General features: G+C 38.7%; 1 protein-coding gene across 1 annotated transcript; it reads right to left on the bottom strand.

Annotated features, from left to right (window-relative positions):
- Positions 1-2,644: 2,644 nt before the first annotated feature.
- Positions 2,645-40,295, bottom strand: LRFN2 (leucine rich repeat and fibronectin type III domain containing 2). The gene is made up of 2 exons (XM_054398643.1): positions 38,923-40,295; positions 2,645-3,563 (listed from the first exon to the last, which is right to left on the bottom strand). Exons 1-2 carry the CDS (start codon positions 40,293-40,295, stop codon positions 2,645-2,647), a joined length of 2,292 nt encoding a protein of 763 aa, XP_054254618.1.
- Between the last annotated feature and the right edge of the window lie 31,794 nt (positions 40,296-72,089).

The raw sequence follows: 72,089 nt of genomic DNA on the forward strand, positions 1-72,089 counted from the left end.
TAGGCTTACTTCCTCTAGTCTTGTATGAGAAAGTTAAAGAGGTGTTTTCATTTTTAAAAAAGAAAATAGTATAGGATATTACTTTTGAGAATTCATGGCTGCATATGCTACTAATATTTGTGATGAATTCAATGGTTAAATTAAAAATAATTCTTGTGTCATGTTCAAAACGAAGCAACAATACAATAAAAAAGTCCAACCTCACTACAGTGTAACAAGAAAAAAGAACATAGCTATACGAATATCTTTAAGAGTCTTAAGTACAACATCAGACTAGATGATCTTTGGAGGTCCCTTCTGGCCCAGACCATTCTATGATTCTATAAATGCCGATGTCACTTATGGTTAATATAAAGGTGCCATCTGGACATTGGATGATGAGGATTCTGGCACTAAAGGCAGTCTTGGAAAGCATGAAATACTAGAGACTTTGAAAGATGTTGCAAACCAAGTTTGCATATATATATAACCTAGAAAGTCAGGTCCTAAGCCAAAAAAGGTTTCCTCTTATTTCTGTAGATTTTGGATTATGGTTCAAAATACATTAGTGATGTAGACCATATAAATGCAGCCACAGAAAAAAAGGTAAAATGCCATTTCACAAGACCTTTTCTCAAGCATTTCTGAAGCATTCCACAAAGTTATGTGTTTCTTGATTACTACTTTATAGCTAAAACTCTGAAGTCAAAGATAGTTTAAGGCAGAGAGAAAACAAACATCTGAACTTCCAAGATAATTTAAAAAATAATTACTGCTCCTTACTTAGGTTATAAAGCATACCACAGAACAGCAAATAAATGAAAAACAGGTACTTTTCTTTTCCCCAATAATGTTTTTTACTGTACATTTTGTAGAAAAAAAAAAAAAAAGAAGAAGAAAAGAAAGGAAAAAATGTTCTCATTACAGGGATGTAATTTTCTAAAACTCCAAGTAGGAAACATAACAAACACAAGATCAAGTACACAGTCATGTCACAATAAATCTCTGCATCTTTTAAAAAAGTATACATATAGGTTTTTTTTCATGTGTTAATTTATCTGTTTCTTGCACCTTTTTTTCCATGTCTTTTACAAAATCATAGTAACAGTGTGCAATCTCAGAACAATTCTCAGCAGCTGATTGTTGGGAGCCAACAAATAAATAAACAAATGAAATTACATTTGCAGTAGTCTCCAGGATGCTGGAAATCAGAGTGAAGTTGTTAAGGGCAATGAAGTCAGACGGGTGGGTCATGTGCATTTCCACAATCATGACAATGTTCCCCCAAAACTAATTTGAGAACAGTTTACAAGCCCTGAAATGCTCCTGTCCCAGTGAGCGAGTACTTTAGTGAGTCTGTGACAGGGAGTAAGTCTGAGACAGGGAGTAAGACTACACTGAGGGACTAGAGACAGACTGTCTGCAATGCAGGGAACATATGGGAGAACCCTTGCTCTGAAACATCCAAATTTAGCTGGGCTTCTGTGGCTAATCAGGAACACATTTGATGCCCTGAAATACACAAAAACTCACATTTGCTACTGAGCCAGGAAAGCCACATCATGGTGATTGTACAAAGAACTTTTGTCACAATAGGGTGAAAGTCTGTTTTCTTTGTCAATTAAATGGAGTGACAGTGTGAACTTTGCCAGAAGCCATTGGTATTCATAATGTGGAGAGTTCACAGAAGCTACTTTCACTTTCTTTATCCTTTAATAGGAAATATTGATTAATGTTTTCCCATCTTTGATAGCAGCACCCCCACATATGTCAATAGCTGCTGCAATCTTCCTTAAGCATTGACAAGCAGAGACTATGAAGAAGATGGAAGAAAGAGCATATTTTGTTTTGTTTTTTAATTTATTAGCTCTTAGATTTAATTCTTCCTAGGACATAAAGGGCTGGTATTGGAGGTGGGTTATATAGTACATCAGAAATTTGACCTTTGCACATATTCTCCTTTTCATCTAGGGTATTTTGTGAGATTGAAAAAAAAAAGAAGCATGGAAACGTACTTTCTGCTGTGGGGAAAAAAACAATTCAAAGGCAGTAACAAGGCAAAACAGAACAGAAATCATTAAAACCCAACCAAAACCCTACTCAGTGACAAATATTGTTTTCCCAGATGTCACAGTTAACACCATGAGATTACACTGAACAACTTGCTCTGATCTCTCCCTATGGATGTCCTGCCTGCACTTTTGAGAAAATCACTTGCAGTGACATATATTCTAGCACCAGTCTTACATCCACAGAAGTGTATTTCTGTGGTAAGAGGTGCCCTTTAATAAAAAAAAACAAACCCTGTAAAATTAAATTTGTGCTGTTAAACCTCTTTTCATCCTCACTGTTCAATCTTGTGTGATGGTTCTTCAAGAGTCTGAGTAACTTTTGGAAAGCGCTGGGAAACACAGCTGGCAAATTCCTTGAAACACTCCTCAGACATGGTTTAATTGGGGTCAGACAAGTATGGTGTCATATGTGCCTATTCATATTTCATCACCTTCTTTTCCTTTTAGTATCCCTGTCAATTATTTGTTTGCTTATTTTTGTGGCCAGTAAAACTGAAAATATTTCCTCTCCTGTCTTTCCAAACACATGGCCCTGTAGCAAACCATGCTTTATAACACATGAGGGGAAATGAGGAGTGGGGAGACACTGGTATTTACACTGTGCTTTCCATTACCCACTCTGAGCTCCCAAAAGTCCCTTTCGCCCCTGTTAGGTCATTGTCATCATACTGCAAAAGCATGCCATTCACTGAGAGGCTCCTCTTTGTCCAAATGTTTGTAATCTTTTTTGGGTAAGTGCAACACTGAGATGTGGCGAAGTCTCCCATGTCAAAAGAATGGCTACGTTTAGTTTTGCCCTCCAGAGGCAATGTGAGGAGACTGCGAAATTTGGACTCCGCCTGGCCCAGCAGTGGCTCTTTGTCCGAGTGTCGGGCCACCGTGGAAGTTCTGGAGTCTGTCATCTCCTCCTTTTTCTGACATTTCAGTTCCAGAGAGGCAAAAGCTCCCATTAGCCTGTCAATATTGTGTTTTGACCTGGAAGGAGGCCTCCACTTACTGGACAATGTGCCCTGTTCACTTTGGAGGCTGTAGCCATCACAGTCATGGCTGTTTGCAGAGCTGGAGGAAGAGGAGATGCTGCTCCGTGCTGACTGACAGTTAAATTCCATAAGTTCATTTCTCACCACCACTTTGGGATTGATCTGGGGCAAGACTCCATTCTGAACTGGTTGTGCTCCATTTGTCTGTGAGTAGACGTTGCTGACATTAGACATCTTCCCCTGGGAATTGTTGCAGACTTTATATCGAACCATGAGTATTACAATGAATACCAACAGTGTTGCCACAATGATGCCTCCAATGATCAGAATCATGGTCCCACCCAGGAACTGACTGTGCATCGACTGGCACTGAGGGTAGTCTTCTTTGGTGAAGAACTGGGCACATCCCACGATATTGGTGGCAGTAAGGGTCGTAGCCGTGTCATCCCACATTGCCAGGACACAAAGGTCATAGCCCGTTCCAGAAACAAGATTGTTTACAACAAAGGCTTTGTTTGTAGCTGGAATCATCCTTGGGGGAAAAAAAAAAAAAAAAAAAAGAAAAACAAAGAAAAGAGAGAGAGAAAAGGATTGGTTACATTTCACACTACAGGAGTAGAGGGCAAAACAGCTATGAGAACCATGTGGTATTTACCATTTTGGGTACTGGTAAAGAGAAGTCAGATCCATAAAATTCAAACAAGCATTCAACCTTCCTAGTTTCTGTAGATCTAACATACAGTAATACAAAAGTCTGAGGGCCATCTCTCAAATGTGCAATGAAGGGAATAAGAAAAAGCAGACCAAATTAATATGGCTATTTTTCTCCTCACCTGCATTTGTTATAATCTTAAATATATTCAAACTTCAACAACTAATTCTGAATAAAAATATGTAACTATGAAAACCAGATCTTTCTGAGCATGCAGATACCCGTTGTACTTGCTGTGTCTGAAGTTGGCAGTTGTCACACTGCTTCATTGGAGTCTGAACATTACTGCCTAATATCAGCAGGTTGCTTACCTTGTGAAGAAAAGAAGCTACATTTAATTTTCTTATTCCTTGAAAATGGAAAGAAGGCAATGAATTCTCTCCCTTTCCTTACACTCCCACCAATTTTCTCCATCCTCCTACCCACCATAGTGGAAAATATCTCTTGGAAATGCAGCCAGAAATCTCTCCCTGCAACCACCTCTGTGTGAATGAAAAAGAAATCCTGGCAGTGGTAGTATCGGCTGTGGAAGTTTGAGAAGTAAGAAGATGAAAGCATGGAAAGAAGAAAGTTTCTTTAAAGTTAAAAATTCAACTCAAATAGAAATCCATTTTAAAAAACAAAATATCTAGGCCCAAGCTGTGATCCAAGTTTGGTCATTTATGGATAATATTCTTCGCTGCCAGAAAACTTAAGCAGTCATTTGAACTCATGCAGTGTTAGAGCATTACTATCATTCAAAGACAGCAGATGGGAATGAACATGGTCTACCCCCACTTCAAACTGGTGAAAATTGTAGCACATTAATGGAATATAATGGAGAATCCCATATTCAGTGCCTTGTGGGTAGGCAAGAATAAAACCAAAGAGATACCCATGCATGTTTCTCTATTTATACATAACAAGATTGAGTGAGGGAAAAAAAAAAAGCTGAAAACAAAACCCAGCCAATTCTGGGTTTTCTGGATTCTGATCTCCAGATCTTTAGCACCAGAAAGAAGGGAGTCCTGCAGCCACTTACACCACGCAGCAAACTTGTGTCACTATAACCAGGACAGTGAGGCCTGGGTAGAGCAAAAAGGCATATTCCTTATGGGAATGCCAGGCTTTCTTAGCCTGAAATCATAATCACTGCTAGCATAAATCGCAGCTCTTGCAGAGGCCCTTCTGTGCAATGGGAGGGCACAGGCCTGCACAGACAAGCAACAATGTCAAGGCAAAGCAAAGATGAGCTAATGATCATCTTTGCACTTATGCATTCACACCACTTACACAACCCTTCAGTATGGCCACAGGCAAGGTTGTGGCTCCTTTTTAAAAAGTAAATGAGCACACAAAAATGCTCTGTAAGGAAAAAAAAAAATAACAGTGAGAGACATTTGCAATATAAGCATCACCTGGCAGGTTTAGTCAATGTCATATCTGAGATTCTTGGAACATTTGTTATACTAATGGAGATGTTCTGCACAGGCATAGATGAGCTATTCAGAATGATCCAAGAATTCATAAGGGATCCCTTGCATAGAACTCCAGATACAGTTGCTAAAATGGTCTCTAATAGTTCAAATGATTGGCCTCAAGTTATTTCTCATTGCTCTCCTCTCCCTGTAGTTCTGAGAACAACACATCACTGGCCACAGCAGTTGAAGCAATACCTGCATTCTATTGAATTTCATATCTGCACACCACGGATGATATGTGGAATTACAGAATACTATTGATTTTCAAACATATGATCTTCAAACTCTTTTAACAGTTTCACCAATTGCTTCTTATCACCTTCTGTATCACCTAGTCCTATACTCTACTTTCCACCATCACTCTCAGCCATGTGCTTAAAAAATTCTGCAACTCACATCATGCAGAAACTATTTCACTATGAAACCTCATTACAAACAAGTAGAACTGTTAGCAGAAGGAATTGTCAACCCTACAAACTGGGTCTTGGACTTGGATCATAACTCTAGAAAAACAGATCTATAGCACCATCTGCTAGAACGGTTCCTCTTGCTTTGCACAGATGAAATATAGAGAGACCTCTATATTCTCTCCAAGTGAAAAGCAAACAACTGGCTTTACATAGTATATATCTTTGAGACATATCTGATGCGTACAGTCTTTCAGCCTAACACACTATGCCAAGAGTGAACACTGATAACTTAAATAATTTACAACTTGTTTTCTTCAAATATGATTACACAGAAGCTTCTAAGGAAATGCAACAGCCTGGAATATTTCGAGTACTGGCAGGGAATGATAGTGCCACAAAAAGTAAAGCAAATCCACTTTAAAATGTACAGCAGTGAGGCTAAACTAGTGCTAAAGCTTGGCCAGGTTTACTGCATTGAAACTTGCCATAAAATTTCATCCTAGCCTTTAAGAGAAATTGAATAATTTCTAAATTCAATCTGTCCTGGAAGCTACAATTGTGATATTGTTGAGACTAATAATAGCTTTATAAAAGATCATGGTTGCAATCCCAGTTATGGAAAAAACAATCAAGTCTCAATATACATCTAAAATGAAGAATTTTGGATTTTTTTTAAATAAATTTCAAGAGTTCTTGTATAATATTTAATTTAATGTTATTATTAAAGAGCAGCTGAGCATAAGATTAAGCACCAAGTTCAAGGGTACTAGCAGTTAAGTAATTAATCTCAGACTCAGTTTCCTAGCTTGCAGGGAAGATGGTCTTGTTCTCAAATTCTTCCTGTCACAGAAAAAGAATTGAGAACTAAATTTGATACTATCTTTTCTTTAGGGAAAACTTGAGTAACAGTTGACTAACTGCAAGAGGATACCAACTAGCAAAACAATTGTTTTATTTTGAACTAGTGATAGGTTATGCTATGTTTTAATGTATACAGTTTAAGTACCTCAGGAACAGTGAGGACTAGGAAAGCAAACAAATAATCACATACGTTAACCTTATAATTATGAATATGATTCTAGCTGAAACAACAAGAAATTTGAAAATCTCACAGAAATGTCATTGTTCAGACACATAGGACACAGTAATTTCTGTCTTTCCCCTCTGGTTTATTTTCCTTAGGGTAGGAGAAGCAGGGAAATCTACTCCACATTGGTGCCAGGATTTTGTTACCTGATTCTTAAACTAGTTTCTGAATCCTATCTGAAGGTCAAAATATCCTAAGGAAAACTATTCATGCAAGAACATGATTCTGATCTCTCCAAAAATGTTGTCTCTAAGGAATTAAATGAGCATAGGGTTCTTACAACTGACCTTCTTAATTTGCAAAACAAGCCTCTTGTCTCACCCTTTGGCGCAATACTATGACATAGTGGAGAAGACGGACGGCCAGGATTGGGGCATGGCATAAGCATCTGAAATAGACACTCCTATGAGAATTTCTGTGTGATGAAGATCCATAAGGTTAAAATGAAAGTTTGCAGGGCTTTTGCAAACAATGCAAAGCACCGTGCTTTGTTTGCACTGGTGGACCCCTCCAGCCCACTCATGCTCTCCTGGAATGAAGCTGTGCCCAGGCAAATCCCTCCTGCCCCACCATGACATCCCCAGGCTCAGGCAGAGCTGGGGCTGCTGGGTATGTTTCCCTCCCTTCATGTACGGGTTTTGAACACCATGGTGGGGTGGGGGACTCAGAGACACCCCTCCAGCTGGCAGAAGGTGCTGATGCTCAGTGAGTGCAGCTCCCTTACAGCTCTTTTGCCACCACCTTCTGCACCCCTCTCCCTTCCTCCATCTCCCTCTTCATTCCTCCTCTCTCTCTTCTGTCTGATTTAAGGATTACACAGTTCGGTGGGGTTTGGAGGGGACCTCTGGAGATCATCAAGTCCACCCCCCTGCTAAAGCAGGGGCACCCACAACAGCTTGCCCAGGATCACAATGTAAAGGTGAGTTTGGAATCTCTCTAGAGAAGGAGACTCCACAATTTCTCTGGACAGCCTACTCCAGGGCTCCAACACCCTCATAGCAAAGAATCTTTTCCTTCTGTTCAGATGGAACTTCCTGGGTTCCAGTTTGTGCCCATTGTCATTTGTCCTGAAACTGGGCACCACTGACAAGAATCTGGCCCCATCCTCTTGACAACTGCTCTTTGGCTCTTCCTGAGCATTGGTCAGATCTCTTTTCAGGCTGCTCTTCTCCCAGGTAAACAGACTCAGAAAAGGAGATAAACGATATCCTACAGACAGCCCTGTTCCTTGCTACCCACCATCCCAATCACTTGAAGTCCTCCATGCCTTTGTGCAATGCCTCCTGGTTTTTGTGAAGTGTGCCTTGCTCTGGGTGAATTTGCTTTGTCAGGGGTTTGGACTGGATGATCTCCAGGGGTCCCTTCCAATCCCTGTTATCCTGTGATCCTGTGAAGTGTGCCCTGCTCCAAAGTAGGGAAAGCCTTTCTAGGGTGAAGGGAGGTGCCACTGTCACATCAGATGACATCTGTCAGCAGGATCATAGAGTGGGTGGTGGGTGGGGACCTTTAAAGGTCCTCTAGTCCAAGACCCCTGCAGTCATCAGGAACATATGCAACTAGTGCAAGTTGCTCACAGCTGCAAACATGACCTGGAATGGTTCCAGGGATGGAAAAGGCATTTCTAATCAGGCATCGAAACAGGCTTTCCAGAGAGGTGGTGGAGTCAGCATCTCTGGAGGTGTCCAAGAAACATGTGGATGTGGAACTTTGGGACATGGGTCAATGGCCATGGTCATGATCTTAGAGGTCCTTTCCAAACAAAACAATGCTATGATTCTATGATTCTACGAATAGATTACCTTCAATTCATGGAGATTTACATCTTGTTTTGTGAAAGTACCAAAAGGAGATCAAGAATCTTTTTTTTTTTCCCCAAAAAGGAGGGATTGTGCTAATACCCTTCTTTGAAGTCAACCTTATTTCCTATCATCACCACTAAAAAGTCCTTGCTATGTCCTTGTAAACACAATATAAAGAAAGCAAGCAGTTTTGTAATTGCTCACTTCAGTGTGTGGTGATATTAAGAAAATTAGAAAATTAATTGCTTAGAAATGCAGGAGAAAAAGGTTTGCTGCAGACCTCACTCTTAATCCCAGATGCAGGGAATGAACTGTGCTGAGAATTTAGGAGACCTGAGTTTTATTCTCCAGTTTATCAGTTACGTTGGTATCAGGCTCTGCTTTATCAGCAGCTCTCAGTTCTTGAGAAATCATTTTGCTGTACTGTAAGATTTCTCGTTTATAAAACAGGGATAATGCCAGCAATCTCTTTTCAAAACAGGACTGTAGTGTATGGAAGGAAATTAGTAGATATTATGATTACATTGCAATATATAAATGGGTTCTTTTCTTTGTAGCACTGGGGATTATCAGAAGTGAACTGCTGGTTAATACTGTGGCTATGCAAAACTGACAAATTAGAGAAAAGACAGATTAGGCTAATCGCCTAGACAATTCTGTTCCTTTTCTCCATAGCAAAAAGTGTATGATACCATCTAGTTTTAGCCTGAAACTGTTTTAATCAGAACTTGTCAGGGAGCTGTCAAGACAATTCATTTGGGAAGGTACTTGTGACTCCCAAGACTCAGTTGACCTGCTGGACTGCACTGGTTTTCTCATGGTTCTTTTTTGTACCATCCAGGGATATATACTATCTATTCTGCAATATGATTTCTTCTTTTGAAGTGAATGCTAGGAGTTTAAAATGGAATGTCATGGTTATTTATTAAATGCTTGTATCTGAGGAAAACAGTCCTAATTGCTTGGGTGTGAATTTTCTGTGCATAAAATATTCAATCCAAAGTCTTCCTATAAGATTCTATGTCTACATATTGTACCTCGAGGCTGGTAAATTCTCTTTTCTTCCTTAGTGACTTCAAAAAACTGTATATCAAAAACAGCCCTTGGAATATGAACTACTGAAGCATGCTGGAAAAAGCATTCAAGGAACTGTACTGAGCATTGGTACTATAGATGATGCACTTCTGGGGCATCAGAATGTTCACCAGCACAGCTACAGCCTATGAAACAACACCTGAACAGTAGGGCTAAACACTGGCACCGTGCACTATAGTTTGTAACAAAGAGGGGAAATGGGATGTCAGAGTGAAATAATGTTTTGTAAAATTGTATTCCAGTTATTTAGTACACTAGCTTTCCTCTATAGTAATGCCTTAATGTGAAACTATTGATTTCACAGTGCATTCCTGTTCCTAATCTTCCCCTCACACAAAGCTGAATTCACATAACTGCAAAATACTATCCTGACTGGTCTCAGAACTAGAAATCAAACCATTAAAGGTAAACATTGGAATCTGAAAAATGTTCATTGTTCATTGAAAATATCAAGACAAAAATGTTAATTTATTTTACTAATTCCCTATTTTAAAAATCTTTGATTTTTTCCTTTGTTGCAGTTTCACAGTAAGCTCTGAAAAAAAATATTATTCCAGCTAATATTCCTTTAAAACATTATAGAAGGATCTGATAGGGTCCTACTTTTCAGGTGAAGAGTCCACCTTCAGTCACAGTGGGATTAAAATAGGATGGCAAATAAAGAGGAGAGGTTAAGTATCAGTGGTAATAGACTGGAAAAAGACTGGCTAAAGAGCGTGTAAAAAGAGTGGGCAGCCAGAGGACTGGAATTCATTTGCTGAAGAAGGGTCATATAAAGTATCTCTTAAAGCCTGGTGGATGTAGCTCAATTGCACACAGATCTTCCCTCCTACCAAACAGAGGTATCAATGAAGTTTCATTGAGGAAAGGTAAGGGGAAAAAAAAGGAAAAGAAGGCTGAAGTGAGCGAGAGTGCAAGATAAGGAGTATTGGTGGCTCTGGCAGTGAGATAGCAGCAGAAAGAAAAACAGGTTCAAAGTAGCAATATACAGGGCACTATCAGGCATGTGGCTACTATCAAAATGATGGAAAAAGACACTGAATGGGGACCAAGGCTGCAAAACCATCTCAGTATATGTCTGAGTACAGCCAAGCATAGGTGAAGATCTTTCAGCAAAAACAAAACCATTAGAAAGGTAGTAAAGTATATTAAGGCAGTGGAAAGAGTTCAGACGATAAGCAGATAGTAAGAAGGATGAAGAAAAGGGAAAGAAATTATCAGAAGGCGGCTAGAAGGATGTAAATGTAAATGAAAGTGTCACGTATTGCTGGGGAGAAAGAGCAACTAACTGACAAATTTGAACTGCACACTTGGCATTCATCTCTGCTGCCAACTTGTGTAATTTCCTTGAAAGTTTTGTGGTATATACTGGTATCGGTTTTGTTGTGGTTTTATCCTGGAAAGCCACAGTTTCTGGAGTAAAGGAATAAAGGAATCTAGAGTGTTATTAAAAATTAAGTAAGCTAATGACTGAGATTAATTTCTGACTCTTAAAATTTCAGAAAAAAATCACTTTAATATATTTCTTCAGATCATCATGGAGCTTCAAGGATCAAAATCCCAAATACAAAGTACCAAGTATATTGTTGTGTGAGATCTCACAGACTTTTGGCACCTAATTCAAGATTTTTTAATCTAAGAATCTGAGAAATACAGAGATTCACTGTGACCCACATGTCAGTGGCAGATGTATTTCTGGTCTCCTGGGAAAAAAAAAATTAGAAATAGAATGCATTTCCTCTTTCAGTCATGTCAACATAAGCAAATGTCAGATAGTACCAGGAGGTAGCCAAACTTGTTCAGTAAACATGAACTCAATCCAGCATGAATAATTTCCTGCATTTTTAATTTTATTAGTTTTGAATGTTTTTATGGCATACAATCATAATTTTGCCTTTAGATGGAACATTTATTATTAAACACAAATCCTTTCCTGCTTTTCTGAATCTTGTCTCCTCATCACTCATGCATCCAGCTGCTCTTCAGAGAATATGCCTTGTCAAATGAAACACATACTATGTATAATTTCATTATTATTTCCTAATTTGCTTATGTTGTTTTCTGTTCATTTGGAAAACTGGGTTTGGGGAGTGGGAAAGAGAGGACAAAGCCAAGGCAATTGATATGTCTGTCATAAGTTGATGAGCCAGGGAGATATTGATAATGAATAAATCCCCTCTTCTAAAGGGGAAAGGGAACAACAACAACAACAAAATAAACAAACCAAAAAAAGAACCAACAAAGAAAAACAAACAACCCACAACAAAACCCACAAACTAAAACAAAAAAATAACAAACAAATAAAAACCTCCAAACATTAAACTACTAGCTCAGAGAATATAAATTTATGATGATATCTGATAGACTGCTGAACATTGTCCCCTGAGTCCACACTGAAGTCATTCAGCACAGGAGAGAATAAATTGTAGCCTTCTAGGGGACATTAATGCGCGTAGCAGAAAGGGCAGCCATAGTACAATGTGTTCTGCTCTCCTCTTAGTCACCATTTCTCTAAGAGGAAACACTACTTTCTCTATCATTCCCAACCAGATTATTGTAAACAACAGGGAGCCATGGGCAGGCAGTTGATGAGGAACTTCTGGATGAATGAAGACCACCAGAACCATCTCATAATACCCTGAATCAGTGAAGGTGTTCAGTTCTACTGTACAGGCATGAGCTACTGCAGTGGGACAATCTAACTTTGGTTAATGTTGGTATGACAACACAAAATTAGACTTTTAAGCTTCCTGTTCTATGCTATCATTTCTTTCATGTGGACATGAAGCAGTAAGCATTTAGTGCCATGGTAGTTGAATCACATCTATAAAGGGAATGCAGAAATACCCTAGGAACATTTGGCAGCACAAAAGATAAATCTAGTCACACCCAAGCTATTCAGTTACACACAGAGTACCTTTCACCTCATTATATCTGAGCCATTAAGTCCTTCAGAAAAAAAACCAGGAAATATCCTCACACTAATTCAGATCCAACTAAACCATATTCAAGCTCATTAGCAGAGCCATTGAAAGCCCACATAGCCACACTAATAAATTCACTCTGTATCATGTTAATATAGAGTTAGAAAGCCATCATAATTCACAGCAACGTTTCAAAAAGACAGACAGTAAATATGAAATTAAAACAACAATATCTAGAGTCAGTTATTTGTCTGATAGTTGTAACAACATGTTCCAACTATCCTATTGTTAAAGATAGGAAGAGATGAAAGTTATTCATGAAATGTTTTCAAGTCATCAAGAAGTGTGGGACATGGGATACTCTTTTCCCAGGATTTTATACAAAAAATGACCTGTACATTTGGCTAAATTGACACTCCTATTCTCTGACTCAAGCAATTTTGTACTCTTTTATTCAGCTAGACAGTTACAGAAGTAAAGGTCATCTTACCATACCAACAGAGGTTCCCAGAAAAGAAACGACATTAGAAGTTATGATCACATTTAGGAGCTCAGTGGAAATTTGTTTGCAAAAGGGATTCTGCTATTTTCCTGGCAAAACACAGCTGTGAGATTCATCTGTATACTGTCCTTTCTTGAGAATTACAAGTGGGGCTTTCTACTTATTTTGAGGCTGTAAAATCTGTGCAAATTATAATGATAGGATCAAAGAGAGCTGACTGAGATCCTATAGAGGTAAGCAGCTGCCCATCCTCTTTTTCTGTAAGAGCTTATGTGAGCTGAAGTGAAGAGGATCTTCATCGACTCACTTCCAATTTCATTTACTGCTTTTGGCACAGAACACTTATGCTAGGTTGCAACTTATAAGTTTGACAGAAACTCTGTGTCTTACCACGCAAGCTAATTTTATCTCTGGAAAGTTGTGCTGGAATGACAAAGGCTCCAGGCACTGCTTAAAGTTGTGTTCGCCCGTATTTTGTAATTGACTGGTCAAACCAAACTCCAGCATGCTGTTTCAGGCTCTTCTGTGACAAAATCTTTGTGCACTGGTGAAAGAAATGTGGTGCCAGCTAAGAATTGACAGTACCATTCTGTCAGAGATAACAGGACCAGGCTATCACAGAAAACAGCCAGTTGGAAAAGACCTCAAAGATAATCCAGTCCAATGCTCTACCCAGCACTGAAGAGTCAACACTAAACCATATCCCTAAGCACCAGGTCCACACGCTGCTTAGAATCATAGAATCACCTGGGTTGGAAGGGACCTCTAAAGGTCCAACATCATTGCAGTCAGCAGGAACATCCTCAACTAGATCAGGGCTCCCAGAACCTTGTCCAGGCTTATCTTGAATATCTGCAAGGAAGGGGCCTCAACCACCTCTCTGGGCAACCTGTTTCTGCATCCAGCCACCCTCATTGTAGAGAACTTGTTCCCGACATCCAATCTAAATCCACTCTTCTCTAATTTCAAACCACTGCCCCTCGTCCTATCACTGCAGGTCTTCATAAATGGTTCCTCTCCAGTCTTCTTCCAGGCCCTCTTCAGGTACTGAAATAAAAGCATCTACTGTGTTTGTCACCCTTTGCATCTGTAAATGCTACCTTCTGATCAGCAAAACTGCTGACAGTCAGTTGTTTTGAGAAGTTCATGAATAGGGACAAGCTTTCTTTAACTAGTTATTTATTTGGTATTGGAAAAAGGTTTAGAAATATGGTAAAAAAATGATAAAAACCTATCCAATTGAAGACTTCTTCATACTGTACAGTAGATGTCAGTTATGTTTAGAATAATGTTTCCATTCCAGTTTTCATACCAAAGCTATATTATAGCAAACATAAGTGTTACTTTTATGAATTCTGCAAATCTGCTTCACTTCAGTCTGTACTTTTAAAAACACCTTCAGGGACAGTGACTCTACCACTGCCCTGGGCAGATCATTCCAATGTTTGATAACCCTCTCTGTGAAGAAATGTTTCCTAATATCCAACCTGAACCTCCCGTGGTGCAGTTTGACATCGTTTCCTCTAGTCCCGTCACTTGACACTGGGGAGAAGAAGGTGGCCCTCTACTCACTCTAACCTCCCTTCAGGTAGTTGTAGAGAGCAATGAGGTCTCCCCTCAGCCTCCTCTTCTCCAGACTGAACATGCCAAGGTCCTTCAGACGCTCCTGGTGTCTGAAGACACCATGTGCTCTAGGCTCTTCACAAACTTCATTGCCTTTCTCTGAACACATTCCAGCACCTCAATGCTCTTCTTGCAGTGAGGGGCCCAGAACTGAACACAGTACTCGGGGTGCAGCTTCACCAGAGTTGAGTACAGGGGGATGATCACTGACCTTTGCCTTCTGTCCACTATATTTCTAATACAAGCCAGGATGCCATTGACTTTCTTGGCCACCTGGGCACACTGCTGACTTACATTTAGTCACCTATCAAACAATACTCCCAGGTCCCTCTCCGAGTGGTAGCTTTCCAACCACACATTAGCAAGTCTGCATCTTACCATGGGGTTGTAGTGACCCAGGCAGAGGACCTGGCACTTGGCCTTCTTGAAATTCGTACTATTAGCCTTTGCCTATCAGTCTAAACTGTCCAGATCCCATTGTAAGGCTTCCCTACCCTCTAGCAGATAAAGACAACCTTCCAGCTTGGTGTCATCTGCAAAATTGCTGAGTGTGCACTTCATCCCCTCATTCAGATCGTTGATAAAGATATTAAAGAGGACAGGCCTCAGTACTGAACCCTGGGCAACACCACCAGTGACTGGGTGTCAGCTAGATTTAATTCCATTCACCACCAATCTTTGGGCCCTGCAATCCATCCAGTTTTTAAATCCAATGCAGAGTTCACCTATCGAAGCCTTTTGCCATGAGTTTCTGAAGGAGAATGCAGTGGGAAACAGTGTCAAAGGCTTTACTAAAGTCCAGGTAGAAAATGTTGATGACACTTCGCTCATCCATTATGCAGGCCACCTTATTCTAACTCTTCCAAGCAGAAGAAAGAGTCTCTGTGCTGAAATATCACTCTGTATAAGAAAGTGTTTCAATATCAAAGACAGAATTTGTTTAAAAATTTAATCACATATATGTAAGTGTTCCCCCACCTCAGTGGTTGAACATGTTGTAGATAGCCTCAAGAGACTGGGAAGGGTTATTTATCAGACTCTTGAGCACCTCTCTCATCATGAAACTGAAAAAAATGAGTTTTATTTTCATTAGAAATGAAGGAAGAACTGAACTTGCCAGTTCTCAAAAAATGATTTAACAAAATATCACTTCACTAAAGATACAGCCAGAGTAAACTTATATTTCTGAAAGAAACAGAAAAAGGTGATTATTTGGAGAGATTTTTACCTTCAAAGCCAGGCTGAAAAACAAGCAGGAAAACTGTAAGTCTGAGGTCCCAAACTTCTAGCCTTTTACCAAACACTGGAAATATCTTGTATTTTCTAAAACAGATACAGTACAATTATTTACTTCCATTAAGCTTTTAGTTTACAGGTTAGAAGAGGGTAAAAAAAAAATTTCCAGCAAAAATCTCTGAGAAATGTACACAGCAATGCACAGGATAAAGAGAAACAGGGTGATTCAGCATGACTTTTGCAATGGCATTGGGAGAAAAAATGTTTCCACTGCAGAATGAGGGTACAAAATTACTAATAGTCAAAACCATTGTCTCTTAGACAAAAAAAAAAAACAAACAGACACAACAGACTAGATATGTAATAAAGGTATTTCCTAAAGTTGAGGTTTGATACTTCACTATTTTCTGAGTATTGCATATAAAGCAAAGGAAAAGAAAGGCTAGAAGGACTAGATAGGCTAGAAAGACAGGGAAATCTTGAATTTTGTAATACTCTACAAAGGTCCAGACGTATTTACATATTTTAGTGATACCAAAATTAGATAAAAGTATTTCTCAGCAACCAGAGACATGCTGCTACTTTCAAAGCTGATTCTGGACCAAAATCATGATGTGTGACAAGTGACAAATTTGTTACTAAAAGGGAAGGTAAAATCCATCCATTAAGAAAACAAGTTTTAATTTATAATGACACCTGGAGGAAGAAAAGAATTCAGTGACAGATTTAAATAATAGCATGATATTGTCACCTAGAACTATGTTTCCTTGATGAAGGATCTTAAGGGAAGTGCCATGGATTTCTAGTATACAGAGTATATGAAAATGTAGCCTACTAGTTCCTTACATGTTACAAATGAGATGCAGAAAACTGAAGAAGGCAGACATGAGTCATCAGATAGGCTAATGTCATGACCAAAAAAAGTTTGAAAGTAAGCAGTTTGGAATTCCAAGCTGTGCATTCCAATACTGAATCCATTGCAAAGAGCAAAGCATGAGCAGCGTTGGCTGGATTCTCTTCTTGCAGGTTCTAGCCATACACTTTGTAATTATGTATGTGGCCCTCCTAATGTTGCTTTTGGCTCACAGAAAGTACACCGTAGGTTTGCAAGTTACCCAGAAAGGAAATAAATCCTACTTTTAAGAAAGGTTACCTGTTAAATGAGTTGATTACTGTAAGAGTGCTCAATTTGGTGTCTACTTTTTATTCAACTATCATAAGTAAGTAGGACAAAAGTATTTAAAAAATTTACCCTGAGAGCTAATAACAGGGAGCATGGAATAAAGTGAAAATCAAATACACAATGATATTGAGCCCATAGTTTTTTCCTGCTTGAATAATACAGATTTTTTTGTCATATCATATAAGGGAAATCATTGCAAGATGAGAAATAGTAAGAACTTACCAAATCATAGAATCATAGAATTATCCAAGTTGGAAAAGATCCCTGGGATCACCAAATCATTAATCATTGTTCCTACTCTGCAAAGTTCACCCCTAAAGCATATCCCCAAGCACCACATCTAAACAAACAGAGATGGTGGCCCAATCACCTCCATGGGCAGACTATTCCAATGTCTGTCTACTCTTTCTGTGGAAACATTTTTCCTAATGTCTAGTCTAAACCTAACCTGTTGCAGTTTGAGGTCATTCCCTCTTGTTCTGTCACTAATTACCTATGAGAAGAGATCAGCACCAACCTCTCTAGAATGTCCTTTCAAGTAGTTGTAGAGAGAGATGAAGTCTCCCTTTAGCCTCTTCTTCTTCAAAGTAAACAGCCCCAGATCTTTCAGTAGTTCTTCATAAGATTTATTCTTCTGGCCCTTCACCAGCATCATTGCCCTTCTCTGCACTTGCTCCAGCACAAATGTTCATTGATATTTAGCAGCAAAAAGGAGGAGGTGAACATTGATCCATAATGTCAAGCAGCATCAAAATTGTGTTTTGACCCCTCAAAGATGATTAAGAAGTATAAAGCCAGACTCTATCCCTCCTAGAAATGACAGTAAAAAAGTACTCTACAGAAAGTAATTGCATAGAAATGTAAGTTCCCAGATGACCTGTGTTACATTCTATGGTCCTGCTCTGGCAGGGGGCTTGGACTCGATAATCTTCAGAGGTCCCTTCCAACCCCTAACATCCTGTAATCCTGTGAACACAGCACTGCAGTCTACAATACAGCAGTTCTGTGACTCTGTTTTCACATATATATATTTATCAATAATGGTATTCAATTCAGTATTTCTAATAGCCAGTGTAGTCCTTCAGAGGAGATTTAAACATGGCCCTCCTTAACCACAAATATGGACTGGGAGAGTTCTTTACATCTACAATCAAGAAAGAATAAAATTTGTTGCCATCAGTAAAGCATTTTTCCTTCTTTTCTCAATAAATCATATCAGAAGTACTGAAGTGTATGAGTGTATGAGTGAAGGCTAAAGTAGACAAGAATATTACTTTCTTATGAAGTCCTGTAAAGCTGACCTCTACCCTCTACTAGCAGAAATACTGACACTAGGTACTCACTGCAGTGGCCTGGGTTGGTAGGAGTCCTAAACTTGCCTCTGTACCACTTGATACACAGTTGCTGGGCTCTGAGTTCCCTTCTCTCAGTATCAATTGAGACCCTTTCTAGGAAAGAGGCAAGATGAGAATGATCTAATAAGAGTTGTCTTTTTCCTTATAGCCTGCTTGGAAGATGACTTTGTTTCTACAGTCTCTGGACACATGGCCCTGGTTTCCTCCTTATGCCTTTCCCAGCAGATCATAAAGATAAAAAAAAAATCCTGAGTCCAAGCATCTCAAGGTCTTTTTATTCACTTTAAGATTTAAGATTGCTTTCAGCAGAGATATCAAGGAAGCAGTCCTTTCTTTGTTGTATGCACACTGTCTTTGCAGGTTTGTATTTGTACTATATACCCCCACGTTCAGTGTGGACACCTGGCTTGGGAAATACTTGCCTTACTGGTGCCCCAAATGATTATTTGGTGATTTAAAAGTACTGCATGCATGGACAAAGTGGAGATAGTTGTGACACTGGAGAAAAATTTCTGAGCTGCTGCCTTTTACATAACTTGGATACATTACTACCTAATGTACCTTATAAGCAGATTTAAATTAACTCATCTCAGCCAACAGAAACTACAGACAGAGCAAAATGATTCCTCACAGTTCATGTGTTTGTCTCTTCCACATTAACCTAACTATAAACCACAAGTCCAAGATGAATCTGGTCCTAAATTCATGTGGCTATGCTCCTAATGAAGGTATGACTGACTCACAGCGATTAAACTTCAATGAAATATTGAAGAATGCTTAATTGATTTTAACACCTCAGTAATAGAAAAGAATTTATTCTGTCATGACTAAACTTCTTATCTATGTTTCAAAAAATTAGTTGTTTCTTAATGCCTGTGCTGGTAACTTTTTGCAGTGCAATAGAAAAGGAGAATAGATAGAAATGTTTTTGTTAGAACCAGTGCAATTTCTCACTCCACAGTTTAGATATATGGTGGCCTGCCACAGGTGTCATCTAGGAGTTTTTTTCTCATGTGTGCTTTGGGTTTGTCTGCAGATACTGGCCCCGTTATTCTCTGAAGTCACAGAAATATGCACTCCATAGGCATATTTCTGAATCCACAGCTATGTGGATTTTTTGTTCTTTTTTTTTCTTTTTTTACCTTGCTGTGGAATGAATCACTGCACCCGCCCTGCAGCACGAAGACAAATGTGATTACTGCTTCTTAACATATGGTACAGCCAAAAAAAGAGTTATCTTGTAGGAGTGTATCTGTATGGATCACTTATCACAGAGTCCCCAACAGAAGAGTTAGGAGATAGCATAGCTTTTTCTTTCTCAATCTGCTCACATCCCGAATTTTTCTGTCTACTGCTTTCCAGCAAGTTCATGATTCCTCAAGAGAGGAAACCCACTCCCATTACAACTGGCCTTTAACATATTGCTCAGCAAACTTGTATTTGCTTTACTGCCAGGGACTAATTGTATAAGATGCAAAAGTAAAAGGCAAAGTTATCATCCTTTCTATATTCATCATTTCTGTTTGACATTATGTCACAACTTTTGTCTCTGAAGAGAGCAACCTGTAATCACATAAAAAGACAGAATATCAAGTTTACAGATTTCTATGTTTCTCTCAAAGAGAAGATGTTATCCTAACATTTTATTCCAAGGCAATCTTTTCAGACAAGTTTTTCTCCCTCAAGAACTTACAAACATCTTCAGAGAAAGACCCATGTGCTGAAAACAAATGGGCATTATTTCACAATATCCACTTTGAGGACTTCAGTATGCTTTAACAATTTACCTGAAGTATCTCATTAGAATAGATTATATTGGAAACTCTTTATAAAAAAACTTAAGAGACAGCTACCCTGAGTTGAAGGAACACCTGACTATTCTTGGCTCTAAGACAATCCTATGCAGGTGGAATTTGCTCCTCTGATGTTTCCGTGCCTTGGTTAAAATAGACTTAAGTCTTGGTAGAGCAATGGCTTCTGTGATTGCCCACACTAAAGGTTACTAAGGAACGACAAAAGCAGACCCAGCTAGGATACCTGACTGAAACACAAAGCCCTTTTTTAAGCAAAAGTTGAAAGTTTGCTTATGGCATGTGTCAGAATTGCACATTTCAAGGATGGGAGGAAGAAAATTTTACCATTGGTGCAGGATAAAGGGAAACTGGAGGTAGATGGGGCAGTATAATATGATACAGTAAACATGGAGCTAATCAGCTGGTTCCATCCTGTTTTAAATCAGAGTGGTCTAACTGGGATGAGCATAGAGGGCCTTTTGGTACTGGGATTTGTTCACCCAGCCACAAGCACGCTGTGCCTTAACATTTCATTCAGTGAGTATTAGCAGAAGTGTTTTCAGGCTGTTCTTATGCTCACTAAACTTGGCCAAACCTGCACCACTGTAGTAAATCTGTGATTATTTCTTATGAGTAAACTTATATTGCAACATCTCAGCTGCAGCTCTGCCAGCATTGCAGTACTTGAGGCCTTGACACAGGTCTATCAATAACACCAGCAAAAGCAGCAGAGGAAGACATTGATAAATGAGTCTGGTGACCACTAATCATCCCAGAAAACAAGAGACCCCAAAAGACCAAGAAAAGAACTAGATCAAAGCTAGACAAAAAAGATAACAGCACAGGCTGGAAGGCAGGCTGGAAGGCAGGCTGAAAGGCAGAGAGATGAGTTTTCAGTGTTCCAAATATCCTTGGACACAACTGTTCCAAGGGACTGGCCAGCAAAGAGCATCTCTACAGTCAAGCAAGACGTAAGTATACATTTTCATATATTTCCTTCTCAGTTTCAGCCAAGTGCAAAGTATTATAACACCTCTTCTCAGTTTACTCACAAGTACAAGTATCTCTTGCTGAGATAAATTCCACTGAAAAGATTCTAGAGGAACAAGATAAGAGAGACATAATGCGTCATAAATTCAATGCTTACCCAGGGAAAAAACAGTGATAGAGAGAGATGCTGATCCTGCCATGTGGTTTCTGTACCTGTGGATATAGTTTAGATTTGGTAGGATCTTTCCTACCACAGTTCTAGACTAGGAGTCTGAAATGATCAATACCTATTGTTTATATCAGCCTTACTTTCAGGACAGTAAGGAGAGGTTTGATACTTGGAGACAAGCACTGACAGAAAGCTTGACATCCTTCTACCATGTCATTTAATATCTTTGTTGCCAAGGAAGATGAGGTCATGTGATATCTATTTTGGTACAGCCTAAGAAGATCAATTCAGCATACAACTTCTGTGACATAATTGACAGTTAAAGTAATAATTTACACTCAAAAAAAGTTAAGCCAGTTGAAATCTTAATGAATACAATTGTAGCATTACTGTACACAGGATGTTCAGTTTTGCTGAAACTGCTGACTTTACCAGCAGATTTTGATTGACTGTTTAACTGCTTTTACATTCCTCCCTTGCTAGGAGGCTGGTTTCTAAATATTAAGGGCAGTATGAGTAGTCATGACCATCTAGTCTGACTTTCTGGACAGCAGAGCCCAGCACAGTCTGAGGACTTTATCCAGGGATTTTTACACTGAGCTCCAGTACAGTGGTTTACTGGACATGCAGTCTTACAAATTCTACTGGTTCATAACATAAGGTTAAAATGTTACAGTTTATTTCCACTTTGAATGTACGTGTCTTCACTTCAGCCTGAGAAATATAGAGTGGTTTATATATCTGCATACAAAGACAAACCGACAAGCAAACACCAGACTTTGAGGCAGACTGGAGACAAAGTTAGCCTATTGAAAACTGTTGTGAATTGTCAAAGTTGTGGATTTTATTTTGGAAGAGTTAGAGAGTGGTATGATCTTCTGTTCTTAGGAGAAGAGGACAGGGGTTGAGGAGATTTGGAATATAGAGAATAATGTCATAGGTGATGGATAATCTACTGTTATCCCACATGACTGGGTAAATAGTCAATAGCTCCTCATAAAATCATTGAAGGATAGGCTTAAGACGTCTGGTCACAGTCAAGAAAGCTGGTCACAGGCAATCTGCCCAAAGCCATGATAAACATGAAGCCAAGCTAATATATAGGAAAATATGTAGAATAACTGGTTGAAATTGAAGAGGCAGAAAAGACTCCATGGGAAAAAAGGAAGACTAACATTTCATGTGTAAAACAGAAAATAAGGCAGTCACAGATATTTAAAGCCACCTCTGGATCATCCAGAGAAAGATCATTTGCTTTGTACCTAGCCACTTTCCACTTGAAATGTGACTGTGAGTTGCTTTCATGTGTTACTATCACTATTAAAAGATTAATAAAAAAAAAATCAAAACATTTAGCAATTTTTTCTTATGTTCATAGGACCATATGAACACAGAAGAATGTAAAACCTGTGTCCTTTCAGCTTCATATGCTAGCAACAGTTTCTAAAGTACTACTCAGTTCATCAGACACTCTGTGGGGAAAGCCAGTACCATTCAGCCCAAGGGTATTGTGCAGCAGATGTTTAATGCTTTCACAACAAGCCATTTTCAAAACCTCTGTTGCACTGATTAAATAAAGATGACCTTTATCCTTCACTGTTCTCCATTCAAAGTCAACAGCAGTTCTGTGATCTATTGACAATTGCACATGATGCCCATGGAGGATATCCCATTGCTGTCAATGCTTAATAGTTGCATGTCATTCTCCTCAGGGCCATAACTCACTCAAAGCTTCAGCATTTGAGAATGATAGAACATCTCTGGAACAGATAAATTAATAAATCCTTCCAAGCCAATAAAAAATTGCCAGGTCTCTAGGAGTTTCTTCACAAGTCAGGCTACAGTTTTCAGATAAATATGTGCATATAATATATGAGGGGATAAAGCAGAACACCAATAGAATGAATCAAAGAAAAAAGGCCAGCTATTTTACTTTTTATAGTCTGTTCACTGTTGTTCACTTTACAGAGGAAAATGTCAGACAGGCAGACATCACTTGCTGTCCACAGCGTCTTCTGTAGCAGTCATATCATTTGCAGTTGTGTTGGGAAGTGCATTCTGAAGCACACAACTTATCTCAGAAGTAGATGTATAATGATATCATGATCCAGCCTTCAGAAGGACTGCCTGTGGGAGTAGTGTCTCTGTCATGCCTTTCAGGGATGTATCTCCTGATTTTAGCCATCAGAAATTTTTATTTCTGATGCTATTTATTTAATCAGTGCAACAGAGGTTTTGAAAATGGCTTGCTGTGAAATCAGAAATTTTTATTTCTGATAGCTTTGCAGAACAAATCAATGTATCAGAGAGAGGTGGACTATGTTTAGGCTAGTGTTTCATCCACATATGTTCAGCCATTAAAAGCTCCACCTTCCTGCCTGGCCAAAGCTTAAAATCTACCACTGCAGAAAGAGAGATTCTTGTCCTCATCCTGGCAACATGGAGGAAATATCATGCATTATATTATTAGATTAATTAATTAGCTAAGGTGATGCATTGTGATTATGATATCTCATGGTATATTAAATTCTTATCTCTTTACCTCAACCCTGAGTTGTGTGTGTTACTCTGACCCTCACTTTTGTGTTGAGGGAGCTGGCAGGCTAGCCCTTGTTCTAAACCATTACAATGCTGCAGCTGGTGAGAGGGCAAAGGCCATCCCTCCTTGAGCTGCCCCTGCACTCACTGTCTAAACTAGATACTGGAGCTAGGTGGTACTGACACCTCTCCTGGGGAGCCAGGCAATTCCGGGGAATGGAAAGGGTAAAGAATTATTTTTCTTTAAATTGATCCCTCTACCTTCTTGTACCTTTTTATGTGTTCAGATATATTTTTGTATTTGTCTTCCATCTTCATTCCTCTGCCTTTAGCTAAATGTTGTGCAGTTCTCTGTATATTTGAACTGTCATTAAGACACCATGTAAGAGACAGCACTGTGATAAACAGCACTGTGTGTCACTTGGTAAGCTGTGCTGTCACTCCAAGGCAAAAAGAGAAAACATCATGCACTCAAAATTGAGAAAAACATCTGAAAATATAGGATGGGTTTATTGTTTCACCTAAGTGCAAATTTTAATGGGGATGATGCAGCTGGGATGAGACAAGTCTGCTATCTATTGCTAGCATTGGAGAGTGATGTGGTGACTCCAGAACATGAACTTCATCTAGAGGTTTTTTGCTCCTGTAGCTGTGGCTGTGTAAGTTAGGAAAAAAAAAATGTTATTCTGGTGGCAAAACTGTTTCAAAAAAACACATTTTTAGTGTTAAAAGAGAGGTTTCTTCTAGATCCACTTTTTCTTGTCTCTTGTTAGGAAAATTGAAATCTATAGCTGTGAGAAGCCACAACACTCTTTTTCTCCCTAGAGCCTCTGAGGGGTGCTCTGCTTCCAGACATTGGTCTCCTTCAAGTTCTTTTTCCCCAGGTCCCCAGACATAGCTTCCCCTTCTTCTTGAAACCCTGATCATCTTTTCACCACTGCAAAGGCTGAAAAGAGGGGCAGTATGTGGTACAAGGAAGTCTTCTATGGTAAGGGGACAGAGAGAGCAAAATAAGTTTAGAGATTTTTGCTTCCAGGACAAGAATAACTCCCCAAGGGGAATGATATATAGTTGGCATGGGGCTGTCATTCACAAATCTATAACATCCAGAGACAGATTGATGGCAACATTTCCATATTTCCAAATGAAATATTTTTGAAGTTTTCTTTGCATAAGCAAACAAGGCAATTGATACAGAGAATTTTCAGACTGATTCTTGACAGAAACAGATGTTGCAATATTGGAATTTCCCACGGGTCAGATATTCCAGGGTTTGTTCCATTTTAAACAGGGCTAGAAAACAAAACCGAGTTGATATATGGTTTGCTTCTTCATAGCCATTGCAGAGACTGGTGGTTGGATGGTGTGCTAAACAGATGTTGCACATTTCTGCAATGACTATGAGACCAACTAGGGGGAATCTTCTTCTTCTTTTCTTTTTTTTCTTTTTCTTAAAATACTTTTAAAATCACTTTTAAAATCTTCTCCTTATTCAATGTAAGGAGCAATCAACTACTTTGCAGTTCTGTCCCATTATACATCAGATTAAGATTTGCTTTGGGTAAACTGAGGCACTAGCTGAACATTTCCCCAAGATAATATCTCTTGTTTGCAAACAAGAAAATGTGACCTGATTTGAAAAGTAGCCTGCAGTTCTTCTGAATAGCCTGCCCCTCAACAACAAGCTTAACCAGAGTCAAGCAGACGAGAGGAAAATGACAAAAGACAGGTAACCACTTGCACATTATGTCCTCAGGGACTTTCTCTAAGTAGGAAGAAGGACTCTGCCTCTATGCGTTTTTGTGAACTCCCTTTGCTACCCTAAAAACATGGAACAAACGTTACAATTCTACATTGCAGCAACATTAACCTTAGCACAACATAGTAGTGCTAATCAGGACAAGGAGCACCTTTCTTGCCTGCTTCTCTCTGCTACTCCTTGTGTTCTTTGGGTTTTTCAAGAAGGACCAGACAGTTTTTATTCCATTCACCTGTACCATCTAGTTCAGCACCTCAGTGATCACCTTTGCCTGTAGTACAGCTGACAACAGTAATAAGATTTATATACTGACAAACTAAGTCTACTGAGATGGGATTTTTTTTTTAAATTTATTTATTTGGAGATGCGAAAGCCAAATTCAAGAAGCTTTACACTTATGAGGTGAAATGGTTTCTTTAAAGGTATTAATATGAAGGTTAAAATCACTTTTTCTGGAGTAAAGCTCTATCATTATTTTCAACTCTAAAGACAAAGAATCAACTAAATTGAGTGCTACTCCTTTTACTCCACTTGGATAATCTGCATGTTCATAAACCCCACTGAAACTGGTTATAAACACCTGTGCTACCATATAAATGAAATACAAGGAACTTCTAGAAGAAACCCAAATGGAAGCTGTTTATGAACAACTAAGTAAAAGTCCTTACTCTGAAAAATACTCCAGCTCTGGTATAATTAGCTAATTAAATCACAGACAATATAATTATCTACCATGAGAGAGCCTGGATGGGGAAAGCAAAATGAAAAGGTGAAACAAACAACAATATTATGTTTTACTGGGGAAAAACAAGCAAAACCCCAAACCAAACAAAAAAAACCAAAGAAAAAAAGAAAGAAAAAAAAAAAAAAAACCCCAACCAACCAAACCAAAACCAAACAACCAGCTAAAACCTTCAATGCTTTCATTAGCTGCGTTCATATAGCACAAGTTTTCACCACTTCTTCATTCTGCTCTAACCTGGTGTGCAAAGGTGCAGTACTGAGCCCTGAAATGAAACTGTTGCAGAACCCCAGGCTTTTGTTAACACTCTTCTTAGGTGCAAATTCTGCTGCCAATGTTTATTTCACCTTTTCCTTTGCAAACAGTCCTTCACCTCATAAAAGGCATTTGTGTTCCCATAGAAAGAAAACAGAATTTGAACTACTAGCTATACATATAGCCTTGTGCCCTCAATGTCACTCATCTCTCTGAGCAAATCGTAAATGCTAAGTGTTGGTTAGAGATACTTCTGCACTGTTTTTTCTAGCAGAGAGATTACAGCATTGCTAGTGCCACTGAGGGGGCAGGAGGGTTATCTGACAGTGCCTAGAGAAATTGGGGCTGTTGATGCCCTGTTCTAAGCCAGCAGCCTGTGACAGCTGCACCCTCCATCCTATGAGGGCCTTGACAGGAGAAGTCAGTTTCTGAAGGTGATCATTCCTCTTTCTATCTACTCAGAGAGCAAGGCACTGTCACATGATTGAGTGAAACAGCACCTGGGGAAGGCTGTGAAGTTCAAGGAGTGGAGGAGAGAAGTGGGGGCCCTCTGAGGTCTATTGCCTATTCATCATATGTGAACATCTGGCTCCCTTTTAGGGATGAAAGGAAGGAGGCACAGAAACACAGGACAGCTTCAAACCAATGACTTTTCTGTCCCCTCTGCTCTCCAAGTTCCCAACCTTGGCAGCATTATCAAATTCCTCCCCATGGCACTGCCAGCCACAAATCTCAGCACTCAACAGAGAGAAGAGCAGGCAGCAGGCTAGTAACCCATCCCTACCTCAGAGTAACCAAGATGAAATTCTGCCTCTATGCACTCAAATTAGCAAGATTCAGGTTCACTTGGATGCTGCCATCCCCTCTCTGCAGTATACATAACATGTGGGAAGGCTCAGTGATCACTGCTGTGTATCTTTCTCATTCTGCAGCAGCCTTCTGGAGAAGAGTCACAGGCATCCCCCACCCTCCCAGCACCGGCAGAAGGACTGATTCATCAAGCCTGACTTTCTGAGGCAATCTGCCAGACAACAGAGCTGCTGGTAGGGTGCCTTGATGCTGTCAGCTGCCCATATGTCTACTGGACAGCTACTGCCTGTGCAGTCCCCAGTATGAGAAAAATTCAGAGCACAGTTTGGGATATCTAGATTAAGAATCAATTCTACCGTCCAAGCTGACAGAATAAGCAAATAGATAATTAAAAAAAAAAAAAAGTTTTGGGTTGAGCAAACAGCTCTTTTATTTTCTTGTCAAAATGAAGTAAATTATGAGGTAATAAATTTATTACCTCATAAAATTTAAACCTAGGCAAATTCAAAGTGATGCAAGGGGAAAGAGAGGCAGGACAGATGGTCAAATTCTGTACAAATTCACACCTAGAGCTGGCTGTCTCAAACCATTTCTGCAAATAACTAATCTCTAAACCAGGTTCATCTGAACAAAGGGGGTTATGGTATAACTTTACCTTGCTGTCTAAAGGGAATATTAAGCCACCCTAAAGCATGGCTGTAGCCTCTAGTAGATGAGTTCTCTCTCACGCGAGGATGTCAGGCTCTCTGTTGCTGTAATTTTGCTTCTGCTCTGCAGTGTCCTCTGCCAACAGCTGAAGCCAATTCCCATTTCTTTTCTGGGCAGCATCACTTTGTGAGATTCTTGTCAAATGCTCTGGGACCTAATACAATCAGGTTGTGACTCTGAGAACTCAGCACAAATGTGGCAATAGAGCAAATAAGCCTACTGGCTGGGCTGCTTTTTCTCCCATGTGAAAATCAGAACATTTGATTTTAAGCACAGAAATTTCTCAATGGCATTATAGTTTCAAGGTTTCTTTGGTTGCAGTACCAGCCTGTTACCTCCAGAAAGGAGTCGAATACCTTTGTGCTTGGCCCTATTACAGATTATTACAGATTACAGGGTACATACCTGTACTACCCTCATATTATACTGTAAAACAAGATACATTTGGGGGAAAAGGGTGATATAACAAAGAAATAACTGATATTACGTTTTCAAAGACATCCATGACCTTACAGTTTCTTTCTTTACATTAAAAATACATTTCTTCTGTGGCCTTTTAAGAACAAAGAAAGGATAAATGAATTCCTTGCAGTACAAGCCTTCACTGAAAATGTGAAACACTCAAAAAATTATGTGGTGTATGAATCTGATTTATGCCTCAAGTTTTAAGTTTCTCAGCTTATCTGAAATCCTCCTTTTTAGAGGATTCACACAGACTACTCACCATCAACATCTCAATTAAACCCTCAAAAGAGATTTACATGAGAAACAAATGTTGCATTCACCTTGTATTAGATCACCTGAAAAGAAATATTTTTTGTTCAATCTGAGTGAATATATTTTGCTTAGAAAACCTGCCTGTTACAAATAAATCCAAAAATAACCAGGCTTGTAAGAGCTAAAGTTAATGAACACTTTATACTATAATTAATTCTTGTCTTTTTTTTTTCTCTCCTTTTTTTTTCTTTTTTTTTTCTTTTTTTTTTTTTTCCCATAGTGCTGTCTCTTATTCAGTTCCACATTTTTCAAATGATGAGTCTCAAGTCGATTCTCTAGGGAAACAAGCTGTCTCATTGCTATCATGTGTCAGGGTTAACCAGTGCAATCATTGTACAACAATGTACAGTTTTTCTGAAAATGTCCTGAGCATATAAGCAGAAAGCCTGGTATGAAAGAGAGAGGGTATAATAGGTAATTTAGAACAAGCAACTAGATAATGGATAGTGAATAAGGTACTAGGTTTTGGCTGTATTTGTAACTTTGAGGCTGTTCTCCCCATGCCATCTTCCTTGCCTTGTCTCCTGTTTTTGGTAGATCAAATAGTCCTACATAAAAAAATAAACATAATTTCTTGCACAACCCCCAAAACAAAGCCTTCAGTCAAAACTCAATCACAACTGCAGAGACAGAGAGTATCAGGAATCTGCTACAGCAGGAGGAAGTAGCCTCCTCCAAGTCACTCCTACCAAAAATTTAAAACCAAAACCAGCTTCAGAATGGGTAAAAAGGTCTCCTGTGGCTTCAGAGGAGATCTGTATAGGCTAGGGTGTCAGATGGCTGGGGTGGCAGCAGCTGTCAAGGCACCCTGTTTCAGCTACCCACAGCCTAGAGCCTGTGTGTGAGCAAGTGGGAGCTAAGTTAGGCAGAATGATCTCAAACTGGCAAGGCAAATTTTAGGAACTCAGTATGTGTAAGGAACACCATATGCTTTTAAACCTTTATTTTTTATTTATATTTTTCTTGCAAAACACCTATGGATAAAAATAAATCACTGTCTTCTTCAAGTAGGTAGTTTTCAGCCACTACTTTTACTATGGCGTCACCAGTCTTGAGGCAGATTTTGTAGTAGTCTGGAAACTGCCTGGATCACTGGTATTCCAGTTAAGATGGAGAGTGATATGAGGGGAGGGAAAATGTTCTTAGATAAAGATTACAAAAGGCTAGGGGTAGTTGATATACTCTGTGGTCACTGATACTTTTTCCATGCCTCCTTAAAGGACGCAGATGTCAATAGCTGTGACCCAAAATGAGGACGGGATTAGAATGGATCTCTGACACCACCTGGAACTTAACAGATCAGCACTGGAGAGACAAGGAGTATTGGGAACCAGCTTCAGGGCATTACCTGAGGAAGTGAAAATAAGCCACACGTGGAAGATCTCAGGTGCTTAAAAGTGCATTACATATACAAACTATGGAGGAAACCAAGCCTCATTGTTTTCACTATTCATTTAAGGAGATGACATACCTCTGTTGTGTAGGTACACCCTGTCAGTGAATCTCTAATCTAAATTTGATAATATTGAAGATGCCTTTCTCAAGACAAACTTTTTTACCTATATTTAACATCAGTAACAACACAAAAAATGCTTCTTTTTCTTCCCAAATCATAACATTATGAGAGGAAATTATCAGATTTTAAATGCTAGGAAGAATTTTACTGGGAACGTTATGAAAGCTAAATCAGGAATACTTCTACCTGTGATTCCATAGCCATGTTGTTTCTTCTGCTGGCTTACTGAATTACCTTGAGCAAACTATTTACCCTCCTTTTTCCTCCATCTACCTCTCCAGAAAATAATGAAAATCACTAACACAAAATCTTCAGGTTGAACTAAAGACCACCAGAGTCAGTAGTGGCTACTTATTTCTGAGGGATTTGAGTCAAGCCTTCAGTCAAGCATTTGGTCAGTTAATATTTTTAACTATCAGTGTTAACTATTGCTACTTTACATGACTACAAACATGACATGAGAGTAGTCAGTAAGTGGTAACAGCTTTCTTTGCATGGAGCAGCACATTAACTGCTGTAGATCTATCCTAGATTCAAAATAGGAAAGGTAGCACTAATGGTACAGCTGTGTGCTGGCTTCTTAATACTCAGGAATGGTCTGAATCTGAATATGCTGAAACTTTTCATTTAGAGATCAAATTGTTGTCTTACCTGAAGCTTATCAAAGTTTTATTTTGGTAGCTCATCTTGGCATTGGATGTTTAGCTCATTATTGCAATGACAGGTGGAGACAGCTCCTGGCATTTGGGTTGCAAGCAGCTGAGACAGGGGATGTGGCAGATATTATAGCTAAGCATTTGCTCTTCCCAAATTCCCCTCAAATAAAAATGTTGAGCCTTTGATAAGCTAAATAAATAATTAGCAGCCAAGACAAAATGGGTGTACTGCTGTCTTATGCTGAAAATTCATTCTGATTTCCTTTCCACTCTATGCAATAGCCCTGGCTGTGGTAGGGTTGCCTCTCAGCACCAGGAGATGAGAATCATCTCTTTGCCTTTGTATTCAGCTCCTGAAGCTGAGCTCAGGAGTAAAGCTGTAGCATACGACTTCTTCACACAACTCACTAAATGTCGTTTGACAGTTTTCAAACTCTGAAGGAAATTAAAATGCCTTGAAGCTGGTGAAAGATGATGTTCTGCCCTTATCTTCCTGCTCTTCTCTGTTCTGCTGGGGCACTGCAGAATGGGCAGCAGTAACAAAAATGCCCTCTCACATGCCCTTACATATGCCTCATGTAGGGAAAAGTGGCCATTTTGTATTTTGGTTTTCTGTGGTGGTTACCAAGCAAGATGTCCTGACTTCTGCTGAGAAAGAGGTCATTTTCTTCCTAGTAGCTGGTTCAGTGGTATGTTTTGGATTTAGCATGAGAATATCACGGATAACATGTTGATGGTTTAGTTGTTGCTAAGTAGCGATTATCCTAAATTAAGCTCTGCCAGTGAGGAGGTGCACAAGAAGCTGGGAGGGAGCATGACCAGGACAGCTGACCTGAACTTGCCAAAGATATTCTATGGTACTCCATACCATAATATGTCATGCTCAGCGTATAAACTGGGGACATATAGCTGACAGGGGTGGATCGCTGCTCAGGCATCGGTCAAGAGGTGGTGAGCAATTACCTTATGCATCACTTGTCTTTTCATGGAGTTTATTTCTCTCTCTGTTATGTTTCTTTCCATTACATCATTATTATTATTATTATATCTTTTATTATAATTGTTATTATTATTTTATTTTAGTTCTGAAACTGTTCCTATTTAAATCTACAAGTTTTACTTTTATTTTTCCCTCAATTCTCTCCTAGATGGGGCAGAGTGAGTGACCATGAGGTGCTCAGTTACTCCCTGGGGTTAAACCACAACACAAAAAAATACTGGTCTGGGTATTTTTTTGCATGGCCTGCCTCTGCTTATCATAAACTACACTGGCTCTGACTAATGGATTTCTCACCAGTTTCTGTACAAGTACCAGGTGAATGATTGTTTGCCACAACCATCTAGGATTACTTTAGCGACAATACTAAGATGCAAATCTACATTTATTTAATTCTTGCTTAGTTTTGTATTTTAATTTTATTTATATTTATTTCATATATTTCTATTTTTCACTTAATTGTCTGGGAATGCATGTAATTTTTTAAAATTTTCACTACATTTTGTTTCTTATTCCTTGGATCTCTCATATTGCAAGGGGAGGGGGGAGAAAAAAAACAAACACAAGCAAACAAACAGAAAACCACCCTAAACCTTAAAAACAACCCAGAATCTTGTCTCTGTGAAGTGACTTCTTCCTTATGTCTAGTGCCTTTCAGTAAGCCTGCACTTGCTCAAAGTCCTCTAGAAGTCATTCAACACTACTGCTGCAATTCACTCTCAAATGACCTGAAATACCAAATATCCATGTCAAACATTCCCCTGTTCTGTTCATATGAATTTTGCTTCCCTTTGGAACTATGACTTCACATTTTTATTCTTATAAAGCTGCTGTCTCAACCTGTCAAATATACATTATTAATACATGATGACTATTGTCTTCATGCGATATCCTTTCTCCTAATGCTCATCTTATTCAATATTTAGTTATAGAAATGCTTTGAGCAAATTCAAGGTTTGTATCCTGAATTAAATACAACTGGAATAGCTCAGCTCGTGTAGAGGCTGAGGAGGGGTTCTTGCACCAGGTGTGAGCCATGGAGGAAGGTCAATGCCTAATGAGACTGGAAATGGGTGAAATTGAAAAAAAAAGTATGAGTGGCAAGTATTTGTTTGCATGAACCCACAACCCAAATCACAGGGAAGGATAGATGTTCAGGCCTTTCAGAATAAATTAATCCTCTGTCTTTTCTAAACTTACCAGAACTATGTATTTCTGACTTTCCTCTGAGAAAATAATGTAATCATGCTTTATTACAGCATCAGGCTGCTGAGATTATTAGCCCTAACTGCAACAGAGCGGGGCTCCCTCTGTTTTCAGTTTTTAGCTGGTAGACCTTTATGCAATAGGCTTTCATTGCAAGAAGCACTAGCAATCCAGACAGTGCCATCCTCACTGATGCATGACCTGGTATTCAGTATGGTACTGCTGTTTGAAATAACGTCCTTACACAGCTTAGATATTTCTGAAGTTTGCAGCATCTTAGTCATAAAACATTTTCTTATTGCCATATAATTGAGTGGAAGTGTGGATGGTTGTATTTATCACACTATGCTGTGGGACATTCAAACTCAGTTTTGTCCTACCTAGGTTAAAGTATCCATAAGGGCTAACATGAAGTTATCTTTTGCTCATAAAATGGGGTTACGCTACCACTTTACTGCCAAACAGCAGCTAATATTTAACTGAGAGGTGACAGGACAGCAGTAGTTGGTGGAGTGATCTCTGTTCAGATGGTCTGCAAAGCACTTGCAGTATAAGCAACCATGTAAATGTAAATCACTATTATATTGTTTAAGTAATCAAATCCACAACACCATTGTTTAAATAGACTGGAGATATGGAGCCATTTATTCATATTTTAATGCTCAGACTGTCTACTATATAAAATATATATGGGAAAAAAAACCTTTCAGAAATATATAAAATACTTTCTTCTCTCTTTTTTTTTTTTTCCCCTATGCTGAATTTATAAGCTAGGGGTTCTATAGTGCTACAGTAATTCTTAATACGTGCAGTTGTTTTTATCACTCTTAGTATGAAATACCACAAAATAAACCAGAGCTCATAAATCTAATAGCAGTGTCGCATTTCAGATGCACATTTTTAAGTAGCTGCATCATTGCTTTAATGCAAAACACAGCCAGCAGGCTCAGTATGACCTAGGAAGTTCTAGAAAATTTGCAGATTTATTCATCTTTAAAATAGTGGTGAATTTATATATTACACCAATGCCTGATGGCCAAAATTGAGCTTTGGTCTCACAGCATGTAGGGTGCTCTGCACATACTAAAAACACAATCTCTATCCCCAGATGCCTCACTTAAATTCAAATGCTGCAGTTACATAATGCTCAGTCTTAATCATTCATTAATATCCCTGTTGCTACAGACCACAGAATGACTGCAAAGCATCAGTCTCCCTGTTCATTTGTGTGAGCTCTTGGTTCCATGGTATTTTCTAATATGTTTATCCCTGAGAGGCAAGGCAGTATTGTCACCCTAGATTACATACAGTAAACTGAGACCCAAAGATACTACTTTCTAAATTGTTATATACCAGTTTAATCCCTAATTCAAAATGAATCAAGCATGCCAGGGCTTAAAGTGCACTATCATAAGCCTGATGCTCTTACATGCCTAAAACACTTTTGAAAGGAGAATCTAGACTGATAAAAATATACTATTAACTTTCTCAAGAGAAGGTAGGATTTCTGTATTAGCGAAGATCTCCTAGTGTTTGCTCCTTTAAGCTTGAGTTCGAGGTCAGATATTGTATTGTAGACCTGAAGTTTTCTTCCATCTCTTTTTGTGTTGGACTTTGGTTTCTTTTCCTACATGATTTTCCTTCAGATAAGAAGGGATTTTTAGTTGTGCATTTTGCAATAAACTTCTGGTCTTAGCTAAAAGTGATGGGTGCAACACACATTTAGTGTCACTGGTGTGTGCATCACACATTTAGTGTCACTGGTGTGTGCATCATCTTGGCAGCTGGGTTACCAAAACCAGTGCAAGGACAAATCAGAGAGAGAGATCTTTGAGAACACACATACATCAGGTAAGCAGTGGTGATCATTTGTGTGTGACACAGCTGCAGCAGAGGCCCATGCTACAACAAGGTATATTCTTTAATATGAGCACAGGTCAAGGCAGAGAAAGGAAGATCTAAGATACTACTAAGAGTTAAATGAATGATCCATTAAAGAGGAAACATTTCCCTTTGCCAGTGATGTATAAAAGATAACATAGCCTGTCGTCTCTGATTAGCCACTGTTAGGGGCAATCATTGCCTTTGCAAAATGACATTGCCCAAGCTGCCCCTTTGAGACATTTGCACAAGCTATCATTCTCCCCCTCCAACTTGTTATTCACACTCTGGGAAGCTGTGTGGAACAGAGTGTTGATCCAGGATTGTGCTCATTAGGTCAGTATCAGAAACATGCATCCTGAATCCACTGAAAGAGATAAAAACCTGCTGCTATCTTCAGCAATGGCCCTGACATGGCAAATAGAAGTGAAGGTCAGATGGGAGAAACGGAAAAACACTGCTTCTCCTGCTAAATCCTCATTGCAATGGCACGGGTGTACCCAGAGTATACTACAACACTGTTTCAATTCAGTGAAACTAGAAGGCCCATCGAGCTACACCTGTCACTATCTCCCACACCCCTGGATTTTCACAGGGCCTCTGCACCCTGTTATGGTCCCCTTTACACCATCTGTAGCTTCTGCAAGTGGAAGATCACAGATGGGATGGAAATGGGAACGGAACTGGTGTTCTGGATAATGATCAGGAAAGCTGTTCATATCAATGGGGAGGGAAGAACTTCCACTTTCACTCTTTCACTATGAGGACTACAATGTTCATGAAAAAAGTCTTGACAGAGAACGCAGAAAACTTTTGTCTTTTGTTCATAGATTTCTTACTAATTGTCATGGCTGTGACCTAAAGGATATGCTTTACATGAGCGGTTTTTGTGAGGCGAGAGGCAACAAGTTCGGTGAAGGTGGAGTGGTGCCCCTCTGGTGGTGGCTCTCCTGCTCTGGCTCAGGACAAAGGGAATACAGAAAGGTCATGCCACAGTTGTGACAGCAAGGGGGGTAAGCCAAACCCTGAGACCCCATTTCAGGAACCTTCCCGATCAAGATAGTGCCCATGGCCAGAAGGGGGGACCCCAAGAGACAGAAGACTATAAAAAGGGGCAAAGCTAACCAAGAAAAGTTGGCAACCCACCATCTTCGAACCATGAGTTGGAGACTACACTGCATGATGCTGGAGCCTGGAGTGGTAACATCTCTCTCTCGTTTTTTGTTATCCTGTCCTTGGTGATGGATTCACTTTTGTTTGTCTGTCACGGATGTCAGAACCCAGCATGTCCCCATCTCCAAGCCCAGGGTTTGAGGCTCAGGTCGTACCACTAGTGAGGCAGGATTACTTCAAGTTAAGCAGCCAGTGTGCCTCATTCCTTGCATACAAACATATCTTAACATATATTAAGTGACCATCACTTTATTAGCTAAGCAGTATCACATCCCATTTAGCACATACAAAACATCTTAGAGAGCAGAGCACTGTAGAAATCTTTCTCCCTTAGGGTTTTCTACACACTCATCACAGTGAAATGCATCTGACCAATTAAAACGAAACAGCTTTAGTTAATTAACTCTAAGGGACTGAGTGGTTCCCTGATTGAAAGTCATAAAAGCTGTTTTTCATAATTTGAGTGCCACTGATTCACTCTCAGATGCTGGACAATTGACTTTATCATTCTATGCTTTATTTTCCCCTGATACAAAATGTAGGGAAATAAAATTTGTTTTCTTTGGTGAAGTGCTTTTGAGAGCTGTGAGTGAAAAGAGCTATGCATCGTCAATGAATCCTCCGAAGGTCCCAATGGGAGATTTATGGAAATGGCACTGTCCTCACTTTGCTTCTGGAAAACTGAGCCACAACTAAATAAAGTAACAAAGGACCAAAACCTCATCGAGAGGCAGCAGCAGAGACAGCATAAGAATTTGGGGTTGCCTGACACCTTGAGAGCCACTTGTTCCTCCAGATCAGGCTGGTAAGATGGCATCTTTCTGTAATTTCTGCCCACAGCATGTGATTCTCTGCCCTCCAGCTACAGGATTGCATGACTTGACTTCTTCATTGTTTGTTTTGTTTACTCTAGCCCTCTTCTTCCACAACAAATCAAGGCACCAAACCAATTCCAACACCTGACAGCTTCTGCAAACTTCTCTTTCTGGTTTCAAGAATATTCCTGTTAACTGGGCCAAATTTACTCTACAGTGTGATATGACTATACACATTATTCAGAGTATTTTTTCAGACTCCATTGGGCCCAAGATCTTAAATACTGCTGAGTTTTTGCCAAAAGCTTTGCCTCAGGAAAACCTGACACTAGCGCATTTTCTTTCATTCTATTCCTATACTCTGTCATTGTTTAGTTTTTTCTTGTCCTTTCATTCTACTTAACTCCACATATTTGTAAGTCCCAAAACTAACATGCTAGTTCTACTGTACATTACCCAGAGCTAGGAAAATAATTTCTGCTTTCTAATTGATTTATTTCAACATATTTTTGTAAATGAAGAAGGGAAATGAACAGAACCAAATTTCCTCAGATTATTTCAACATTTGAATAAATATCCTTTTAAAAAATCCTTTTTAGATTGCTGTCCAATATTCCTAATTTTGGCAAAGAGTGACTCAGTCTGGAGCAGCTAAATAAATCACCTTACTATTTATTTTCTACAACTAATTGAAATAAAAATATTGTTGGCACAAAATTTTGTCCATGTCAAGTAAACATTCGATTCTGAAAAATCTTTAATCTAGATTTCATTGTAGGACAAAGGTGAGCGAAAAATATTGCATTCACATCTACTACCTCTTGTTTTAACTTTATCTGGGTAAATAAAAATATGCTATAGTAAAGCCCTGAAATTCTGATTTCTTGTGGTAGCACACATAATGCCAGAGAGGTTTCACCTCAAGGCATCTCTTATTACTGCCTTGTTAACAGAAAGGCAGGAAAGGATGATTTTGAGGGTTTCATCACTATCATGGACAGATCATTCTTCTAAGACATAAAGAAAAGGTAGTAACACTGTTTCCCTGTACTGTTTCTCCCCATTTTAAATCCCTAAAATCTATTGCTTCTTCACTGTAAGAGCAACTCTTGCTTTACATCCTTAAAAGCTGGAGGAGTTTTAGAACTGGAAGAGCATAATGAACATTCATATCTTGCTTTTGAAATTCTCTCTATTGCTTCTTGCATTTAATATGATATAAAATATTAAGCTTTGCAAAGTTGTCAGCCATTACAGTTGCATAAAACAGATGTTAGTGAAGTAAGAAATGAGCTCTTTCTTATAGGTGAAAACTCTCTTGTTAGCAACCCCAAATCTTGAATCACAGAATAATTAGAGTCTGTATTATGGGTAGACAGCACAAACTTCCTCCCACATGGTTTCCTCTCTCAGCAGTATATTTCAGTCCCACCTACAGGAGGTGGAAAGGGAAACTTCTGACTTCTAGTCTGTCAAGTATTTCCTTCTTTGTTAAGACTAGCAAGGAGGCTACCAAGAGTGGCACTGTTTTTTATTAAATTGAAAATTTTACTAAACTCAGTTGTTGTTAGAGAATCAATACTACAGCAATTTGTAACGTGTGACATAAACAGAAAAGCAGTGAACAGACGGATGTGTGAACAGACGGACGTGTAAACTGACGGACACAATGCATATTTATCAGACCATCATCAGAAGACCAAGAAGCTATTGCATTTACCTGTAGATCAGGACTTCATCATCTGAGCAATTATACTGCAGCTGATACATTTTTACCCGAGGGGCTGACTTGCTCACCGTCCACTTGACCAAAGCTGAGGTAGTAGTCACATCTGACACCAAGACAGCCCTTTCTGGTGGGCCTTTTGTTTCCCCACGATTAGACTTGCTGGAGCTGGTGATGTCTGAAAGCCTGGATTTCGGTGGGGCTGCTCGGCCTGTGCCATTGCTGAGATGGGGGAGCTGAACAATTGAGAGCTCAATTGTTGCAGTGGACTCTCCAGCAGCATTGGCTGCTATGCATGTGAATGTCCCATAATCCTTGGAGGTGGTGATGAGGATATCTAAGGTACCATTGTCATAGACAGCTGTTCTTGAAGAGTTCCCAATGAGCCGATCATCAGGGGCCACCCAATGAATGATGGGGGTGGGATCCCCAATGGCTTTGCACTTCAGTGTGGCAGTTTGCCCTTCTAAAACCAGTAGCTTGTGAGTGTGTTGTGTAATAAGAGGAGGCTCACAAACAAATTCTTCCTCCCGTACATACCAGAAGTACCTTCCCTTTAGACCTGGAGGAGAAGCACAAGTTTCCATATCATCATCTCTGTCAAGTCGCCTTAACCACAGTAGTTCACAGTTGCAGTGCAGTGGGTTGCCCCCAAAGCTGAGAGACAAAGGTGGAGAAAATGGGGTAACAGCTAATGGAATTACTTGAGATCTGGCAAATATAGGGTCAGGGGGGAGCTTCTGAAGTCTGTTGGATGTTAGATCCAATCTGGCCAATTTCTGAAGATCTGCAAACGTCCCCTCTGTAATATAATCTATCAGGTTATGATCTAAACTGAGCTGGTGCAAGTTTATCATCTTCCTTATAGATTCCCAGGGAATGCTTCGGAGGTTATTGTAGGAAAGATCTAAGTCTTCCAATGTCAGCAAAAAATCCTCAAAGGCTTCATCAGAGATGCTGCTTAGCTGGTTGTTGTTTAAAATCAAATGCTGAAGGTTAATTAAGCCTCTCAAAATATCCTCTCCAATGTCAGGCAGCCTGTTGCTGTCCAGATGTAAAGAACGAAGGCTCTCCAAGTCAGTGAAAGAGTAAGGCTGTATGTAACTGATGGTGTTTCTGGACAAAGTAAGGTCAACAAGTCCAGACATATTGGCAAAATCCAGTCGGCTGATATTAATAATAAAGTTGCCTCCAAGACGGAGTTCAACAGTCCTTCGATCTATGTCTAGTGGTACAAACAGGAGACCCTTAGAGGGACACAAAGTCCCCAGTGACTCAGACAGGTTCTGACAGACACAATATTTGGGACAAGCGTTCACCATGACAACCGTTCCAAACACCAGGATGCTGCAGAGCAATTTTTCCATGGTAAATCAAGCTACAGTACCTGTAAGAAATGAAAAGAATTAAAGAGTTACAAGGAACATCAGTAGCAGCTTCGACATATCTGTCTTATGTTCTACCTAACATTTACCTCCAAAGAGACTTAGCAGTGGCTCTTTTCTGGAGTCACACCTAAAGTGATCAGCACTCTGAGATGGTAAAGTGTTATAGCAACATGTTTCTCCACATAATGCATTTCTTTCTTTAAAAAAAAAGAAAAAAGGAAAAAAGAAAAAACTAAAAAAACAGGTATTTGGTCATTCATGCTTATGCCTGGTAATAGATTTTGTGACAGTTAAAGTTTTACAGTTAAAGTTTTGTAATTTTTATTGGGTAGCTGGTAGAGGACAAATCCTGCCTTCAGATTGCTTGGCTTACTTAAAACCCTGAAAGATTTCTTTTGGAATACTGCCTACGTCTTCGAGGGTAGAAGCTATCTTACAGTAATTACATGCGGCTGCATAATAATGTGGAATTAGGGTAGAAAGAGCAGATTTTATGGATAAAAATAACTGAATATTTACCCTTCAGTAATGTGATTAGTAATGACCATGTAATTCTCTGGCCAGTCCTGGCACAAGCCAGTTCAGTTGCCCAGCCATAATAAAATTCATGACAGGCAGCACAGGAAGCAGAAATCACTTGCATAATCATCACCCGCACTCATCCTGTGGGAAGGATGGCATTACCTAGTTCCAAAGAGAAGAGATGAATGGGAAATTTGTGCTGCCTTAGGCCCTGGGCAAGGTTTCTGACTGTCTCATGATCTCATGCAGAAAACCTTTCTGTTGTAGTGCCTGTGAAGCTCACACCTGCATCCACAATCCTCCCTTGCATCCTGCTCATTTCTCTTTGAAGAATGAAAGAAAGGTATTTACAGGGTGACTCACAGGGTCAGTTTTGGCTGGGATAAGTTGCAGTCCTGCTTCACTTTGGGGAATATCTTCCATGGGTTTGCTAACACTCTTCCCACATGTGCAGGACATAGGTGAATTTGTTTACTTTCTGCCCCTCCCTCACCTTGACTTTATCAAGGAGGTCTGAGAAATGGACAGATTATTAATTTCTAACTCTCATTCTCCCTCTGAAGAAAGGGGTAGATTGTCAAAGATCTGTATTTTTGTAACAAATCTTCCAGGCTTTTTTTTTTTTTTCCAAGATGGTGTGCTCTAGTCACCACAAGATCCTCCCTTGTGGCAGTAGCTACAGGCACAATTCAAGTTATAGTTTCTGATGTGGCCATTTTACTTCTGTTTAACCTGCATCACTCCACCATATAACCTTGCATGACTTTTTGCACTTGTATCATGACTGATCCTGAAACACAGTGAGAGATGAGACACTGTCATGCTTCATCAATTGCCTTTGCAGCGCCTAAGCAGTGGATGGCAGACAGTTGCTTGTGCTTAAGCTGGTTCCCTTCCCATGATACATGTGATGGGACAATATACAGTCTCATAATGAATCCATTAATTAGCACTATAAGGCTGCTCAAATTTTAGCAAACATACAACAAAGGAAACTCATTTCACAAAAAAAGGTCATGTTGTAATTATTTGCACTTCTTCACACAGGTGAAATCACAGCTATGCAGATATTTTATAATAATTAAAATAAATTACAAAAGTGAATTATTAATCCCCCAGTAACACACACCAAACATAAACCAAAGCCTATCACATCAGTAAGTTTTTTAAAACTCTTTAATCAGGTCTTGCACCACCACCCTGTGAAAGGAATGAAAACAACGGCCTTGTGTTTGGGGCTCTGCTCAAAGGTGGCTGATTCCTCTCCTGGGCAATGTGGTTTGCTTTTTCCTCTACAGAATATGTGAAATGACACAGAAAGAACAAGCTGTAGAAATGTAAAATATTATGAGTGCTGAACTATCTGTAGAATGTTTTTTATGGCAAGTTTTCTGCGTGGTGTGTTGTTAGCCATTATATAATGCTTCTGTTGTTTCACAGGAGAGGTTGAAGCATCTCTGCTGAGCTCTGCAAACAAGATGAAAGCAAGATACTTTTATAAAGGATGATGTAAAAGAAGAGTAATCTTACCTTCAAAAGTAAAGAGAAGCCTACTAAATAAAATGTTTGGAGATTATCAAGTATGTAAAGCTGTGGCGTACTTAGCAAAGAGCTATAAATATCCCTTACTTTATTATCAATTGGTAGTTTACTAACAGGCAATTGGCTTTTGGAATCTTAATTATAATTGTGTTCTACAGCTTTAATTTAGTATATTACCCTACCACTTGAAATGATAAACAAAAAGCAGTTTAAAAAGGGAAGAAATAGATAGTTAATTAGTAATAATCCCTTTCACAGCTTCCCTCTCATCTACATTCCCACCCTCTGAATATCTATTCAGAAATGTGAATGCACTCTTACAAGAGCACTGTCTCCTTTAAGTGTCCCAATTCTCTAACCGCATTTTTTCCGGCTGCTGTTAAATATCACAGTGCTTTGGAGAGACAGTTGACTCTAAGTATCAGAATGAAAAGCAGTGGTTAAAAAAAAAAAAAAAAAAAAAAAAGGAGGAGGAACAGAAGTTAATTACAGAAAATAGGGACTGCAACACTGAGAGAAGAATGCAAAGCAGGAGGTCTAAATGGCAAAGTAAACCCTGGTGGGGAAACCATCTGTGGACAGCTTAAAAGCACATCATCTCCCTGTGTGTGTTTGCATGTGTGCATAAAAAGGACACAAAAGTGTAGTATTTGCTTTTACCAGCAGGAAGACAAATCAGCAACAACCATACTAGAATGGCTGCTGTCATTCCATTTATTGAATAGATTGGAAAACATTCATGTAAATATTGTTTGTCTACAGAGAATGTTTCTTGTCTTTGTGATCTTTTGCCACCATCAATATTTTAAGCTTCTGAACCTTGGGTTTCTCTACAATGTAATCTTGACACCACAAATGTTCATGACACAGCAAATGAAGTACAAACACAAATTGCTACTTTTAGGATAGTGGAGAAAAAAGAGGTGAACAAGGTTCCTTGTGGGGAACATTTGGAATTTCTATAGGGCAGATGGTTTTACTTTTCCTCTCCAAACAGACAAAATACCTGGGTCACAGAAGATGTAAGTATTCTTGAGCCTTGCACAACTATAATAATATCTTCTAAAACCTAGACTAGCATCTGTGGCGATTGCTAGTTGCCAAAGGGATGAATGTATAACAAACATTTTGATTTTAGTTCCGGTAACTTTGACATAAGACAGAAAATGTCAATTTCAGAGGCTGGTTTTGCTGACTGGTTTGCTTACCTTGTTCCTAAAATCTCACGTGACCTGAAAGACCAAGCATTTTACAGACTACTAATAGTAGCCTTGTGATAATCTCACCATTCAGATTTACATTTTAAAGATATCTATCAGACAGATAAAGTAGATTTCTCACAGCAAGTCAGTAAATCTGGCATGGTTTGTATCTCAGCTCAAGATGAAACATATCCCCTTTAGTTCTTTTACAACATGGATTGGTATGAATTAATATGTGCAAGAGTCATAAACTTTGGTGGTTTTTTACTCAAATTTTCCTCATAAAGATACAGATTCTGAGATTTGGCATCTCATTTCAGGAATATCTCAGGCATTTTTTAATTCTATATTCATTGAGCTTTGAGTATAAATTCTAACAGCCTTTGCATACCACAGTACTAAGTACAAGGTAGCTGTCAGACAAATAAGCTATAGTTGCAGCATACAGGCTGAGAGAAAAAAACACATGCACATACACACAAATAAAATAAAATAAATATACAACATGGAGAGGCAGATGGATAGTAGCTCTGATTCTGCTGCCTCCAAGTGCTCTGGGATTCAGCTTCCAAGAACTTTATGAGCGAGTTAATATGCTTTGCTTCAGCTTTGTAGGTGCTGTGAAAGAATTGGATTTTCTTTTTTGAGAGATGCCCTTTTCCTTTTTTCTTAATCTTCTCTTATCTCTATTCTCAGTGAACCTGTGCAGCTAGGAAATCTAGCCCCCTAGCTGCAAAGCTTGAAGGACTGCAGGAATGGGTGAAATTTCATGCATATTCTCTGAAGTTTAATCTACAATGTGTAAAATGGGATAGAACTATGTCAGGATAAGAATTACTCTTTAATCCCTTCCATTGCCAAAAACTGTGTAGGAAAACTTGATCTTCTGTTCTCCCTGATCCATGCAGCTACTTTATGCCTGACTCATCAAGCAGTGACAAAGGCTGTAAGGAAAGTAAGTATCTTTGCATTTAAATCTGTCCTCAGTGTTACATACACCAAAACATGGGTTGGGTGTTAATCCACTGCTTTGTGAGCATCTGTGAGATTGTTCAGGTATTTAAAGTCAATTACGGACATATGCGTTTACAGGCTCAAACTCACAATAACTAATATTACTTTTGTTTAGCTTTTGTCTTTTGTGTTTTCCTAGGCTTCTGAATTCCATGGGGATAAAACTGCTCATCATGTGTGCATATGTCCAATCCAATTTAGATTTTTGGCTAACCCTTTTTAAGAAGTAGTTTTATTGAAAAGAAATAATAACTCTAATGTGTGAAGCGCTTGCTTTCTCCAGCCACTTTGCATTTTATAAATCATAGCATATATTTACAAGCATATATTTCTTTAAGTATTTCTGGCTGTATTTACTAAGCTCCACCCATATTCATTTGACTGATACTTCTTCCCCAGTACCAGGAGAAAAGGGAACTCTGATTGTATAACTTATATATATATATATTTGTGTGTACACACACACACACACATATATATTATTGTATAGCAAATTTATTGCCATTTGTAACTTTTTTTTTTTGATACTGTAGCCACAGCAAAGCTGCAACCAAAAAAATATTTACTACCCCTGTACCCACCATCAGGTTCATTTATGCAGTTTGTTTTATCTGAGTGATGCTCTCTCCACCTTTCCAAGCAGCTGAGAGTCCATCCTATCTGCTCTGTGGTCCCAAGCCCTGGAAGCAGTTCTAGTTTGGTAATGTTTAGTAAGAGCTAAGCTAAAGAGGTGTATGCCACCAAATTAAATCGACTCATATAATAGTCTTAAGTGTAATACTGTCTCTGTTTTGGTTGCAGTCTTCAAGGGATTGGATCCAGAACAGAGGCAAGGTTAATCCACAAAAGGCAATTTTCATGAGGGTTAATTCTGTGAAGGCAGATTTAATCCATCCAACAGAGCCCCAAAGAAATAGCACAATAGTTCCTTAGGCAGTGCTACTTCATACAGGAAGATATTGATGTCTTTCAGTCTTTCACTGACAAAACTTGTGTCTATTTGTGTGCATCCTTGAGAAGTTTTTTTCTTTATTTTTCATAATTGTTTCCAGATCTTTCCATGAAACTAGTCATGTTATTTCTTTTTTAGGTGCTAACTTTTCTCAGTTCCTTTACCGTTCCCAAGACTGAAGTAATGTATTTCTCCAAAGACCAAATTATCAGTGTACCTAGACAGATGGAGATCTAGGTCATAGCATTTCATACAATTGTTAAGGTTGGCAAAGACCTCTAAGATCATGAATTCCAACTGTCTACACAACATCACCATGCCCAGTAAACCATATCCCAAAGTGCAGTGTCTACATGTTTTTTTTCTTTTAACACATCCAGAGATGGTGACTCCACCACCTCCCTGGGCAGCCTGTTCCAATGCCTGACCACTCTTTCAGTAAAGAAATTTTTCTTAATATCCAGTCTAAACCTCACCTGGCACAACCTGAGGCCATTTCCCCTTGCGGTATCACTTGTTACTAAGGAGAAGAAACTAACACCACCTTGCTACTACCTCCTCTCAGGTAGTTGTAGAGAGCAATAAGGTCTCCTTTCAGCATCATCTTCTTCACATTAAATGATCCCACTTCCCTCAGCTGCTCCTCATAATACTTGTTCTCCAAAGCTTTCACTAGCTTTGTTGCCCTTATCTGGACCCACTCCACCACCTCATTGTCTTTCTTGTAGTGAGAGGCCCAAAACTGAATTCAGTATTTGAAGTATGGCCTCACCAGTGCAGAGTATAGAGTTACAATCCCCTTACTAGTCCTGCTCACAACACTATTGTTGATACAAGCCAGTACATTGTTGGCCTTCTTGGACACCTAAGCACACTCCTGGGTCATGTTCAGTGAGCTATTGACCAACGTCACCAGGTACTTCTCCACTGGGCAGCTTTCCAGCCACTGTTCCACAACCCTGTAACATTTCATGGGGTTGTTGTGACCCAAGTACAGGACCTGGCATGTAGTTTTGTTGAATCTTATACAACTGACCTCGGCCCGTTGATCCCGCCTGCATAGGTCCCTCTTTGGAGCCTTCCGACCCTCAAGCAGATCAACAAACCCTGCCAGCTCAGTGTCACCTGCAAACTTACTGAAGGTGCACTCAACCCCTTCATCCAGATCATTGATAAAGATATTAAATAGACTGGACCAAAACTGAGCTCTGGGGAGCACTACTTGTGGACAGCCACCAATTGGACTTAATTACATTCATCACAACTCTGTGCTCAGCATCCAGACAGTTGTCTTACCGGGTGAAGAGTACACCTGTCTAAGCCAGCTTCTCTAGGAGAATACTGTGGTAGAAAGTGTCAAAGGCTTTACCAAAGTCCAGGTAGACAACATCCACAGCCTTTCCCTCATTCACTAGGTGGGCCACCTGGTCACAGAAGATCAGTCAAGCATGACCTGCCTTTCATGAACTGATGTTGCCTGGGCCTGATCCCCTGGTTGTCCTGTACATGCCATGTGAGCACATTCACTTACAACCAAAGTAATCTTGCACCCCAGGCTAGGAATGTGTTGAAACATACATTAATTTACACACTTCAAACCTCTATTCACTACAGGATTTTGGTAAGAGGAGCTCTGAACTCACAGCAGATTTTCTGCTGAAGTACAGGGCTATAACACTGATGGTGTCTTGCATAGGAGCCTCACAGATTGAATGCAGATAAATGTGCTTATTCTTCCATGTCTCCTAGTTTACTAAGGCATATAATTTTTCTATTGAAAGTAATGTTTTCTGTACATCCTAAAATCCATACGCTAATGTTCCAGCGTAGTTCACCTGTGCAATTAGCCACCTTCTCACATTTCAGATCACTTAGGCCAAAAATACTCACCTTGGACATTTCCATGAAGATTTATCATCAGTAGTACTTGAAAGACAAAAATAACCCCAAATGATACCAGATAAATTTCAGAATCAGTCAAAAATATCAGCACCTTGTTTCTCTTAGACACAAATAAACCACTAGCAAGTGCTCATTAGGTGAGCCTTCAAAATACATGGAACAAATTCTCTTCTTAGACTATACAGACATTACCTAGAAAGGGCATTTAGAGCAGTAATGGAAAACTATGTGCTAACATATATGTGTACATGAGAAGTTTCATTTTTCATGGTGGTTTTAATCCAGGAGAAACATGATGTATTTGTAGCTTCTCTGCCAAAGATACAGACCTCTGGCTACTGGATGGAATGTGTGTCTGACAACCTTAGTGATTCTAAAACACTTATCTTAGGATATGCTTAAGTCCTAGTTCCTAGGAAATGCAGCAAGAGATATCAAATCAAGAGGAAACAAGGTGTAAGCCCATTAGATCCCACCACACTTTTACTAGCACTTTGCTGAAATGATGACATCATTATAAGCTGTTTGGTTTTAAGAAATGCACAAGACTAGTCAAGCTTTTGAGATTAATTTTGTGAGAAAATAGAAGTTAGTGAACACATTCTGGTTACTTCTGAACATCTGCCTGTCTGGCACTTCCCCACAATATGTTTGAGATAGTTTCATAACTTCATAATAAATCTGAGGTGCAGAAGCCTCAGAAATATTTACTATTGATATTTACAAAGTCATGAAAGTAGAGAAGATAGACTTCATTAGCTTTATTAGACTTCTGCAAAGGAAATAATGCATTGTGGGTCCACCTCTTGCTGGGCATCATAGAATCTGCATAAAGAAGAGACATTATTCATATCCCGGCTGCTGAAAAGTCTTTAACCTAAGCTTAGCCTTTTTAGACAGGAGGTGGTCCCCTCTGCTGTTGAAGTGCCTTGAGCTGTCAGGTTCTCCACTATCTAATAAGCAGTAAACTCACTCTGCAGTCTTAATGTAATTCAGGAGTAGGTCAGTCAGGGACACACATTCTTTGGAAGCTAGTCTTTCTACTACTTTCCACAGAAAAGTGCATTGCAGGCTTCTCAAGGATGTTGATGTGGATGCAGACCTGGAAAATACTTCAGGGAATCTTGGTGCGCCATTCCAGTTCAGTTCAATAGGCCTTCAAGGGCTATGTTCCTGAGATGTTTTTAAAAGGACTGTCACTATATAGTGACACTGTTATGTGAAAATAGCTATGTTGCCATCAGAGTGAGGAGTGAAGTTTCTGCAAACTCACCATGCAAATCTGAGTGTTATTTAGTGATCTAGTTTAAAAAAAAAAAAAGCAAACAAACAAACAAAAAAAAAGCCCCACAACCAGTTTCCACTGGTACAGATGCCACCACTTAATCATAAATAATCTTTAGACTTTGTCTGATATCACGCCACTTTAATCTTGGACTGAGAGTCTTCATGCACCCACAGAAAAAGAGCAAAAGAAACATGGGCTTTAGGAAATTAGCCTAAATTTCTTGGGCTGCAGAACACAGAATTTTTTAGCCTAGAATGATGTTTACCTTCAATGTCAAGGTCATTTTCATTTGTATCTATCCTAAAGCTTATGGTTCAGAATGCTGATCATAGAAACTAAATAAATTCAGACCTGTAACATGAATCTAAGAGGCATATTAGGTTCATTCACTAAAAATCATGCTACTTTAGGCAAATGCCTACACAAAACACATAATTTCAAAACCAAAACACTACCTCTCAGAAACACTAGAAACAAATACTTTGGATGCTTCATTTAGTATCTTTGCTAAAGTGGTCACCTGGAACTTGAACAATCTCACAAATCTAAAAATACTACATAATTCTAGCCAGAACCTGTGAGTGATGCATGATAATCTTAATAATCTTAGATAGATTTTGATGACTAGTGTGGAAATAGCTGCACTTGCATTATTCTACCTTGACTTACTGGAAAGCAGGCTTTAACTGCCGCATTTGTTGAGGCAAAAACAACTGCCTAGTTACCTGCATGGCTTTTGAATATGCACAAAATGCAGACACGCAGACAGGTACTTTTAAACATACAACAATAAAAGCTGAAAAGAAAGAGACCATTTAGAAAATCCAAATGTAGGCTTTTGCTAACCAGACAGACTTAGGTAACACCACTTGATATGTGCAGTGCACCTGTGTTTACTGCAACTGCACACAGTGTCACTTTTCTTCAGATGCAAGAGTGTTTCTGAATTCTCTGAGCCAACTGATGAGAAGCTGCAGGTGGGAGGTAAGAGAAGCTTCAAAGCAGCTAAATAGTTACCTGGGGGCTCCTGGCCAGGGAAAAAAAATAATCTGTTCCCCTAGGCATTGAGGGTAGTGTTATGTCAACAAAAGGTCTATTTGATGGATTTCCTAGAGCATTCCTGTGCAGCCACATCTATGGAGGATGATGATTTCCCAATGAGAGTGACACAGGAAATGCAGAACAGCATTTTCAACTGCACTAATTATAAATGGTTTGTGCTTTTTTTTTTTTCCAACCTGACTATTTGCAGGTCCATTCAAAATTGATTGTTCATTTAATGCCCCCAACATTTATATTTGCCTCCTGTTTTAATGCTGTATGTCAGTCTCCATCAGATCTCATCTGCAAACTCTTGAGTCAGCTAAGCTGAACTCCTTTGATACTTTTAGCCATCCAGATCATATATTTGTCTGGTTCATTAAAGTAATTCTGCATTTGTCTTTAACAGCATAATAGAGAAGTTACCAGTTATTCCATCTCTTACTCATTTTGAACTCATAGGGAAGTGGCAAAGATACTAAGGAACAACCCTCTCAGATATATTACTTATGGTATGAAACACATATGTCCATCAACATACCCTCTTGCTTTATGCAAATAAAGCTGAAGGCCAGTTATTATCTGAATCCAAATTCTATTCTGCTCTGAGCCATAACAGCAAAAAAAAAAAAAAATCTTTATCCCTATCTTATTTTAATCCTTATAAAAGCCTTTATATATTCCTATTTCATTCCACATTGAAGGAAAGAGGGGATAAATAAAATTTGGATTCTATTCTTTACCTGGACTTGTGTCCTTTTTTTTCTTGCCTTTTTTTTTTTTTCTTTTATTGATTCTTCATTAAGCCCTAGAGACAAACTCAGTCCAATACTTCTTAGGAAGTATTCTTTATTTGCAATACTGCAGTTTTCCTTTCTTCTTTCCTTCAACATCCAAAGAGACACTGGTAGGGAAAAGAAGGTATACATACAAAAAATCCTTTTTTCTGATGTTTCTTATAAATTTAAATGAGTGCACAAATCATATTTGGAGACATTTTGAAACATGGGCAAACCAAACTGAATTTTCTATTAAAACAAAAAAAAAACACCCTAATTTTTGCTGAGTGTCCCAGATTAGGATTCCTAAACATGTTAACATGGGCATTCAGTAGCAGATGTCCCCTCTTAGAAGGAATACAACCCCAGTGATTTGTCATACTGGATGACTCATGCTTTGGTAAGAAACTATCAGAAGGAAATTAGCAGATGTTTGAGAAGGAAATATAAGACTCCTGCTACATCATTGCATGACACAAGTTCTCTTGTAAGCCTGGTAAAGTTTGTATTGTATTTTCTTGCTTTTCACTTAGTTTGGATAGAACTAGATTTTTCAGTCACCCTCCCTTTTCGATTTTTATGCAGGAGGATAATTTGCTGTTTCCCTGGAGGACTTAACACTCACATTATTTTTACCATGTGGACGAAGTTTCAGGCTATGTTGCATCTGGTTGTACAGTTACCTATTTTCCAACTGCTGTGTCACCAGACAGGAAAGAGAAGGGAATCATGGGCCATCCAGGATGCTTAGAATTAGCAGCTGTTCTTTTCGTATTAGATTCTTAATGCACTTTACAGAAGAGACTACTAGTACTTCATCTGGCTTAGCTCAAACTGCTGGGTGATTTTACTACTGTATTGATATGTAACCTTAGATGAGTTTTACTTTTCTTTTTTTCTCTGCAAGATAGGGTTAACTACACCTACTAACTTCTACTAATCAGTTGTTTGCAAGGTACCTGGAGATTCCATGTGCGTGTAAAGACAGTTTATGGGGAAGCCTGTTGTCATGGCACAGGAAGGGAGATTGCAAATAAGAGATATTTTTTACAGCCTTTTCCCTAGATCATTCCTAAGGCTTGCAGTCAACAAAAGGCAGAGGCAGTGGTTGTTTATGCATGGCTTAAATTACTCTAGTCCCCAGTGCCCATCTGCTATCCCAAGTTCCTGTAGCACAGAAGCACCTGAAAAGTTTTATGTACTTTCCTGGCATTTCACCTTCTTCTGCTTCAATGACTTAACCAGTTCTCAATCTCAGCTTTCACAAGAAGTTCATATATAATAGAGTACATTTCTACCTCTTCTGTCTGTGGAGGAACTTGACTACTGCAAGTAAGTACACAGAGAAGCAGCACCATGAAAACAAATGGAAGGTAAACAAAAAGTACCTCCTCTCTATTACTTTATAAGTAACAAGAGTACAAGTGTTTCATGGCATTTCAGTCATGCTAATGAATCTGAAAATTTGGATATGAAACCATACAAGGTTCTGCTATTTTTCTGTCAAACTCTGACTGATCTGCAGAGACATTGTCCCAAGAAGTCTTGTAGGTGATGCTGAGAAAGGTGAGTGGAAGGCAGGATGAGGACAGCTGCTTTTTTGTTACACTTGCTATGTTTATTTATGAGGAAACAAAAGCCTTCAATTCCCAGGGCTCTCTGTATAGCACCTTTCACTGCCACTAAGTCAGCAAAAAAGAACAAGTCTCTTAAAATTAAAATGAAGGAAAAACATGCATTAAAATAAAACATATAACCCTCAAATATTTCAAACACATATTCTGCTTCACTTCACAGTTTCTGCTTACCAACCACTCACAGAATGACAGTCTTATCAGATAAAAGTGGCCAGCTTCTATATGCTGCATTTAAATTTATGTTGCAAACAGCAGGATCCGTTACCTAAGAATTTTCTATTTGCATTCCTAATATTGTCTTCCTGCGTGTTTTATAGTTCTTCATTTCTTTATATGTTCTTTGCTTTCCAGTGTGTGCCACCACATTCTTCTATTTGTTTTAAACATTTTGGCTTTTTTACTTAACCTGCCTATGACTAAATATAATTTTTTATTTCTCTAAACACTGTTTCTCAAATACCACCTCTAAAACTGCTGTGTCATACACCCTTTGTTATGCTTTTCTCCCTTTCTGCAACCACCCACCCACACATACCCACACACACCCACACACATGCTTCCTTCCTCCCCTAATAATTTGATCACTGCAGTTCTTTGATGTGTGAGTTTTCCAGTTCAGGGCCAATTTAATTACGGTTTTCAGAAGACTGACCTCTGTGGTCCCAATTTGTTCAAGACATTTCCTTCATTGATCCAGGGACAAATCCCTGTACTATCAGTTTTAACCTGGATTCCTGATATTAGAAACAGCCATGTATTAAGTCTTAATGTCACTAATTTATTTGCGGTAGAGACAATACATACCTCACTGCCCTTAGAAGTTTAGATGCATTAACACAAAATCAAAAGGAAACCATTAGAGGTATTCTCATAATACAAGACATGCTCTTGCTTCACAATTCGTAAACATCCTCATAAACACCCTACACTTTTCAGTAAATTCAAAGGTCTGTATATTTAATTTATGTTTAATTTATTATGTTTATGTTTAATTTATTATGAAAACAACAGCCAACACTACTAGACTTTCTCTTTTTAAATTCTCCTCCTTTCGGACACCTTTCAGGACCATTAGAAAGATGATTCAAGCTTTGAGGTAGAAAAGCAAATGCATGGTTTCAAGAATGAACAAGATCCTTGTAGAACATTTACAAAGCAAAACATGCTGTCTTGATGATACCCAGTCTCATATATATGAAAAACTCCTGAAATAAACAGCTGCATTCTTCAGTAGAGCATCATAAGCTTCCTATCTGCATCAGAAAGAGGTATGGAAAATTGAAACACAATTACTGTTGTGTTTGTTTTGGGGTTTTGTTTGTTTGTTTGTTTGTTTGTTTGTTTGTTTGTTTAATAACCCCAGGGAGGGAGTGCCAAGAAAGGCAGGGAGAATGTTCCAGAGGATTGCTGTTATTCATTGCTTCCATGGAGTTTGCAGTTAGTGAAGAACCAGCCCTGTGCAAAGCTCAGTGACAAGTGCACAGTAAGGGCCATCACAACTGTGTCACTGGGCTGTGTGTGTTCAGCAACCACAAGGTACGGCAAAGGTCTCGCTGAATTAGATTGAGCTAATTAAATGCAGCTCTGTACTTGATAGGATCTAGAAATGCCTCAATCTACTTTGTCCGGTTCTACCCAAGAATGCCAAAACTAAGTAGACCAGCACAAGCACATCATCCTTGCCTGCTCCCAAAAACTAATAGCTTGAGTAAGAACAGCACAAGTGTTACATTTAACCCTGACTAAAAAATGTCATGGAAATGGATAAAACCAGAGCTGCTTTAGGACCGCAACACCCATTCCCTGAATCAGAAGCCTAAAACTGGAGAGCAGATTTGCTGGCCTCCTGGACTTTAAAATGAGAAGTGATGAAATCCAGACAGACCTTGGCAGTCTTTCCTTCTTCCCCATGTCCATCATAAGATGTTACCTTTCATGTTGATGGAAGATTTTTATTTGGGATGGGTTTTCATTTTAAATACAGGAGGAAAGTACTATTGTCTCCCTTATGCTCTCTGTATACTTATAACCACATGGTATGTGAAGTCACAGAATTTTTCCCAGGAGATGAATGTTCATATAAAATAAGAGGTTAAAGCAAACAAATAATCATAAGTCAGAAATAAGTAAAAAAGAAAAGCTCTTGGATTATCTGTCCTACTATCTCATAGCTCCCACTGGTGTTTCTACTTATGTTTAAATGACCTAAGCACATCTCTTACCTCAATCAAACAACTCACAGCCTAACACATTTCAGTCTCAGAAATATTTTATAACATCCCAGCCCATCCCAGTTTCCTGATGAAATTTATCTGCTCAACACACACCCAATGCATCCTCCCACTTCTGAGTGGGAGACCTTCACAGCAAGCCCTGCAAACCTTGTCACGCATCCTTCTAATGACTACTCAAAATTGGAAGAGGGAGGGATTTATCCACCATGTAGGGATCTCTTCCTGCTTGATGTTTTCCTGCTCATGCTACCTCATACCTGCTAGTTCATGGAAGATGTTCTGTCTGATATTTGGAAGCTGATACATCTGTTTTCCTTGGCTGTGTTACAAAATCTCCATTCTCAAAACCTGTGAGAGGTTTGCCTAAGTAAAATGTAAGAATTTCTATACTTGAACCTCTGAGTCACAAACTCCTTGAAAAAGGCACCAAAAAATGGCAAAAAGCCTGTACAATGCACACCATCATGTTAATTGGGAACTGTGTCACAAAGACATCTTAGGTGTCTCAATACAGATTGGCTGCTGACAATAATAATAGGGATGGCAAATACATCTCTGTGAGGTCCTCTGCAGGGTGTCATTTCCAGGACACCAGTGAGTGTTTGACATTTATTTGCCCATAAATCTCTGAGCTGGCTGGAGAGCCCTAAATGATCACAACAGTGAAACCTTCTCTGAAGGTATTTTTTTATTTCATACAAATAATCTAGTTGGCTTTCTCCCTTTTCAATAGCTTCCTAATTTGTGGCTCTTTAACATGCACTGTAGTGCAGTCATGCTCCCTTCTCTGTTCATCAATAGTAAGGATTCTTTGTGAGTGTGTTGGATGCCAAGGAGTCTCTTGGCAAGCACTTACTAAACTGGAGCAAATAAAACTGAAATATATTTCAGACACTGAGATAAGGTTTAAGACATTTCATCTTTGCTGATAATTTAGTCTCTAGCTTGTGTTTGGTTGCTGTCCCCTTCTGTGCTTTATTTCCCCCCAAAACTGAAGAGACAAATTATGTAGTCCAGTATATAGTACTGAGTCTCGAAACCCAGCGTTCACTGTAAGGGATTAATAACACTTCAGAGGTGACATACTGGGACTTATAAAAAAAAAGAAGTGCAACAGAAAGTGCTAAATAAATGTCAGCATTCACATGGTTGATTAAATTGCAAGCCACATTTTTGCTGGAGTGCTGGGTCCAGTGCTGGGCTCTCCAGGTTGAAAGACATGGATGCATCAAAGCAGATTCAGAAAAGGGCCACAAAGGTGATTAAGGGGCTGAAGCATCTCTACTATGAGGAAAGGCTGAAAAGGCTGGGACTGTTCAGTCTGGCAAAGAAAAGGCTCTTATCAATGTCTACAAGTACCCAATAAGGGGGTGTATAAAGAAGATGGAATCAGAAACTCTCAGAGATATCCAGTGGCAAAAAGAAATAGGCACAAATTGAAATACAGTAAATTTCAGAGAAAAAAAGAGGAAAAAAGAATTACTACGAGGGCAGTTGGACACCAGAATGGGTTTCACAGGGAGGTTGAGGAGTCTCCAGCCTGGAGCTGTTAAAGACCTGACTGGACATAGTCCTGGCCAATCTGTCCTAGTTGACTCTGCCTTGCACAGACATGTGAACTAAATGACTGTCAGAAGTGTCCTCCAAACTATTTTGTGCTGTAAGCTGGTGCACATTTCTACACTATTTGTCTAAAGGACATTCCTGGTCTCAGTGCAGATCCAGAACACAGCTTCTGCCCTTGTGCTATCTTGTAACATTTCCTCTTTCACAGTCAATTTTGAACTTAATGGAGATGAGTAACTAGACTGGTGAATTCCACAGTAATGAACTCTGTTCATAAGGAAATTCATTTTGAGTGAAGATGATTCTGTCACACTGGTTCTTATTATAGCAAATACTGTTCACAAGCTAACAATTTCCCCCATCCATCACACTTTGTAGTGCTGGCTTAGGTATCAGGCAGAGCTGAGAAGAGCCAGCTTTCATGGATCAATATTCCATACACTAAGAGGAGGTCATATTGCACTGGTTGATAAGATTAGGTAAATTTTGGCAGCAAATGAAGTCATCATATCTCCTAAGCCTGTTGTAGGAGTGCAGTGCATAGAGAGGGGAAGAAAGGAAACTTATACTCATCACTGTAGGGAGGGAAAGTGGGAACAGGGATAAAATAGGCTTTGTTTCGGCACAGAGATGAATGAAGGGTAGACAGTCTCTTTGGTTTGTCCTAGCTTCCCATCTCTCCTGGCTTAATGGTTCAGCTCATGTGGTTCATTGCAGCAATATGCCTTGCCTGAACGTGTAAACTCTATGGCAAAAGGTGGAGTGACTAAAGCTCTTCTGGAATAGCATATATTAATGTCTTTCCAGAAAAAAGTTCTGAGTATAAAATACCTACAACTACAACCAGAAGAATTACAGCATTTAAAGAAAAACTCTGTCTCCAGAGATATAAATGCATGTCTATCACAATGTAAAGAAGCCAAAGAAAACAGGGCTAACACAAATATGTTCAGAAGACAGCTTGAACCTAACTAGATACATGGACATATTTCCCTCAAGTATCACATCTGCCATATGTCCACAGCTCACGCTGAAGAACATGTTCAGACAGTGCAATGAAAAGCTATAAAGGAGAGCCACAGAGGAAACATGCAAAGAGGCACATCCTAAATCAGCATTGGAGCTTGTAAGAATACCTGTAAATTGCTTTACTTCCATCCAGTATGTGAGGCCCTGAGAAAAAAACAAGTTATGTTGCTCCCTCTGGAATTGAGTATATCATCACTACAGTGACATACAAGCACAAAGTATTTACAGTATGTTTCATCTCAAATACAGAAAGCTTGTCAAAGACATCTTACAGCCAAAATAATTCCTCTGTCAAACTGCTCATAACCTGACAACCACAGCTGTTTTTTTGAATCATGAAAGAAATCTAACTTCTCTTAATGTCTGTTGTTTAGCAGCCTTCAGTTTCTAGGAATTTACCATCCTTAAAATCCAGTAAAGGTATGAGTTACTTCTTTACCAATATGAGTCAGGAAGCCTCTGGAAGCTGTTTCCATATGATGCAATATACTGAAATAATACAAGGATATCAAGGTTTGGATGCACTCACAGTGGACAGCTACTTATCAAAACACAGGCAAATTATTAAACTACAAAGAGCTGGGAGGAAATGCAGGTGCCTAACTCTTTTCCAACATTTCCACTATGTTTTCATTGATTCCTGTTAAGAAGTTGTATTTCTGCAAGAAATTGCTGGCATGGGGAGGGTATTCTGTAATGACAGTTGATTTTACAGAGCTGCCTTCCCCACTTTTTAAACAGAACAGAGCGGAATGAGAGTTTTGACAGGGTAAACATGCAGATTTCTTGACACTAGTTATACCTCAAATTCAAGCAACTGGAATCAGCTAAAGACTTTATCATTTAATCCTTTGTTTATCATTCAACTTGACAAAAAAAAAAAAAAAAAAAAAAAAAAAAAAAAAAAAAAGATCAGGTACTGGTTTCACCAGTTTAAAAAAATGTGGTCATCAGAGTTAATGCTGGATGAGATTTCTTATCTGAGTATCCGAAGCATATATAACATTTTAAACAGTTTTAACTTTATGTGGTACAAAAGGAAGTTGAAAGTTAACTATGAGCATTTAAGGGGGTGGGTTAAAGTGGTCATATAGAACATAGGGGTCATAAAAGAACATAGAAGCATTACACAAGATTTGTGTTTTTTCCTGAGAGGATTTTCACCCTCTCATAATAATAATAATTTAAAATTATACCACTTCAAGAACTGATTCATTTCAGGAAATTCCTGATACCTGATATTAGGAATTCTGTAGTGATGAGTTATATATTTGGCCTTCCAAAGCCTTACTTTTGCAAGACTTTTATGAAAAATTCCATGGCTAGAAATTGGAAGAGAGGCAGCAGGGTGGGCATTGCTGTCAGTGGAGCTTTACCTTGCCATCACATCACATCACACCCTGGCTTCTGAAAATTGCAGTCAGAGCACATTTCACTAAGGAGACAGCACATTGCTGGTACATAGACTTTCATGTTTTACAGAGTACAATTTCACAAATGGATCCCTGGATGTTTTAACAGAAGTATTTACTTTTTTTAGGAGGACAGATTGAAATAAAAAACAAACCAAAGAAAATATATATAGCAATGACTAAATATCTACAAATAGTTGAAACATCTGACTGTTAAAAGATGAAAAACAATTGTTTAACACATTGCAGAAATATATAAATCATCAGAATTTAGTGTGTATAGAATAGCTGAAGATGAAAAGGACAGACAACCTTGTCAGGCACAGAGACTTAAATTAACTGCTTTGTCACAGAAAACTGGTGTTTGTCCTTTGAAAAGTCTCTTAATATTCATAGAATCATATATTCTATCATATATCCTTCTATGTCTTTACAACAAAAACAAATATTTTCACCCCTCTGTCCTGAAAGGTGTTTCAGCTGAAATTGTTTCTTTCTCTGCATTCACGTTGTATGCGAAAATTATAAACTCAATTTCTTTGGGGACCTCTCAGCATTGTCCTAATTAAATAATTATGCTAGTACAAAATGTCCCTTATAAATGTTAAATGTCACATTCTACCTATTCTAATTATGTTATGTACCTAGTGTTAGGACATATAATAAATTACTGTTTTCAAATTATAATTTAATCTGAATATCAGCAGCATCATTAAAAGTTAATGATACAGTTTCAAAGCAGCTTAATAGTTAGGAACCGCAGACATATTTCCTAAATTAACTAAGGAACCTACATGTTCTGGGTATCATTAGAACTTCTTGGAATCGCACTTTTGGGAAACTAAGTAATTTCTGAAATTCTTATTCAGGTGTGAAAGACAGTTAAGGACTTCTGAAATTTTGATCTCAGCAATATTGACTGTAAAATAGTCTCCCAGGAAAAACAATGGGAGTCATATTGCTAAAAAAGATATATCAAATAGTCTGGACAAAACATTCAGAATTTGTCTCAAGGAAAGTCCTAGAGTAATAAGCAGAGACCTCATGCTAGAACAAGAATAGACCATGATAGGCGAACAGATCTTCTTTTGATCTCTCTCTTCAGTAAATCTTCTGTAGAGCATTAATTTTTTCCTCATGGCAAAACTAATAGAAGAAACCTTTCTTCAGTACAGCCTTATGCTTGCTCTGTTAATTCACTGAAGAATAAAGCTCTCTGATTAATATACTCTGCACGCATATCTAATCATATGTCAAAAGATAAGAAAGGAAAACAAAGAACTTGGGTGACATTTGTTGACATTTCCAACTCAGAGGAAAACAAACAAGTTATGTTGTTGCTGAATGTTAAAAAGGCCGTGGAGAGTGAGTTTCCCCTCATCAATATGGCCCTTGGGTCATTTTTAATCCAGCCTGATATTGTGTTCCCTAGTAGGAGGTATTCCTGCAACATTAGGAGACAGGGATGGCTCCTCTCAGCTGTTGGAGACCTCAATAAAAAGGTCACCAGATCTTTTATTTTAATTTACATTTTTAAGAGAAAATAATCAAGATGCTCAGCCTGCATCTTAGCAAAACATTACCTCCAAACAGAAATCAGAATCAAAATACAAGTATTTTCATTTTTATTTAAAATTTAAAAAGAGATGGAAAGCTCTTTACTTTTCTTCTTTCATTTTCTGAAATCATGTTAAGATCCCTTTAGAGGCTGCAAGTGAGAAACATCAAAAACCTTAATGTGGCCTGAGGGTGGCTCACTACAAAGCCATGTGCTAATAATACCTTACATTTATAGCTCTTTTCATCCAGAAGAACTAGACCCCTCGGCAATGCAAATACTGTTTATGCAGGAATAATAATTTTGAGCCCCCTTACTGATATGTGGCTGTTCCTGTGGAGACTCAACACCAAGTTCCCACCCACCCCCCGCCGCCCGCCCCAGCCCTGCCCAGTGCCACATATCTTTAGAAGCAGGGAAGCACCCTGTATTTTGGAAACTGTATGGAGAATTCCTGGAGAGCAAAAAGCAAACAGATGAGCTGGAATTAGCTAGAAAATGGAAGCTATGGGCCCAGCCCTTACAGAAGGTGTATTGTGCTCACTAAACAAGCAGCCACACTGTGGCAGAGGGTGCCTCAGAGCTTTTTGGAGGCTCTGCCTTAGCCCTGGTTGTGTATGAGGGCTCCTATCTGCCACCCTAGTAGAATTCTTCCTGGTAGGCCATCCCTTTCCATGCAAGGGGTCCCATATGAGAAAGAGCAACTCTCTGACCAGGTCTGTTCAACAATCTCAAAACCACAGCACAACCATATAATTCTCAAAGCAAATCAAATAATAAAGATGAACCTCGTGCTTCCATTTTCTTAGCTTTACAGAGCTGGTAAAGTCTATATAATGAAATCTAATAATAAAACACCAGGATAACTCTAAATTATTTTTCACCATCTGCTAATTTTTGAATTTATGCTAACTTAATGTTTGGTATTTTACAAGTAAATACCTGTTTCAATGCACGCATTTTAAAAATGGTGAGGGAAAGGCTGATATGCTAGTACATATCAGGTGAAATACAAACACCTTTTCTCTGTGTGAAGGAAGCTGCCCATATATCTATGCCCAAATTCTAAATTTCTCCTTGGTGTTGCACATCAGCATGACCAAATTAAAAGTCAACAGAGCAGTGCAGATTTACATCTAATGTGTCTATTTCTAGAGTTTTACTACAACAGTAATACAATAATGATTAATAACAATCACAGCTCACATTATTTAGTGGCAGTAATCATCCAGTATCTCAAAGCATTTGTAAACTATTTCCACAGGGAATTGGACCCACAGTTATGTACACACATAGAATCACATCAGTTATTTAGACTTTCTATTGTATATCTCATAGGTCAAATACTAATTTAATGCTGTCAGATCTACACCCTACATTTTCATGCTATGATTTTTCATGTGTTTATTAAGATCACAGAAGCAATCTTATTTTCATCCTTTCTGAAAATAATACTGCCACCATTGGTACTGCTGTTATTTCATTTTCCCTCATTTTTCATTGTGTTGTGGCTCATCAAATACTTGAATTGCTCATTTTTAGATTTAACAAACATTTTCTACAGCCCATAGCTTTATATATTGGATAATGAAAAAAAGAATAATTTAAACTGCAGGGGGAAAAAAAAATGTCAATTCATACTTTCCTGTCATCTTCCAGAGCAAGCTGGAATGTTGTCACTAATTCTATAGTTTGTGTTTCATTTACATTTTTAATAAAGTAGCTTATTTACCTCCCCCTCACAGTTGTTCTATGGATTATGTCTAGTTCTATGAATCCTGTGTGTACCAGATTTCACAGATGCTCATTCCTTTCCTTTCTGTTCTTTTATGTGTATGTGCATAACCCAAAATTTACAGTCCATTTGCCTCCACAAGTATAGATCCTTGCCCCCTGATTATGCACTATATAATTTAGTCCAAAATTCAACCTTATGCAAAGGAAACTTTCCCCTAATGAAGGCAACCATCTTATAACTGAGTAAAATCAACGCACAGTGGAGAAAATAGGTCATGACTGCCACTCACCATTAATGCTATTTACCACTGTCTTTATCGCTGCACACCAGAATACATGACAAAGCCTCTCTCAGGTGGGACCAGCTAAGTCTGTAACTCCTTCTGAACAGCTGACAAGAAAATGCACACAAGAGACAAGCTGCTGCCAGGTTTGGTCTCTACAGTTACTTTGATCAATTTTATTTGATACGGGCTTTCACATCCATAAGCCCCCTAAAATGATAGCGCATCATCTTAGATATGACTTTATAGCTTTTAAAAGAAAGGAACACATGGTAAATATAGAGGTGCAAGCTGTAACTGAGTCCTGTTGAGGCTGCAGTCACTGCAAGAGATTTACTGGCTTATCTCAGGGTCTGGTAGTAGCCTCTGACATGGACAGTGCCATATTTTTAGTGGTCTTGGTGGAAGTAAGGGGATAGAAAACCACTCTATCATCTCCCTAGACAAACTCTATATTGTCTTTGCTTATTGGTGTACTAGGGTCAACATTGCTCCAGAGTCTGATAGAGCAATAGACATTAATCCCACAGCAATGTCTCCATAGCTCTGATCTCCAGCACATCAGACACCCATCTAAAATTTATTGTCCCCTTAGTTTCCTCCTTTTGAAAACCTGCTCTTCGTTCCTCCTGTAATGGACCTGCAGCTACACTTCGCTTTGCCCTCGTATACCACCAGTACTGATTCTGACTGACTCATGTATTGTGACTTACCAAAAATGAACATTTGTGGTTTGATTTTAGGTAATGAACACTAGGCCTTTGTTATTAGTAGTTCTTAACTTTTGAGTTCTCACCTTTTTAAAAGATTGGTCAGGTCTGTTCCTGAAATTTTAAATAGCAAATAACTGTCAAAGCTGAAGAATTATGGTGGTTTTAATAAATATAATGGTTTTCATTATCTTGTTAATTCAGTGAAAGTCCGATAAATTTCATTCTAAATCCAACTTCCTGTGTGTTTGTGTTTAAATATTTGATTTCACTTTTTCTTTTTCTTCCTACGCATCCCATTTTTTTAAGTGAAGATGAAAAGGAGCATCTCTGATGCAGATGGAAGACTGGAATTCATGTTCAGAACTAAAACATTCACTCATCTTTCCCCTATTTCATTTACTTAAAGCAAATGCATATCTAGAAACAAAACAGTTTGTTTTATTTTGACCATAAGGAAAAACTTCAGTTGCAGGTCCATATTCCTGTTTTAATTGTAAAATTTGAAATTAATTTTAATTTGATGGGCTTATGCTATTGCCCACAACTTTACTAGGAGTGTATGTCTGCTTTAGGGAGCTTAGTGAACAGAGAGAGCAGCTGCAGGACAGTCTTCTAACATAAAAATGGCCTTAGTAGTACTTCCTTGTGTAGCTCCCTGAATGTAATTGTTTGACCTCAAGAATGGAGCAGCAGGTGGGTATATTTGACTTCAGTATTAACAGATAAGAACTGGTAAGTGAATCCTTCAAGATTCCACTGAAAAGCAGCAAAAATTCATCATAAAAGGAAAGCTCTGACCTTTACATTTAAGTCTCCTGAAGTTACTAGGGAAAAGAACTGTAGTTCATCTATAATGTTAGTCAACAGTACAGTCCATTTCAGATTCAAAGGGTCTCTCTATCCCCTACTGAAGGATGAAACATGTGGAAAAAGGCCAAATCCTTCATAAATGACTCTACTGTCCCCAAGAGGATGGACAAATGTCAGCCAGCTGCCCTGAAGTACATTCTTGTCCATTAAAATAAATGTTACTACATTATCACTTAGGTCAGTATGGGATAAGGCCCAGAATTTGCTCCAGCAACGAGGTTTTAATCTTCGGGCTAGATTCATTCAAGTAGCTCAGGAGGTCTCAAATTACCTGTTCCACTGATCTACAGGAAGTAATATGCCTATGAAGGGATTTAGTTTCAGGGACATTACCCTCAAGAAGCACATCAGCAATTCTGTAGTGAATACTTTGAAAGTGAAAGCTAGACAATCTGAACATTACTTCGTAAAGAGTTTGTGAATCGTTGACTGAATTTATTTCTTGGTCATTTAGGATATTTTTCACTGTTAGTCACATTGCATAGTTTTGAGGTACAAGAATAGAGACTGCAGGTATATTCTGTGATTCCTTTGATTGAAATCACAAAACACAACGGATTTACTGTAATTAAAATACTCAGAATATAAAAGGGATTTAGTTTCCATTGTTTTTCCTCCTGTCACTAAATTTCACAACATGACTCCTCTCCCAAAAGCATTGTAAAAACAGCTATATACAACACAATGACATAATCACACATGCAAAATTCATTTACGTTGTAACATTAAGCCAAAACTTTTTAAATCCCATACTGTTACAGTGTCAGAGCTGAAATCCCCCTCCCACACTGACAATAACCAGGCTAGCTCAGTCTGGAAGCAAATGAAGCTGTATTTACAGGCAAAACTACAATCTATGGTGAAATGCAATGAATGTGTACAAATATACACTACTCACAACATTTACAAATACGTACAATCAACAGAAAAACACAACAAAGCCCTCTGGCCCTGAGAGGGGCTGTGCTTCTTTCCCCTGCTCCTGCTTCTTTTTTCTCCCACCCTTCCTAGAGCTGGCATGCAAAGGGAAAGAAAAGCCAAGAAGCCGAGAGGGGTTTGTTAGACTTAGCTTGTCAAGGTCGCTGTGTGGGTGTGTGTTATCTTCAGCCAGGAAAGAGAAAAAGCAAGCAGACAGACTGAGAGAAGACGGACTGCCCAAATGCCCATATTTTGTTTTGAGTACTGACTCTTAAACATTTCTCTCTCTCCAATGGAAGTATTTAGAATAATCATTATTTTGCTTTCTTAAACCCAACAGTGATTTGTTTACATTCTTTCACTTTCCTGCTCAAACTTTGTGAAGAAAAATTAAAGACACAGTCTTAAAACCATCACACATGCAGATTTTTAGAGGGAACTAGAATTAGTGCTTTATATTAGTAAAAAATCTTTCAAATAATAGACTAACCTCCTATTCTTTCCTTTGTATTCCAATCTGCCAATCCACCTGATAACTAACAGCTTTTCTCCTGCACAAGCATTGACACTCAGAGTTCAATTCAAGCATTAAGACCTGCTAGATAGGAGCTCAACATATTGCTCCTCAGTGAGTTTAAGATCTCTAGGACCTCCATAGGTACAGTTTAAAAATTAAGTAAACTAGGTGAACAGAACCATCATTTGCTAGTTAAATTCAATGTAGTGCTGTCAACACCTTCCTGAAGTGATCTGTGAACAGGTGGATTTATTTTGGAGTGTTTGACAGCTAGTGCTTTTTCTGAGGCCTTTATATTAGAACTTAACATTACATCCTGCTTTAAAGTACTTAAGAAAAAAATCAGAGTAAAATATACATGTTCACTTTTCCACTCTTCTTCATTTTGTTTCCTGCTATTGTAACAGAGCTGCAGCTGGAACCTGGCAGATGAGGGCTACTCATCAGGCTGTAAATCGAGATGTTATTTTTCTCTGAAACTAAGCTTAGTCCAACTGCTGTGTCAAAGCATGAGGAAAAAGAGCAAGCACTGCAGTGTTTACATGATAAAAATTCTCTGATGAATTTGGTGCATTGACCACGTGATGAGCCAGCTGACTGGTAGAAAATCAAAACCAGTCAAAAATCTGGTAAAGCAAGCTTACCGTGTTACAGCTCTTCATAGTTCTCTCAGTCAACATGTTACTGCTTAAAATTGCAGCACTTACTTGAGATTGAAGTACTCTCGGCTGTTCTATAAACATACTATATCTAATGAGCAGTATTACTGGTACTATATTGCTGTCTCGTTTCCTTCACTGTCCCCTCCTGCCACCCTAAACAAGCTGTATTACTGCTGCAACCCACTGTATCCACCAATACTGGGGGCCTCTGCATTTAAACAGAGCTCTGTGCATTGCATTTGGGATGTGATATGTCACTCTGGATTCCCTCCACATACTCTTCATTGTGCATCATCAAAATGTATAATAATTTGGGGGCTGAGGAAATGTACTATAGGTGAAGGAAGAGAACTCATGCTACCATCCCCACACACCCATATATCACATTATTGTCTACAAGTCAAGATAAGAAAATCATAAAATCATAGCATTGTTTGGGTTGGAAAGGACCTGTGAAAGTCATCTAATTCAACCCCTCTGCAATGAGCAGGGGCATCTTCAACTAGAACAGGTTGCTCAGAGTCCTGTCCAACCTGAGATTGAATGTTTCCAGGAATGGGGCATCTAACTGCCTCTCTGGGTAATCTGTTTGAATTCATATTTTCTGAAGTCAGCCCATAGGTACCTTAAAAGTAATCCTATTAAGTAAAACAATCAAAAAGACTTTATGTATTTTCTTAATCCATCAGTGTAAAATGAACAAGACAGCTGTCTACATGAACTTGAAAAGCGAGTGTAGGAGAACTTGTAATGGGAGATCCATCAAAGAAATGAAGATGAAATTTCATTCAAGTTCCAAAATTAAATTATGAATTATGGAAATCTTCTCACAAAATGAAAAGAAGTCTGTCATGCATAACAGAGAGAAATAGCTTTTCATTGACTAGTTGGAAATGGTCCTGGTCTAACAAGAGGTGGAGAAGACAACTTACTGGTAATAAAATTTTCAGCTTCTGCAGTTCCTGTGTCCAGTTACTGGATTACATTTTGATCATAAGGAATGCCACAAAACATGTATTATGTTCATACTCATGTACAGCCAAATGGATTAAGAATTAAAACCTTTCTTAATTCTCTGTAAATTAGTCTAGTAAGATTTCTGCTGTGATTTTTTTTTTAAAGTTGTTTCTACTATTAAGACTAAGGTGACAAGAGAAACATATGAGTTTTGACCTTTAACACTAAATGTTTTTTCAGAAGTGCATAAACTTTAATTCTTCATTTCTGCTCTTTCATTTTATGCTCAGCCTTCTTTGCTTTTTAGCTCATAATTCTGACTAATGTTTTCAGTATAAGTTTATTTTAGGAAATGTCCATTCTTGAAATCCATGAGAACCCTTTAAAATCTTATTTCTCTGAATAGCTGAAAATTCAGTCTCAGCAGGGTATTAAAAGGAGATTTAAGCTCCCTTACTTAAACAAACAGGACCAACCTAAACCAAGGGAACATTAGCTGTACTGTTCTGATGCACAAAACCAACCCTTTAAATCTGAATACAAACTTTGAAGTGTGCACTTTGTATAAAGTTTAAACTTTGGGGGATTTTTAAGAAAACAATCCATCAAATCAACCAAAGACAATAACAAAATTTTTATGCATGGCAGGTGAAAAGAAACATCCTAGAAAGGAATGTATTACAATAAGTTAAGTGATCCCTATCAATCAATTCATTCAGTTTAAGTTTTATAAGTATTTTTTTTTCTGTTTCCTGACTGAAATATGAGATTAACCTGTGTGAAGCATAAGTTTCTTTCTGTCATTCAAGCAGGATTGTACAACCTTTGTGCAACCTATGTCAGCTTCGACCAAGAAAGGTGAATATTGCTTCTATATGTCATTACTACAAATATTAATGATTATGCTGTGCACTGGGAATAGGAATGATGTTTTAAAATCAAGAATAATTTTGGGTTGGAAGGGACCTTCAAAGATCATCTCGTTCAAACCTCCTGCAATGGACATGGGCATCTTCAGATCAGGTTGCTCAGAGCCTAGTCTAACCTGACTTTGAATATTCCCAGGGATACAGCATCTACCACCTCTCTGAGCAACAAGTTCCCATTTTTTTATCACCTTCACTGTAAAAAATGCCTTCCTTATAACTATTCCAAATCTACCTTCTTTTAATTTAAAACCATTACTCCTTGTCCTGTTGTAACAGGGCCTGTTGTAATAGGTTCTGATAAAATGTTTGTCCCAAACTTTCTTATAATCTCCCTTTAAGTACCAAGAGGCCACAATAAGGTCTCCCCAGAGCCTTCTCTTGTTCAAGCTGAACAACCCCAACTCTATCAGCCTTTCTTCACAGGAAAGGTATTCCAGCCCTCTGATCATCTTTTTGGCCCTTCTCCAGACCCACTCTAATAGGCCCATGTCTTTCTGTTGCTGAGGGCTCCAGAATGTCATTTAATTTTAACTGCCTAAAAGTAAAGTCTCTGGTTTAGAGCTGATTGACTTAGATATTGTCAAAGACAAAGAGAAAACAGGCACCTCCAGTAGATAATTCATCTCATGTTAGAGTGAGAAAGACAGAATGGAAGAGGTTTTGTGATGCCTGTCTTGCAGTATAGAGGAAACCGCAGCGATCGGCTTACAGCAGGCATTTAACATATTGATACCTAGACACAATGAAGCTGGCTGGACTGAATGATTTTTCTCTGAAAAACTGCCTTCTTTCACCTAAGTATCACTTCCTAGTCAAAAGCAGCCAATGAAGTAAAAAATGCCAAAGATCTAGGTTAAGAAAAGCATCAAAATAAACAGGAAATAATGATTTTGTCTGAAAAAGCAGAATGTAAATAATGTTGAATATATCTCTCACTTTTCATGTAAACCACTGAGTAAAAACCAAACCAAACCAAAACCAACCAACCAATCAAAACCCCAGTGTCTAGTAAAGAAATGTATACTTATGGCTTTATTACTTTATTTCACTTGAAAAGAAGACATTTCTGGGCTTTGTGGCTACGCCCTTGTCCCTTAGATGTCTCACATATATACAGGGAAATAATTGAAGGCAAAGAACGTGTTCTTGAAAGCTTGCAACTAGTACCTACAACTCCAGAAAGGTCAAGGTGTTCAGGAATAAGCTTTTCTTATGTTATACCACTGGTTTAGGAGTTTGTTCATGGTACATAGGTGTGTATAGATATGTTATGAGTTGCCATCTTTTGAGCGGGATTAGAAGGCATATGATATGATCATTTACAACTGGAAGAGTGAATCATTCTGGTAGACCTGATAGCAGGACATCAGGATGCTTGGGCTATGTCTTCTTCATGAAGCAGAGACCAAAGCTAGGTGATGGTGCTGTCAAATAGATTTTTGACAGTTTATAGGACATAAATTGAAGGATTCTCATTGTCATCCATGGAGAGCTGTCCATCCACACCAGTGGACTTTGGAGCAGTCCCAAACTCAACTTATGTATTCAATGCACAAACAAAAATCACCAGTAAAACTGATTACCTGAAGGCAGCCTCAACAGAAAATGAAGAAACTGAAAAAGACTGCAAGTAAGCAGTCTCATATCCCTGGATTTTTTCAGGGAAAGCAAGAACCCATCATTGCTGTTCATAGAGTACCTGGCCTTTGACAAGCAAAAGGACTCCAGACTCAAGGGCTGCCATTCTGCCACTTGTCAGCAACACTAAGACTCTTTTCAGAAAACAAAAGAGCTGATGATTTCTAGCTTCATATCTCAATTATCTTTTTTTAATGTCATATCATAAATGGTAAAAATATGACATGCAACACTCTTATTCCTCCCCTGAGGCACACAAGCATCACTTGGCTACCCATTCATGCTGCTGTTTGTTTCCTGTCCAGAGCCATAAACTTCATTACAACATAAAATACCGATATCACCAGCCATAAAACTATGAGAGGCAGTTTGCTTGGGATGCCATCTGGGAAAAGGCTTCTTTACTGTTCTTCTAGACAGCCTACAGAAACCACCCACTTGCTGTTACTGACCTTGAGTTTGATCTATGTGGATATTGTCAGTCCTTCTTAACATGTTTCTAATAGAGAGTAGAGAATATGGTTTCTCAAACTGTGCCACGGAGATCTTGCAGTCATTCTGAGTGCAGGGACTGAATCTCATGACTACAACACTGTTCAAACAGACTAGTCTAAAGCCTTTGGGAAATATTTTGACAAAATATCTCATCAACAGAACATGCTGGTTCAACACAGCTGAAATTCCTGGTGGAAACACTAGGCAGGCAGATTTCTGAGGTTCCAGGAATCATTGGTCAGTTGTGAGGAAAGAAAAGGAAAAACATAAACTCACCATCTGGAAGAAGATTCCATTCCACAGACCTCTTGACCTCTGTACCATTTGGCTTGAGTATTCAGAAAACTCATTTCAAAACCCTAGACGCTGTATCAGAATAAAATCCTAGTTGGAATTCTTTCATTTTCTCCTTCCTTTCCCCCTGACCTTAGGGACATAATTTTATTATCCCTGCATCGATTTTCTCTAAAAATTGAAAGCAATGACTGTTGCACTCAGCTTTAAGTGACAACATAGTTTTTAGCTGGTTGTTGTTTACCAAGAGAATTAAAACCTGTGAAGAAAAATGCTAACTCCGGATTATGTGCCAAGAGAGACAGAAGGAAAATGCTGGTCATAGTAGCTTTTCCTCAGTGGGAAGTTCCTGGCTTTACACAAACAAATATTTTCCTGTCAGCATTTACCATTAACTATCTGAATAATTTGCACTACATTTTCACAGCTAAGCTCTTTTAAAAAACCTTCAACATCAGGTGTGAACAGTATTTTCATGGGATTTCAATGCCCGAGAACATAGTCTAGTACACTGGTTTCATACACACATTCTTGTAATGTGCATAGATAATGAAAGATAATGGAGAAATGGTTGCTAATAGTCATGTTTTGGGATAAATGGCAAAAATAGTTTTTCAATTTAATTTGAGTATTACAAATAGAAGGTGCTGCAGGAGGGTTATTATAGTTTCTATTATGGCCACTAGGAACATAAGAACATCTTTTCTGGTTCACGCTTGATGTCCACATAGTTCATTCTCTCTGCAGTGTTGTTCATGAGCTGATGTTTAAGATAGCCTTATGAAATATTTCTCTAAAGTTTCTCCCATTGTGTTCTATCTTGTTTACTACATATTCCTCCCAGTAAAAATGAAAACCTACGCTTCTCCAAAATACTCATAGCCAAGTCTCTTACTGAACCATTAAACCAGCAGCATTTACCAAAACAATACATACATGAAAAAGGAAATCCTCTATTTCAGAATAAGTAAATATGAATAACTCTTTGCAAGACACTAACTTATCACCCTCAATGTCAGCGTAAGAATTGTATGAGTTGAGTGCAAGTATTATGTTTCATTACCTTATGTGAAAGTGTCTATTAGTGAGAAACACTGAACACTCTTCATCAGCATGATTTTTTACTACTATGAATAGAGTTACAGCTCTGATGAGTTGGATTAGCAAGATCCCTTTCTACTAAGAGTGGGACTTCAGGTGGGAGCCCTTTATCATACTGTTAGTAGCCCACAGGCTTCCTCTTGCTCCTGTCTTGTGCTTTGATTGTGGCATTCCCAGACACTCCTTGACAGCTAATCAAAAATCGATATTGGTAGCACCTGTAAGGGTGCTTCAGCAAACAGGGCTCAGGTCAGTTTTGCTTAGCTGGCAGCAAATGCGCAACACAGCAGCATGTTATAGGCTGTCTGTTCAAAAAAAAAACAAAAAAAAGTAATGAGAGGTGAATACCACCTAACATTCAAGAATCTCTGGACATGGTTTCTGTAAGTAGGTGGCAGAAATGCAAAAAATTCTGTACCATATTCTCTGTCCTTTCCCCGCCCCCCGCCTTAATACTAGTGCGAGGTAGATGTGTGATGGTGTGCCCACATTTTATCCAGCAGTTGATATCTGACATATTAAACTTAATTTCTCAGAGAAGAATTCCCTGGACCCCACTGACCTCCTCTAAAATGTACTCTAGATTATTTAAAAAAATAAAAGTTTACCTAAGAGGTTGGGGAAAATTAAAAAAGTTAAATATCAAGGCAAAGTGTTTCACATCTCTGGGGACAAAAATAATTCATCTGAACCCTGAGAAAAACAATTACATTTAACTTATCACACAAAACTGAAGACATTATTTACTACTGTCCAGTATGTTCAATTTCTGTAACAAACAGAATATTTTGGTCCCATTCCCTCTTTCTACATTGCCACAATTAAAAAAAAAAAAAAAAATCAGATGATCAGGGAAACGGAAACTACCCAAAACAGGCATGGATACATTTGTTCAAGGTTCAATAAAATTTCAATTTTCTTAAACTGAGATGCAGGGGTTCCAAACACATGGAAATGGGCTGCATTTTATCCCAAAAAGA

The sequence above is a fragment of the Indicator indicator genome, chromosome 2, assembly GCF_027791375.1.
Source record: "Indicator indicator isolate 239-I01 chromosome 2, UM_Iind_1.1, whole genome shotgun sequence".
Taxonomy (NCBI): Eukaryota; Metazoa; Chordata; class Aves; order Piciformes; family Indicatoridae; genus Indicator; species Indicator indicator.

Bases quoted from the DNA above. Each gene is read 5' to 3' on its own strand.
- LRFN2 (XM_054398643.1), bottom strand. From the start codon at position 40,295: ATGGAAAAATTGCTCTGCAGCATCCTGGTGTTTGGAACGGTTGTCATG. The intron at 3,564-38,922 runs GTAAATGCAATA...TTTTCCCCCAAG, and splicing joins GATGAAGTCCTGATCTACAG to GATGATTCCAGCTACAAACA.